The sequence below is a fragment of the Rhinolophus hipposideros genome (genome assembly GCF_964194185.1).
Source record: "Rhinolophus hipposideros genome assembly, chromosome: 26".
Taxonomy (NCBI): Eukaryota; Metazoa; Chordata; class Mammalia; order Chiroptera; family Rhinolophidae; genus Rhinolophus; species Rhinolophus hipposideros.
In genome coordinates, this window is record NC_138072.1 from 25,998,683 (window position 1) to 26,069,373 (window position 70,691).

Here is a 70,691-nt window from a genome sequence, read left to right on the forward strand (position 1 = left end):
TGGTGTTCAGGCTCCAGCCAGCGTCTTTCCTTCCACATCACTCACTCAACACCCGAGGTCCGAGTGGCAGTCAGGTTTCATTTTGCACGTCAACTCTGATTCATGCAGTTTGGCCAAAGCTCTGTCCAGGGGACCCGGTGGGAAAGGCCGAGTTCCCTCATTATCCATGGGGCCAGGCCCAGGGAGCAGTGGCAATCTGGCCGCTCTCACTGCCCACCCTTCCAGCACCAGGGCTTGCTGGGGACCCCAAACCAGCCCCACGCTTTCCCACCTCTTTGTTCCTCTCACATAAGCCTCTACCTCTAAAAGCCTTTCTTCAGCTTCTAAGTCCAACTTAGTTTTCCTTCAAGGTTTGACTGAAAGGACATTTCTACCCGAAACCTTCCCCAGCTTTAATGGAGTGTGGCTTCCCACAGCCTGAAAGCGTTTTGTTGGCACTTTTCCGTCTGGCTATACTAATGGAACCGTCAGAATGGGGCAGAATGTCATCTAACCGTCAACCAGCTAAATCACAAGCTCTAGAAGGTGCTTTTGCTGGGTTGTGTGTTTCTCCCTGCGGCTCTCCGGGGCCTCACATGGCTGTTTGGACAACTGCTAAGCCTCTCCAGGCCATAGGGTCACAGGTATCCCAGGCCACCTGGTATGCACATTCTCGGGGTCTCTCTGACAGACACCCCAAGGGGACTCGGTCAGAGGCTGGGTGGCTGGCCTCCGCCATCACACATCTGGACAGAGACACATCGCACTCCCACGTGGGACCCTCCTACGTCCTGCAAACACAGGCCCATCTCGGGTGGACTCAGTAAATGTGTAACTCAGCCATGTACCAGCTCGTTCTGTTCAGCAGCAAGTGTGCATTGATTATCCTGACCTCCTGGCAGTAGTCGCAGCATGACAGTCCCTCTGGCGTCCGTCCCCCAGTCAGCCCTGGCCGCCTGAGGCCCCACCCCCATTGGTGATATAACCCCCTCTCCAGCTTGGGCACAGGACAGTCTGGGAACGGCTCCATCCCCACCCCTCAGATATAAATAGGGCCTCAGTGGCTCAGCCAGAGGAAGAGGCCACCCTTCTCGTGGGGACTGAAGCAGAAGGTAAGCCGGGAGCCCCTCTCCACACCACCTTCCTGGCCCCTGCCCCCTCCTGTCTCTCTCTAGGCAGCTGAGTTGTCTGCTGGGCTTAGAAGGCCAGGGGTGCTCTGTGGGAAAGGGGGGAAGGGCTGCTGGAAGGCGGTGGCTAAAGGGCACCCAGGAGCCAGAAGTCAGGGGACAGTGCCGCAGGGGACCTTACTACTGAAGCCTCAGAAGATGCCGCTCGCCTCCCATCGGGCCAGACGTCCAGCCCTGGGCTGTTTTCCCTTTGGACCTCCGGGTCCTTCCAGGGGACCTGCTTGTCCTCAGCAGTAGGCAAGGTGGCTGGGTCCTCCCGCTCCTTCTGAGCAGGGCTGGGTCCTCCGGGAAGCAGAGTCATGGTGGCCAAGAGCCCACCAAGTCCTTCAGTCAGAAGGGGTCGCGAGGCTGGCTGTGCAGACAGTGGAGCTGGGAGGAGGGGCAGGCTCTGGGTCCTGGGACGCAGGTGAGGGGTGGCCCACATTTCCGTGGAGCAGTGTGTCTCTGGTCCTGGGCGCAAGGCCTGGGTCTGCGCAGTCAAGGTCATCACTGTCTCCCTGAGCCTCAGTGTGCTCATCTATAAGATGGGACAAATAACCATGCCTGGCCTCCCTTGCTCATGGACTGTGGTGTAAATTAAGGGAGCTAATAAAACGTGAAAATGCTTTCTGAAATTTCAGATAAACGAAAAACGCACATTCTTATTATTTTGTTCAAGAGGTAATATAAATCGGTGCTTAAGTTGGGCAGGCAGCAGCTTCGGGGATCTGGGTTTAAATCCTAGCTCTGTCTCTTACTAGCTGTGTGACCTTGAGCAAGTCACTGAACCTCTCTGTTCCTCTGTACAACAGCACTGACAAATTCATTTAACAACTACTTATCAAGTAGCTAGTAGGTCCCAGGCATTTTTTGGAGAACAAAACAGAGCTAAAAGCCTGCTTTCATAAGGTTTGCATTCACATGGGAAGAGGTAGGCAATGAACACTAACTATAATAAACAGACAGACAAACAAAATGAATACACGATCCAGAGTGTTCCAAGGTGATCCAGGGCTATGGGAAAAGCAGCGTAGGGCAGGATAAATGGGCTCAGAGTGCCGGGCGTTGGGGGACAGTTGCAGTGCGGAATATGGTGTCAGAGGTGCCTCAGCAGGAAGGGTTGTTGTGAAGATTAGGTGAGCTGATATGTGACAGTCTGGAATCGTGCCTGGCAATAAGTATCCTGTGTTAGCCGCCACGCTCATCATTTTCTTTACGCCACCCAGCCATGAGGAGGAGGGACCCCGAGCATGAGGGGCTGGTGAGAGGGAGCCCAAGGAGGGCTGAGGCAGGCGCGGGCAGCAAACCCACCCTTCTGGGAGTGCTCACAGCCCTGCACTGCTAGCTTATTCTCAGGCCCCGCTGTGTGCTGACAGAGAACCAGCCGGGCGGCAGCTGACCACAACTGAGAGCAAACAGCAGCCCTGCCTTGAAAATGATCCACGACATTGCTTCACCTGACTGCCTGTGCCCTGCGGTGGGGCTTGTTTACCTGCACGGCCCACACCTGGGCGCCTGGCCGGTGGGCGCCTGTTCCTGCAGGCTCCCCAGCTCTCAGTCCCACGGCTTTCCCGATGACTCTGCCCTGACTGGACCTTTTACATGAGGCCTGTGTAGACAGAAAGGCACATTCCCACTATTATAAAAGTTATACAAAACAAAAAATCAAAACCCAGCCCAAAATACAACCTTACAAAAGCACGCCTCAGCCCGTAACCGTGTGCTTTGCTCATGGATTACATAAACGTGTTCTGTGGAGTGTGAGTCCAGTTTTTTTCACTGAAATGTGTAGACATGGATGGATTTCTCCTGGGCTAGATGGTTGCAGGGAGTCGTAGAACCACGGAAACTGGTGAGAGAGCACTTAATCACCTTTCACCCTTCATAAAACATTTTAGGTACGAGGAAGCAAGCTCCCCCTTCGGAGATGACTCTTGCCAGCATGAGCCTGAGGGCCGCCATCCTTTGTCTCCTGGCCTGCGCTGGCCTGGCTGCTGGAGACCGGGTGTACATACACCCCTTCCACCTCCTCGTCTACAGCAAGAGCAGCTGTGACCAGCTGGAGAAGCCCACGGCAGAGACGCCCAAGGACCCGACCTTCACACCTGCCCCGATTCAGGCCAAGACGCCCCCAGTGGACGAGGAGGCCCTGTGGAGACAGCTGGTGCTGGCCGCCCAGAAGCTCGATGGCGAAGACAAGACGAGGGCTGCCGTGCTGGGCATGCTGGTCAACTTCATGGGTTTCCGCATGTACAAGACGCTAAGCGAGACGTGGAGCGCAGCCACAGGCACCGTGCTCTCCCCACCGGCTCTCTTTGGCACCCTGGCCTCCTTCTACCTAGGAGCCTTGGACCCCACGGCCCACGGCCTGCAGGCGTTCCTGGGCGTGCCCGGGGAGGATCAGAGCTGCACCTCCCGGCTGGACGGTCACAAGGTCCTCTCTACCCTGCAGACCATGCAGGGCCTGCTGGTGGCCCAGGGCGGAGCGAGCGGCCAGCCCAAACTGCTCCTGTCCACGGTGGTGGGTCTGTTCACGGCCCCTGGCCTGCACCTGAAGCAGCCGTTTGTGCAGGGCCTGGCTCCCTTCGCCCCCGTCACCCTCCCGCGCTCTCTAGACTTGTCCACGGACCCAGATCTTGCTGTGGAGAAGGTCACTGGGTTCATGCAGGCTGTGACTGGGTGGAAAATGGACAGCCCCCCGATGGGGGTCAGCCCAGACAGCACCCTGCTCTTCCACACCTACGTCCACTTCCAAGGTAAGGCCAGCCCTCCAGATGGGCTCTGCCCCCAGGTCAGTGTCAAAGGGCAGCAGTTCTCTGTGTCCAGGAATTTAGTGCCCACCTCAGCTGGGCAGAACCAGGCCTTGGGGGTGGGCATGGTGGCAGACGTGAGGGAGTACCTGGAGACCACCCTCCAGGAGGACAGGAGCCGCTGCCCCAGGCTCCTTGGCTGGGCTTTGCCTCCCCACCTGCTGCCCACTGTGTGCAGCCACCCTGCTGCATGTTTGCAGGCTCATCCTATAATCCCACGATGCAGTGAAGACGTTTTACTGTCTTTATTACCTGTGAAGAAATACAGATTCAGAAAAACAACGTGACTTGCTCAGGATGGCCCAGCCCCCAGTGGGGGGCCTGGGATCCAATCCTGCATCTCTTGGCTCCACAGCCCAGCTCCACGCTCAGATGCGCTGGGTTACTATGTCTTGAGAAGGTCACTGTCCCCTGTAAAAATAGCCAATTTGTTTGCTTAAATCATTTTCATGTTGGGAGGGTTGTTACCCAGAAGTCCCTACTACACAGGTTGTTCATTCATTCAACAAACAATCATTGAGGATTGACTATAGGCAGGACTCTGAATTGGGCGTCTCAGAGGGGTCAAGGAGGAAGACGGCACAGGCCGCCCACAGGTTGTCAAAGTTCAACAGCAGACAGCCTGAGGGCAGGTGCCTGGGCCACAGTGCTGCAGGCAAACGTGATCCAAGGCCAGGAGGCTCAGGACGCTGGAAAGAGGGGCTCCCTGGGGAGTGGACGGAAGACCGGGGGACAGCGAGGGGAGCAGGGCTGCAGTGAAGAGAAGCGAGTGAGCCAAGGTTGCCACGTCTAGAACAGGGGCAGCTTTGCTTGGCTAGAGTGAAGGATGAGAGAAGGGGAGCCGTGGGGGGCAGAGCTGCAAAGGTGGGACTTTGAATGCGTGCTTCTGGGAAGGTTGGAACTCTGTGGTGTCCGGTGTCCGAGTGCAGGTTGTCCTGGTGGCCTGTGCCGTGTGCATCGGAGGCGGGAGGGCCCTTGGAAAGTTTTGCAACAGTCCAGGCAACTCTCCAGGGAGCACACACTGAGGTGGTGGCCCTGAGACTGATGAGTGGGCTGGGGACGTTGATGAGGTTCCATCAAGATGTGCAGCCTCCTGGGGAACAGAAAGCTAGTGGTCGAAAGGTAGTGCCGTGGAGAGAGAGGTTACAGTGCGTAGTCATGTTTTCACTCTGAGAAAATGCTGGAAGTCTGTAAACCGCACAGGGAGAGGACCAGGGTTGCTCAGTTCCCAGCACTGCAGCACATGGACCAGAGAGCAGCACAGGCCATCCTGCCGTCCCTAAGAGGGGCCCGGGAGGAGAGCTCTCTGAGGAGGCCGTGGCCCCAGCAGCCAAGCCAGAGAGCCGCTGATGTCAGTAAAGGGGCCTCACTTCAGGAAAGTGCCTGTCCCCGTGATCCCATGTGGCAGAGCTGGACAGGCAGAGGGGGCGACGTGGAGAAAGGCAAACCCCACTTAGGACTGGACGGACGTCCCAGTGCACCCCCGGCCCACCATGGCCCAGCCTCTGACCTCGCTCCCTAACCAGCCCTGCCTCAGTTTCCATCCGGTGGACATGCACACCCTTTCTGGGCACCTCGGCATGTCCATCTATGAAATGAGCAGCTGTGTCATGAGCTCTAAGTCCCTTTCAGTATTAATGTCCGGTTACAACGGCCTCAGCACACAGCTGGGACTTGGGAGCCCCTGAGCTCCGGGTGCCCTTTGCCCAGTGGTGCAGTCACCCTGAGGCCGGGCGCTGGCCCTGGCAGGTTCCGCCACATCCGTTGACTTAACCTTGAGAGATTTACTTAACCTCCGCATGCGGACCATGCTTTTCAGATGAGCAGGGGGAGAGGGCAGCCCCTCGGTTCACATTCCAGCATCTGTTTGTCTTAGTTTGCTAGTAGAAAGAATTTAGTCTTTTTTACCCTCTAAACTGAAAAGCCTCCAGCCAGCGCCCAGGGCCCACAGCTTCTTGGCCGCACCCCTTGCTCTAGCTGCTCTTGTCAACCAACAACGCCTCTGGGGATAAATGGCAAGGAGACGCTGGTCTGCTCCCCCTTCAGGACCCTGAGAAGGCTGAGCCAGCCCAGTCTTCTCGCCAGGAGGCCTGCCCTTCCAGCTCCCCGCCCCCTTCCCTCTGGAGACTTCTGACTCAGGACTAAGGGATCCCCAAGACTTTTTAAGCCACCTCTACTCAGACTCCCAGTGCCAGGTGCCCAGGGAGCTGCTCTGTGACAGACTCAACCTCAACTTCAGCTTGTATCCCAGAAACAGTTACAAAGGGGTCCTTTCAAGGCAAGTGGAAGGGCTGCAGAGCAGCCATCAGGGCAGAGGTTTGGCGGCCGCTGGGAGAGGCAGCAAGTGACAGTGTGGTCAACAAGAGTTTGCTTACCTCCAGGACAGCCAAGGCACTGTGACCACCCTCCAGGACAGCCAAGCTCAGCTCTGTGACCACCCGCCCCAGCCAGCGGCTGGCAGGGACAGAGAGGGCTTGCAGCACAGAGGGTACCCAGACCCCCCAGCTCGAGTCCACTGGTCACAGCAAGGTGATATGTCTGTCCCTAGCAGCAAGGGGTCCTGAGAAGTGTGGCCTTCATTCCTGGAGGCGCATGCCCAGCTCTGGTTCTGACTGAGAGGGGAATGGACGCTGGACCACAGTCTGTCACATCTGGGGCTGCGCAGGTTAAAAGTGAGCCAGCACTGACAATGTTTAGGGCCGTGAAACGACCCCATGGACGTGTCGTCGCACGTGCACCCAGAGAATGTACCCCCCCGAGTGGACGCTGGGCAGCCGTGTGTCCAAGTCAGCTCACCAGTTAACAGACCCCACTCGCTCCGGGGGAGGGGGTGTTCACAGCGAGGGGAGTTGGGAGTGGGTGTTTGGGGATCTCTGGACTTTCCTCTTAATTTTGCTGTGAACCTAAAACTGCTCTAAAAAGTAAACTTTATTTGTAAAAGAGTAAGATGTGGGACCACAGGGTCTGCCCATACAGTGACTGTCCCCTTGTGTCTCTGTCTGGGTCTCCAGGGCAAATGAAGGGCTTCTCCCTGCTGGCGGGGCTCCAGGAATTCTGGGTGGACAACACCACATCTGTGTCCGTCCCCATGCTCTCGGGCACGGGCACCTTCCAGCACTGGAGCGACCCCCAGAACAACCTGTCCATGACCCGGGTGGACCTCAGCGAGAACGCCTGCCTGCTGCTGATCCAGCCCCATAGCCCCTCAGGCCTGCGGGAGGTCGAAGCCCTAACCTTCCAGCACGACTTCCTGACGTGGACAAAGAAGCTGTCTCCCCAGTAGGGCTCCCGGGAGCTGCCCCTGGAGGGTGGGGAGCCGCCCCTGGAGAGTGGGGAGCTGCCCCTAGAGGGTGGGGAGCCGCCCCTGGAGGGTGGGGAGCCGCCCTGGAGAGTGGGGAGCTGCCCCTAGAGGGTGGGGAGCTGCCCCTAGAGGGTGGGGAGCCGCCCCTGGAGGGTGGGGAGCCGCCCCTGGAGAGTGGGGAGCCGCCCCTGGAGAGTGGGGAGCCGCCCCTGGAGGGTGGGGAGCCGCCCTGGAGAGTGGGGAGCCGCCCCTGGAGAGTGGGGAGCCGGCCCTGGAGAGTGGGGAGCCGCCCCTGGAGAGTGGGGAGCTGCCCCTGGAGGGTGGGGAGCCGCCCCTGGAGGGTGGGGAGCTGCCCCTAGAGGGTGGGGAGCCGCCCCTGGAGGGTGGGGAGCCGCCCCTGGAGAGTGGGGAGCCGCCCTGGAGAGTGGGGAGCTGCCCCTAGAGGGTGGGGAGCTGCCCCTAGAGGGTGGGGAGCCGCCCCTAGAGGGTGGGGAGCCGCCCCTGGAGGGTGGGGAGCCGCCCTGGAGGGTGGGGAGCCGCCCCTAGAGGGTGGGGAGCCGCCCCTGGAGGGTGGGGAGCCGCCCCTGGAGAGTGGGGAGCCGCCCCTGGAGAGTGGGGAGCCGCCCCTGGAGGGTGGGGAGCCGCCCTGGAGAGTGGGGAGCCGCCCCTGGAGAGTGGGGAGCCGGCCCTGGAGAGTGGGGAGCCGCCCCTGGAGAGTGGGGAGCCGCCCCTGGAGGGTGGGGAGCCGCCCCTGGAGAGTGGGGAGCCGCCCCTGGAGAGTGGGGAGCCGGCCCTGGAGAGTGGGGAGCCGCCCCTGGAGGGTGGGGAGCCGCCCCTGGAGGGTGGGGAGCCGCCCCTGGAGGGTGGGGAGCCGCCCCTGGAGGGTGGGGAGCCGCCCTGGAGAGTGGGGAGCCGCCCCTGGAGGGTGGGGAGCCGCCCCTGGAGAGTGGGGAGCCGCCCCTGGAGAGTGGGGAGCCGCCCCTGGAGGGTGGGGAGCCGCCCCTGGAGAGTGGGGAGCCGCCCCTGGAGAGTGGGGAGCCGGCCCTGGAGAGTGGGGAGCCGCCCCTGGAGGGTGGGGAGCCGCCCCTGGAGGGTGGGGAGCCGCCCCTGGAGGGTGGGGAGCCGCCCCTGGAGGGTGGGGAGCCGCCCCTGGAGAGTGGGGAGCCGCCCCTAGAGGGTGGGGAGCCGCCCCTGGAGAGTGGGGAGCTGCCCCTGGAGGGTGGGGAGCCGCCCGCCCCTGGAGGGTGGGGAGCCGCCCTGGAGGGTGGGGAGCCGCCCCTGGAGGGTGGGGAGCCGCCCTGGAGAGTGGGGAGCTGCCCCTGGAGGGTGGGGAGCCGGCCCTGAAGGGTGGGGAGCCGCCCCTGGAGGGTGGGGAGCCGCCCCTGGAGGGTGGGGAGCCGCCCCTGGAGGGTGGGGAGCTGCCCCTAGAGGGTGGGGAGCCGCCCCTGGAGAGTGGGGTGGGGGCACAGGCGCTGGTGTGGAAGCCCTGTCAAGGGTGGGGCTGAGGAGCAGAAGGCTTGTGTCCATCTGTCTATCAACCCAGTGCTCGGTTTGTCGGCTCTTTCTGGGTGAGGGTGAGCTGCTTCTCCCTGGACTTATCTTTACTCCCGGTTTGGAGTGTGGGGACCCAGATATGCACACAACCTGCTGCATTCCAAGATGTCCCCCAAGGGTTGGATACCTCTGAGATACCTGGGAGGGCTTTCTCGGGGAACTGCCCTTGACTCCAGAACCCCTTGGTTTGCTGCCCGTTTGCTCCTCTTCCCGACTGTGATGGGAATAAAGCAGTTTCCTCCCTGGGCACGAGATGTGACTCCATGTCAGGCCCAGGGAAGGGCGCCCAGAAATCTGCACTAAGGGGCACAGATGGCTTCCTTAGCTCAGCTCTTTTTTAAACTTTTTTTTATTGTGGTAAGTGACTGTTTTTAAGAGTGCACAGCTCTATGGCATTAAGCACATCCTCACTGCTGAGCGGCTGTCATCACTTTCTTCTCCAGAACCTTCTCATCTTCCCAAACCGACACTCTGTCCCCATTAAACAACTCCCCAACACCTCCCCCCGCCCGTGGCTCCCACCCTTCTGCTTTCTTTCTCTCTGAGTGGTCCCACTTTGGGGGCCTCATACGAGTGGAGTCACACAGCGTTTGCCCTTGTGTCACTGGCTCACTTCACTCAGCATCGGGTCGTCCAGGTTCACCCATGTGGTCGCCGGTGTCAGAGTGTCCTTCCTTTTTAAGCCTAATATAGCAGTGTGTGGATGGAATGCATTTTGCTTGTCCATTCATCTACCAGTGGGCACTTGGGTCACCTCCACATTTTGGCTACTGTGAGTAGTATGGCTGTGGGCACGGTGTGCTGTCAGCTCTTGTAAGGGTTTGGAGTGCCCCCGGGGACACGTGTGGGTTCTCGGGACCCTGAAAGGAGCAGTGTTTCCAGTGACGTGCGTGGCACAGACGCTAACACTGGGCTGTCCTCCCATCCCTCTCCCTCCCTGGGTTTCTGTGTCAGGAACTGATGGTGGCCAGTTCGTCCCGATGCATTGTTTTAGCGAGCAGCATTTTAAATAATCCAAGTCACACACCTCCAACACAGCCCACCCAGCTATACCAGCCTGGAGAGCTGATGTCCCAGGTGGTCGCCCAGAGAGCGTGCTGCTAACTGTTGTGCGTCCTCCTCACAGGGCGTGAAATGTGCTGCTGACGCTTTCCCAAGACAACCTAGCTGGGTGAGGGTCAAGGTCCCCGCTCGCATGACACGTCCATCGGGCTCCCCAGGTCTTCGGCCAACGCTCTCTGTGTGGCTCAGTCCTTGCGGTGGGAGCGAGCTGAGACTTCCTAACTGTGGCTCATGTCCCCAGGGCCATCCGCCTGACCATGCCCCAGCTGGTGCTGCGAGGATCCTACGACCTTCAGGACCTGCTGGCCCAGGCCAAGCTGCCCACCCTGCTGGGTGCCGAGGCGAACCTGGGCAAAATCAGTGATGCCAACGTCAGCGTCGGACAGGTACCGTGTGGCCTGTGCCATTGGGTCTGTGTTTGTGGGTAAGGGGCATAGATGGGAGAGACACAGAGGAAGCTTCCGGCACGTGGGGAAAGGCAGGAAGGGAGGGAGGGCATGGCCTGGTGAGTGTGCAGCCAGAGTAGGAGGAAAAGGTCGGGAACTCAGGCTTTCCAGAGACAGTGGAGAGCAGCAAACCCCTCCCCGCCCCGTCCTCTGGCTCTGCCCAGCCTGGCCCAGCCTGGGGCACTCCGCAGGTGCTACAGCAGGGTAAGGACTCGGGCAGGAGAGGAAGTGCCCCCACCCTGGGGTCGGCCCTACCACACAGCTACTGGCTTCAGAGAAATGCCCCCAGTGGACAGACTGTCTGCTGTCACAGGACAACGCACCTCAGCAATGAGAAGGGGCCTGGGTGCTATGGGCACTGTGCTCTGCGCTGGGGAGGAATGGGGTCACTCCCAACCCTGGCCTCAGACACCACGGGGTGGGGGGAAGAGGGCACTTGCTAAGTGAGGCCCCTCAGAGGCCACTGCCGGGGGCAGCCAGTGCATGGTGGAGCCCGCGGGTCTGAGGGACTGTGAGTGAGGGCTGTGGAGGGCCAGCCACGCCCCATCCCCACCTCACCTTCACAGGTGCTCAACAGCGTCCTATTTGAACTCAAAGCCGACGAAGGGCAGCAGCCCAGAGAGGCCACCGAGCAGCCGGCTGGACCCGAGGCCTTGGCAGTGACCCTCAACAGCCCGTTCCTGTTTGCCATCTGTGAGCGAGACTCCAGTGCCCTCCACTTCCTGGGCCGTGTGGACAGCCCACTGAGCGTGGTGTAAAGGCCGGCCACCACGGGCGCGGCCGCAGCACACGGCATCACCCATTTGTCACCACCGTCTCCCACTTGTTCTTCCGACGAGGAGCGGGAAAGCAGCCGGTTCTCCTGGGTCAGCGGGGCTGTGGATACTGAGAGGCAGAAGCCGGCCTCGGGGGGGCCGTAGGGGCGCTAAGGACCAGCCGGTAGCACAGGACGACTGTTCTGGAAGGAGTTTGGACGGCGTGTCTATGAAACCAAAACTTGTTTCCTTTTTAATTGAGAGCAGACATTGGGTTTTAAATTAAAATACACACTTTTCATTGCCCTGGGTTTATATTTAGCTTATTGAATGTGAACCTGTCACCTGCATGCAGTCTCCACCACCTCGGAGTTTTTCCTGCTTTCTCCCTTTTTCTTTCCCATGATACTTGTGATTTTTGAAAAACACTAGAATCTGAATGTACGTTAGGATGTAATAAATATCATGTCCGATTATCCTGTGTTATTAATAAATGTCTTGCAACAAAAATCAGAAAAGAAAAATCCTTTCACTTAGCAGCAAAACAGGGACCACCACCGAGCCGCAGACGGTGCACACAGAGTGCTTTCCAGGTCTTAGAGCCAAATGTGGGCAGTGCCCCGTGGAAGGCGCAGGCCATCACTCAGCCAGCATTCGGAGAAGCTGGAGGTGATGTGTTTCTCTGGACACTTCCACTCCGAAGCAGCAGTGACTTTGTCGGATGGGTGGGCGTGGGGGAGGCCCGGTGTCCCCCTGCAGCTGGCAAGGAGTGGGCAGATGGGCACTTACTCGGGGACACAGGGTGACGCTGCCACTCACACGCTCAGGAGCGGGAGGTAGAGAAAGAAATCCTCACACTTGCACACTTCTTCCTACAGGTTGAGTGTCCCTGCCTGTCCCCCTCTGGGGCCCTAGCAGGCCTAGGCTGCTGAGGTGCAGACGTTACTTTCTCCTTCCCTCCCTCCCTCCCATAAGTAGGGGACAACAGGGAGGGGCTGGGAGGCAGCATGGGAGTGGGGATGGGCGCTGCAGAGCTGGGAGTGCTTTCCCTTCATGGTTTCATGGGCTTGCAGGCCACAGTGTCCTGCTGTCACGGTGCCCAGGCCGCGCCCACCCCCCTGCTGGGCCATCACAACCACACTCCCAGGGGCTCACAGAACATCAACAACATCCTCCATACCTCAACTTGGCCCCTCTAGCCTGGAAACACCTCCCTGGCTTTGGGGTCAAAGGGCACATCTGGTCTTTCCCCCCTCTGGGGTGTGACTGGGTCTGACCCCGCTGTGCCAGGCACATGAGGGGGCAGCATGGTGGTTCCAGAGATGGACAGGATGGCAGGAAGCCCAGCTCCAACACTTGCTGCTGCATTACCTGGAGCAAGTCACTTCACCTCTCTGGGGTACCCACCCTTATTTATAAAATGGGAGATGCTTGAATGACTAAGTGAATAGTAGCCACCATTATGTCACTGGCACCCAGCCCATGACAGGAGCATGACCTCCACCCTGTCTAGAAGTCCTGTTCCAAAAGGTACAGCAGGAATGGAGTATTTACCTGTGGGCCACAGAGGGAGGCTGAATAACGGCCCTGAAGATACCCAGGCCCTAATCCCTGGGATCTGTGACTGTGACCTTGTACAGCACAAGTTCACATGGGGCTTTGCAGGTGGGATTCAATGAAAGACCTTGGGGTGAGGAAATGGTCCTGGGTTATCTGGTGCAATCACGAATTCCTTATAAGAGGAAGGCAGAGGGGAATGGAAGCCCCAAGAAGAGAAAGGTGACGTGATGTTGAAAACGGGGAGAAAAGGTGATGTGACGTGGGGCTGCTGGCCAAGAAATGAGGACCACCCAGGAGGCTGGGAAAGGAAGGAAAAGCCCGCCACGCCCTCTGGCACCGTGGGTTCACACTCTCAGGTGGATGAGGCTTCTGCAGTCAGAACCACACCTTGGGGCAGCTGCCTTCCTGATTCCTAAAGCGAGTGTCCACGAAATCGTATTGGCTGTGAGACTTGGAGCTGCTCTCCCACCCCAGCACATACCTTCCTTCATTTGACAAATATTCGGGAGGTGCCAGCTGAGTGCTGGCTTGTGCGTGGGAACACAGCAGGGAGCCCAGTCACTGCCTGCGATGTCATCCTGAGGTCGCCCTTAATGACACAATCCAGCACTGCCACAATGCAGCTACAGGAAGAAAATATTTGTATTTTTAACTTCATTTTAAAAGCAACTAACAGTAGATTAACGGGTTTTCCAACTCAGCAGGCTGCCTGGGCTCCAGCCGTTGCTAGGAGTGAAACGTCGCCCATTGACAATTGCTGTTCTGTTCCGGAGCCTTTATAAATGGGGATTTGGGTCAGGATGTTACAAGAATACAAAATACCAACACTTCATAGGTTACTTAACACAAAAATATTAATTCTAGGGGTTTGTTTATCTTAAGCATTCTTCATTGTATTCTAAGTCTTCCTGGGTTGCCGAGGGCTCATCCAGCAGACAAGGCAATTCACCAGCAACTAAACAAACCATCAGCTCCAGGTTCTGGGGGGGACAGGCGGCTCAAGACCTGGAGCAGTGACAGCCCAGTGAGCAGTCACTGGACCTCAAATCCTTCACTGACTTTAGAAAAGTGAAGGATCTTTGTTACTTGTTTGGCAGCAAAACCCAGTCTGAACATACATCAGGCTCTTTGAACTCTTCTCATTATAGACGTTCTCATGGGGACAGTTTAAATGTGTTGCCCCCAGCTGTGTGTGCGATGACCAGGTGCCATTCCAGAGTCCCTGGGGTGTCACATGATACACAGGCTGGAAACCACGTCACCTTCCTAAACTCTGAAAACTTCTGATCGTGAAACAAGGACTGAAGCTTTGGGACAGTAGACTGGATTTGCACATCACCTCACGTGACTTCTTTTCTAACAGACTTCATTTTCTAAAGCAGTTTTAGGCTCAGCGGAACTGAGCAGGAAGTACAGGGAGATCCCGTGTCCCCCCCCCCCCCCCCCCCCCGGGCACAGTCACCCCATTGTCAGCACCCCCATCAGGTAGGACATTTGTTACAGTGAACCTACACAGACACGTCATTGTCACCCAGAGCCCATCGTTTACATTAGGGTTCTTGCTTGGTGGTGGAGGACATTCAGTGGGCAAATGTCGAATGACATGTACCCCCCATTACAGTGTGATACAGAGTATTTCCCTAAAAGTCCCCTGTGATCCACCTGTTTGTTTCCCTTCTCCCTCTGATTCTTTTACCATCTCCATGGTTTTGCTTTTTCCAGAATGTCTAGAGTTGGAATCACACAGTGCGTGGCCTTTTCAGATTGGCGTCTTTCACTTAGTAACATGCATTTAAGTTTCTGCCATCTCTTTTTGTGACTCAATAGCTCATTTCTTTTTAGTGCTCAGTAATATTTCACTGTCTGGATGGACCACGGTTATTTATCCATCACCTACTGGAGGGCATCTTGATTGCTTCCATTTTTTTTTTTTTGTAATTCAAGTTCTCCGTGTAATTTTTATAGTTACAGAATGAGCAGACGCTCACAAAACCAAGTGTGTTGAGCGTCAGTGAGTCCATCACTTCCGGGGCAGGGGTCTCATGGCCCACGTCCCTGGATTCAGGTTGCCCCATTCTGCCCTTGAGTTACCTGGAAGGAGATGCATTGTCTAAGGCTTGCTTTTACGTTTTGTTAAGTGGGCCCAGACCAGCTGATTGGGGCAAATTTGGCTCCACTACTGAGGTGTGTCCTTCCGAGGACTTTACTTGTGGCCCCTGTCAGAGCCCGTCTGTCCTGGCTGGTGGGAACACATGCTGTTTCTGGGCCCATGCAGCTCTGAGATCGTCCTGCCTGCTCCTTGCTGGGGTCCCGTGCTGGCCCTGAGAGCCTCCTCGCCCAGGCACTGATCAGCTACAGAAACCGAGCTGCCGTCTGCAGGCCCCTCAGCTCCGTTCCTCTGCCCCCACGTCCTAGCGTCCTCGGCCTCCCCAGCTCCAAAGTATCACATGTCCGGGCATTAGCCAGGCTCTGCGTCCGCCAGGACACTGGGCTGTCACAGGACTTGCCTGGCCTGTGTCCCTTCTCCCTGGGACCCAGGCTGTGTCATCCAAAGTGTGAACAGTGCAGTTTCGTACATTTGTCTTGTTTTCTACCTGTTTAAGGTGGGAGCATAAATAGGTCCTCATGACTCCATCAAGCCGGGTCACACAAGAAACTTCAACAATCAAATGCCATCTGAAAGGTTAACAATGCATTTTAACTCAACATTAAGGAGACCCAAGAAAAGATAAGACTCCTGACCGACCTGAAATTTAGTCTGAAAGTGAAAACTACTAATTGAGAATAGGTGGACCGGAAGGTACTTCTGAAGTCAAATGAAGGCAGGGTTTCACAGATTTTGCCGCCATCCAACATGACGCTCAGCGGCCAATCAGGACAGGGCCCTTTCAGGGTAACTGAGGCTGGGCAGTGCCAGGGAGATTTGCACACCTCAAGTGACAGTGTTTCCTTTAGAGCTGCTGAAACTGAGGTGTGCCGGGGACAGGGGACCACCAACTGAGGCAGGCCTGCTCTTCACGTGGTGAAACCTTCGTCTGCAATGCTAGGTTCCTGATCAGGAGAACGCTCAGATGCATTACGGTGCCACCAACAGTGAAAATACACAGTGCCTTCAAATAAGAGCCTCGACGGGTCTTGCCGAGGAATTAAATTTGTTCAGTGTCTGAAGTTTGCCAGCATTCTCGAGTTTTGAAGCCTGAACACGGCCACACGGCCGGCAGGGCTTTGCAGTTTCAAAGGCGATCATGTCAGTGCCGATTCTGCACCAACAAGGGGCCTCTGTCCTTGCCGCAGAGAACCTCCCTAGGACCTGCTCCCTGAAAACAAAGGGCCTTTTGAAGCGAGTGGCAGCAAGTGTTTACTGAGATCAGTGGGAACAGCCACTCGGGAATCATTAATCCAGGCAGAAGCCCAAATAGTGTTCCGAACAGGAGACCACAGCAAGGGGTGTTTACGAAAGGGGATGGGACAATGACATCCACAGAAGGAAGGCAAGGGGACAGTGACATCCACAGAAGGAAGGTGTCACTACCACCCCAGGGTCACGGCCAGCCCCCTACCCCACCCCAGGGGCATGGCCAGCCCTCCACCCCCGGGGCACAGCAGCCCCACTCGGGGTGACTACCCTCTTTTCCTCTTCTGGTTGGCTGTAGCCAAGGGGGAGTGGACTGAATGGTGGCCCCCAAAGGATTTGTTTACATCCTAACACGGGAACCTGTGCATGAGACCTTATTTAGAAAAGACGAGACCAGGCTGGACGAGCCATGAGTCCTATAGGACACAGACAAGGAGACACAGAAGAGGAGGCCGTGTGAAGATGAAGGAAGAGGCCCGAGGTGTGCTGTCATAAGCCAAGAGCCGCCTGCAGCCCTGAGAAGCGGGAGGCAGCAGGTCTGCTCACTCCCTGACCTTGCACCTCAGCCTTCGGAACCATGAGAGGAAAAACGTCTATTGTTTTAAGCCACCACATTTGTGGTGACAGCCCTAGGAAACTAACAGAGGGAGTCACCCTCAGGGGTGAACATGGGAGCCTCAGAATGGCGTGGACCTGTGTCAGCCTGGGTCCCCAAAAGTTGCACAGCGCCCCCCGCCCTGGCGCTGGCACCCTGGAGCCAGTGCACTGCACTGGCAAGAAATCAACTCGTGACTGTGACCTCTTTTTGATTCTAATAAAATTTTTTTAAACTAGTTTTGCAGTAAAAAAAAGTACCACTTCATCTTTAAATTATTCAGTTAAGATTCTCCAAAGCAAAGTAATTACACATTAAATGAAAGAGGCATTCTGGGAAAGCCAGGGACAAGCCTTCTGTAAGTTATTTCTTCAGCCTAGAAACAGACATTGTGACATCGAGGACATTCCTGTTGTGAAACAAGCTTTGGACCACGTGTCACTGAATCCAGGATGAGCCAGGGACTTGACGGGACACAAAGAAACCAACAAGTGGGGTTCCATCCTGCGGGACCAGCCCCTCCATTCTGACGCTCGTGCTGGAAGGACTACCTGGCAGTAGATAACGGCTCCGGCACCGCCCTGCCTGGTTTCGATTCCACTCGTTAGTTATCACACCTTCATTCTGTCTCACGCTCCTCATCTGCAAAATGGAAGTAAGACTGCTGGAGTTGGAGAGGGCTAATGGCTTACATCCTTCTCCCTGTGTTTTGAAACGAATGAGAAAGGCAAGGCAGCCGGGGAGGTGGGGAGAGTCTGCCATCGACAGAGGCTGGGCTGCAGGGCCCAGCTCAGCCCTGTGGCTGCAGGACAGAGCTGTGCTAGGTCGCTGGTGGGGCGGGGACGCCCCCCAGGCAGGTTCACGCTGGCCAGAGCACCTGTGGGACTTGGAGGGCGGAGCAGGCTGGTGTGGCCTGGGGCGTCCCGGTAGGTCCTGCGTCCTCCTTCAACTTCCTCCAGTCCGGGCCAGGCGTGTGCGTTTCATGAAGGCACAACCTCTGCAGGTCACCCGTCACCGAGCCTGGGAGACCTGGACGCAGCAGGACACCAATGCAGGCTCCATCCTGCCCCTGCCAGTGTCAGGTCACCCCCGGGGGTACCGGCTGGCCTTGCTCTCCCACTTCTCATCCGCCCTTCCCTCCCCATTGCCCTCCCGTGTCCCTGCCCACAGCTGCACCAGAGAAGCCAGCTCCCCCAGCCAAGGGAGGCCAAACCCCTATAATAAACCCCTCCTGCCATCCCCTCCCACGGTTCTGGTTCTGACCCAAGTTCCCAGTACTAACAGCCATCAGACACCTATCTGTCCAGGGGCGGGTCCTCCACAGCTAAGAGCAGAGCATGTGCTCTTATGTCCACAGGGAGCAGGAGAGGCCCCGAGTGCGTGGAGAGTGGGCGCTGCTCCAGCTGTGAGCCCAGCACCCCACGTTGCTGCTCCCAGTGCTGTTACTGGGGCGGCTCTCATGCTTCTTCATTCCTCGGGCTCTGCCTCATCCCCACCCCCAAAACATTACTGGGAACTCCCATGTCTGCTTCAATTCCATCACTGTTCCTTTCTCTCCCCAGAGCTAACCTTGGAACCAAGAGGAGGCCAAGATGCAAGGAAACGCAGAGCGAGAGGATAGCACACCTGCTGTCCTGTCACGGTGGAGCTGAGGGCAGGCTTCACACAAGCACGGGGGCTCGCAGGCCTGTGCTGGCTGCGTTACCGAGCCCAGTGCGTGCCCCGTACTCCTCTCCCTTCCCAGCTCTTCCACCTCCCCTACACCCAGGGCATGCTGCCGGGAAGGACGGGGGCTGCTGGCTTCCACGACTCCACAGTCTAAAAGGAACTTCAAGGATGGACAGAACCCTCCCAAGGGGCGTGAGAGGGGCCTGCGTGGCCCGAAAAGAAACGTGTCATCCCAGGGCACGAGTGAGGAAGGGTATTCAACGTGTGCTGAATTCACAAAGGAAAGCACACAACTTGGCGGACACTCCTTTTATTTAGAAAATAAATCCTCCAGAGCGGTCCCAGCTCCTGATGGAGATCCAGGTGATGAGCACGACCTGTTCTTAAATCCCGTGGGAGAAGGGAGGGCTGCCGTTTCACAGCCGCTTTTCAAGGTTGCTCAATGTGCGGGCATTCGTCTGGAGAAGCGTGCTGCACACACGGGTCCCCCACTGCAGTCAGCGGCTCCTAGCTGCAGGGTCAAAGGGCACTTCATATGCGTACACAGTTACTTCAATATTTTAGAAATCACCTCTTCCTCACTAAGATTTAGGATAAAAATAAAATAATTTGCTCTGTAAACTATAGTAGAAAGTTTCACATGTCTTAAAAACGATCTTCCATACAACGGAAAAGGCCTTTGTGTTTCTGGGTGAGGAGCCCCAGGCGCGCTGGGCAGGCCGCACTGCGTGTTACTGAGATTTGGTGCAAGCTCTCTTCTGCAGAGGCTGAGGCTGGTGACAGGAGAGCCATCTTCTCCCGCAGAGATGCCTATGGCTGCTCTGCTGTTGCCTGGTCCCTGGCGCCAGCAACAAGCGCGGTGAGAGCCGGGAAGCTCTTTATGTTCTTGCTTTGCAGGCCCAGCTTCTGTATCTGCAACGGCCAAGCGGACAATTCAGTTATTGCAATTGAAACTGACTATGAAAAAAGACCTTTATAAAAAATACAACAAAATATCCAACCCCACCCTCTACTAAATAAGATAAAAACAGTTCCTTCAAGACTGGCAGAATATTTTTTCCTTTTAGAACAAAGGATTTACTTATTCTACTTTACTTTTTGGGTCAAACACTTGGCATTCTAGAAGCAATTATGTTAATTTATGTCGGTCCATCAAATGAGAATCTAACACAGCAAGAGCCTCCTTTGTGGACTGGAAAAGAAAATTCACACTAAATCTGATTAATGGGAAACACTTTGGCATAGCAACTGCTGCGGGTTACTGGGTTACTGAGATTCAGCACTCCGTGTTCTATTTCAGTGTGACAACATCAAAACACCCACACACAGGCACGCACGTACACGCACGTGTGCATGCACGCGCACACACACACACAGGAAGTACTGGAAAATCTGCATCAAGTATTCAGTATTTGTGTGTTGTGCTTTGTTCTGGGGCCTGGGATGAGGACCCCCCATCATCCTCCGTCTTTCCTGCCATCCGCCCTTTGTTTCTTGTGCTTATTTGTTCTTGTTTTTGTACAAACTTTCTTACTTATAAAAATACTTTAAGTTTCTCTTGTGAAATAAACATGACAATGGACTTTTGCCAGGCAGTATGTCTAAATTCACCTCAAAGCAGAAAAATTTAGATTTTCAGTGATGACCCTGATGAGTAAAAGCAGATTATCAGTGAGCTAGAAAACCAAGCATCTTCTGATGGAAATGTTACAGTTTTATTTCTCTTTCTCTAGCAAAAAGGCATTCCCTGAGGAACTGCCATGATAAAGAAAACCTGCACAGTGTATAGCCACTTTCTGAGCGTCTGAAAGTCTTACGATACTCACGGAAGTCACCTCAGTGACAGAATGAAAGGCCCTCTATGTAATGCGTATCTGCCTCCTCAGTGACAATACCCACCTTAGCATGCATTCACACGCCGACTACAAAACGTGTTTCCCAGAAAAACTACGAGCCCAGGCAGGAGACAAGGCTGAGCTCAGAGGGTTTTTCCCGTGGCCTACTGCGGACTCCATGGACTAAAGCTTTCCTACTTTCAGCCAACTAACAAATAGTTCAGGAGATCCCGATGTGGCACCGAGATGGCACCGTCACTCTCCCGGCAGTGGCCAGAAGGACACCAACTCTGAGCACCCACTCTATGGGCTTCGCAAACATGAACGCCGGTGACCAAGCAGATGTCACTGCACCAAAGATCAATCCACTGGACTTCAAAAGTCCATGTTCAGTGTTCTTCTCTCTTTTCTCCTAATTCCCAGGTGTGAAGCCTTTACCTTCAAGTATTGTGGGGCCCAGATCTTTTTCCTAGCACAGGGAACAGGCCCTCAGCCACATCTCTGGGTGCACAGGAACCACCAGGGACCCACAGAATGCAGTTTCAGAGTCCCTGAAATTGATGATGGCTCCCGGTTACCTGGTCTCCTAAGTACTCAACATCCAAGGCCAGCTGCAGCCTGATTTTGTCATCATCACTCATGCCGCCGCCGGACCCGCCGGGGTTGGAGGAGGTGGTTTTCCGGGCTTGTTTGAGCCTTTTCAGGCTCTCCTCCATCTTCCTCACGGAGTGCAGGATGTCAGACACAGTCTCACAGTACCTGGTGCACAAAATACAGCAGGGCATGTACAACACACAGCACACTAACCGGCTTTGTGGACCAAGAAAAGAGATTTTTAAAGATAAAAATTCACTTCCAATAAAAAAATCAGCCATGGTAAATAGTTAATGTTTCTTAAGATTGAAAGAAAAACAGGATCTTGACTCTTTATAGTACTTCAGAAATATGTACCTGGACGTTGTTTAAAATTATAGTCCTGGACACTAAGAGCAAACCTCGGGCAAAGTGTCTTCTTACATTGCGGATGGACATCTGCACCTCTTCCCCAAATGCAAGTTAACAAGTTCATTTACAATCAGTTCTAGGCACAGTTCATCTTTTAAAGAGTAAAAACATTTCAAAATTTTAAATAAAACTCATTGTCTTCAAAACATTCTCAATATGCTGTCTAAATCATAAATGAGTTACATTTAAAAACTTTGTTTACAAACTGATTACTTGGCATTTGAAATACATATGCCCACAGAAACAATATTATAATTCATTTTTATGTTCTAAACCCATAAATGCCGCCTAACTCCTAATTGAAATAAAACACTGTTGCAAAATTAATAATTAAACAAAACTCAACAATAAAACTGAATAATAAATTTACTCTGACATAACCCAATGCTGGCATTTGGGGAAAAGTACATTGAATAAGAAATGAGACATTCAACCACAGTGATTCTGAAGACTTTCAAGTATTTTCAAGGGTTGGAGGATTTTAGATACCGATCCTTTACCAGATGTAATTACATTGTTTCTTCCTTGATTACGATGGTCTCCCCACTGTAAGTCCTTTGATTACCTAACATGATTAGAGACATTTTGGCCTGAGAGAGCCAGGAGCAAAAAAATCTTAAAACAAAAACTGTGACATGACTCGTAGACCGATGCCTGTATGAGATGGCATCAGGGACAGCAAAGGCAGGTGTGCCCAGGGGAGTGGAACATGCCCGGCCCCCTGACAGGTGCGTGAGCGGGGAGATGCCAGGCCCAGTGTGAACCTGCCAGGTTGGCTGCAGCCCAGGTGCAGCCTTGGGTGGGGCCAGGGGAGCGGGCACAGATCAACTGTTCACAGAGGGGAAGGGACTGCGTGCCTCCCCGACTTGTCCAGTGACGAAGCGATTTGATGTTCTGATCGTCTTATCAGGCCACCCTCTGCCAGTCCAGGACAGTCTGCTTTCAGGGTACTTACTTCTGAGTACTCTCAGAGAGCGCATCTTCTAACCACTGCTGAATTAGTGCGTGTTTGAGCTTATCCTTGTACCCACTCTGAAGCTGGTGAAACGGCTTCAGGGCACTGTCCACATACGAGGAAGCCGTCGCTGGCACCTCCTGGAGTAATGTTGGGGGGGGTGAAGGATGCACAGGAAAAAGGAGAGACAGTGATTTGAACCTCAAGTTCAAAAGGACACCAGTATTGTTCCAGTTTTGAGACCTGTACGATCTCCCTTCCTTGAAAAAATAACACTAGTGTTGTCTACAAAAGATGCCTGGAGAACAGGGGCGGGTCTGGAAGAGGACAGAGCGGAAGACGCGTTTGGAGCCCGACTGGATTCAGGTGCTGGGCCAGCCACTGACCGCTCCATACCCTGGGGGCTGCTCCCATCTTTTCAATGTGCACACAGGTCACGGGCAATCTCATTAAATTCCAGGTCTGACTCAGTGTGTGATATGGGCGGTGTGAGCCTGGGATACTGTCTGACCTACAGTGCAAGCACTTGGTAAATATAACATCCTATCGAACAGAAGGGAAAGTTGGTAGATTAAAGAAAAATGCATTCGGCAACATGAAATAGGTCTGTCTGTCCCACTTGTCTGTGGGTGCTTTGAGTCATACCAGAAAGAGAAAAATCAGATGACAAGGTACTCTTGCTAGAAGTCCTTGCTAGAAGTAATTCTACCGCGTGTCCAGATTTTAAAAGGAAGAGAACAGCACAGAGATTAGTTCAATCCCAGCCAACAGTGAAGAGCACTCATCTGGAGCCCTGAGGCGGGTGGCAGTGACACACACAGCAGACGAGGGCCCAGCACAGGCTGGTCCTACACGGGGCATGTCTGTAAGAGCTCCAGGGAAATTCCAAAACAGCACTGTGTCTTGGAGACCTATACAGTTCGCGAGAATCATTTTAGTCGTAAACTACCTAAAATCCAAATCCACACTTGGGAAAGAAGAAAACCTGAGGGAAAATTAAGTGAGATCTAGCAAGAATGAAGTAAGTGTAAATTAGTGAAAATGAGAGTTCAATAGGTAAACTAAAACACTGCTAAGACTGAATTCCCAAATCACCAGTCTGTAAAATGAGGAAACACCAGTGTGTGTGGAACTTTTCACGCTACAAATGTCTGACGTAGCTGCTCCACATGCATCCAGTAAAGGGACAGGAGAAAGGCAGGTACTTGCACTGACAACAGAAAGGAACAGGGCAGTTCTAGTTTCTTCAAATACAACATATGAAGACAAAAAAATAGGACTCAAAATAATTTATTAAAATGCTCTCTTTTGAAAACACAATCTTTCTTATGGCCAAAAGAATCCAGAAACAGTTCAGACTGCCCAGGTCCAACTACCAAAGCACCCGAACACCCAGTGTGGATGCCACCTCTCACACTGGTTTCTCTGATGAGACAGATTCCGTCTGTCTTGGGCAGGGGTACACCCTGAGCCGACCTGACCTGCGTCTGTCGCCCAGCTACCCCCAGCCAGCGGCATCCTGGCTTACCCTGCCCCCCCAATTCCTTTCAATGGCCACCGGCACTGACCTTATTGGTTCTTCGGTAGAGCCGGGGAACCTCCAGGGCACTTTTCAAGCAACTGAAGCAAGACTCACTCAAGTCTCGGACGATCCTGTTACTCAAGGGCGGTACGCAGGCCGCCAGGGACAGCTGGGAGTCCGCCAGGGCTGCTGCGGACACACACGTATTGTGCTTAGCCTGTATTCGGGTCCAGGCACGCATTTTAGTGTCAATGCTGTCAGAGTATCTAGAGCGTGTACTACAATACACCAAATCAATTAGAATTAAACACAGTTTCTCATTTAGGAAAGTTATAATTATAGAACAGAACACAGAAACCACCAAGGATTTACAACTATTGAAGAGAATGGCACCTTAAATATATCCAACAGTCTCTAAAATTTTATTCTTTTTTTTTTTCTTATTCAAACATTTGCTAAGTCTAAGGATTTGTTTTTACCTGAGACAGAAGAAAAATTCTTAAAGCCAATCATTTCAAGTTTTGGCTTGATTGTTTCCAAGAGTTCTGGAAGCTGAAAAATATGCACGTTATATATTGTTACTTTTTATACATCAAAGGAAGAGGCAATTTGCATCTACAAACTCTAGAACACTGTTAACGAATGATGAAACTAAACGCAGGACTTGCAGTGACTTGCATCAGAAAAAGCAAAATTCTCAATGAATGCCTCCCCGAGAGACTCGGACATTGCAGGCCAAAGAATAAGCAACATCTTTTCTATTCTGGGGCTCTCCCAGTACCAGAAAAGCTCCAATAAAGACCATGTTTTTGCGCAAAACATAATGTATTTGTTTAAGAACCACAAAATATTTAAACTTGAGGAAAGCACAATTGTGCCAGCAGAGCACTTAAACAGAAATTTATCCTACAAAGTTCTCTTAATGGTAAAAGCAAAAACATGGGACTCATATGCAGAAAACAGGAAGAAACTTTAATAGCTCAGTACTTTCAAAGTATAGCTGCAGAGTGAATGCTACCAGGAAATACTTGGTAAGTGAATGAGAAATAATTAAAATCCAGTCCGCTAATGAGCATGCCTGCACAGTGCACTGAGCTAATGGAAAAAGCAAATGGCCCACAGCTTGAGCTGAGCCTGGAACGTCACCACCGGAAAAGTGGCAGAAGCTCCAGGCTGACACAATACCAGACCTGCAGGGAAAGTGGGAGAAGCACCATGAAAGGGAGATGGACGAGATGTTCTCTGGAGGAAACCTGGGCCACAAATATAAGCCCCACGGGGCGATGGCGTCATCTCTGCACAAATTCCTTTTGGAGAAGACACTGAAGCAAGCACTCGGCATGCTTCTGGGACACACTTACCTGCTCCTGGAGCCTGTCCAGGTCTGAGACCACATACACGAGCTGAGTGCTGGAAATGGAGGCCACTGGCTTGCTTTCAGAGGGGCCACTGCCCTGGTCTTCACTATTTCCTTGGGTAACTGAAGGGTCTTTGCTACCAGTTACCACAGGGTTTTTAACATCCTTGGCACTTTCATTAGAGATGGGCCTGAGTAAAAGCTGAAAAAGGGTTTCAGTGATTAAATACTTTCCACGAGCAAGATTCACAAGCATTTATATGTGGGTCAACAAGTCAGCTAGATGCTTGTAATGAAAGAACACCACACGTCTCTCCAGGCGGCGTGAAGCCCTGAGAGACAAGCACAAGCCACAACCCCACCACGTTTCCCTCCCTGAACTCGTGGCTGATTCCTTGTGAGAAAAGCTCATAGGAGGCCAAGTAAAATAACAGGTCACTAAACCAAAGGCAAATTAATATCTGGAACATCACAGGTTTTTAAAGATTAACTATATTAGGTAAATAATTTACTGCATTTACCTAAATTAATCATAACATATAATTAACTATATTAGGTAATTTACTGAGTTTACTTAATAAATTTATCATTATAACATAATAAGGGTGGAAAAATTAAAATTCCAACCTCACTATGCTTCAAATGACACAAACAAAAGTGTTCTTTGCACGATGGATTGTTACAAGGGGATAACCAAAGAGAAGTACACTGGTACCAAGAGAAGAATGGGGGCGGCCGGATGGCTCAGTTGGTTAGAGCACAAGCTCTCAACAAGGTTGCCAGTTCAATTCCCGCAGGGGATGGTGGGCTGCGCCCCTGCAACTAAAGATTGAAAACAGCACCTGGACTTGGAGCTGAGCTGTGCCCTCCACAGCTAGACTGAAGGACAATGACTTGGAGCTGATGGGCCCTGGAGAAACACACTGTTCCCCAATATTCCCCAATAAAATTTATGTAAAAAAAAAAGAGAAGAATGAAATACTGAATGTTCAAGGTAAAGTAATTTATTAGAGCTGTAAGAGGTACTACTGGCTGGCAAGAACGCATGGCGTAGCAGGCCCAGGCCTGGCGGAAGAACGTCCAACCCCGCCTAGTCTTCAGACACAGCTGATGGACCAGGCTGGTCTGCTAGGACCCCTCTGAGCAGAGAGAAGCTAAAAGGAAGGGAGGGAACTAGCTTCCTCTGAGCTCCCATTATCTGCCAGGTACTTTACGTCAACTGTTTGTCAGTCAACAAGCATCTCGACTCCCCAGGACAAACGTGTAGAAGCTGTTTCCCTATATCACAGATGAAGAATATGAGACTCGTGGAGCTAATTTTCCCAAGGCCACAAATTAAAAGGTGGCAGAGGCAGGTCTGATTTTTGTCTGACTCGGGAGCATGTGCAAGAAGACCGGGTCCCTTGTGGTCCGGTTAACAAGGACGGTCTTCCTTTCAGTGGATGCCGTCTTCACGGTGCCTTTCCTTAAAACACACACACACATCTCTACTTTCTCACTCATCACATTGCAACGGCCAGGGTACATGTCTATCCCTTGAACCGTCCATGGAGACAGGGCATCTGTGAGGCCGAAAGGCTGGTGCAGGCCCTGGCAGAGGCTTGTGCTCGGCAGTGACGTGTGGGAGAGTCTCATGGCTTTAGCGTAGTATCTAATAAATCAGCACAGGCATGTGGACATTTAATAAAGTCAACCACGTGAAGAGGGGGAAAGCAGGATATAGTGAAATGAAGGAAAGGTTCGTTTTACTACCTTGTAATCTCAATGATCACATGACTTTTAAATTTCCAAACATTAACTATTAATATGTGTATATTTTTACTTCTAATCATTTTCATTCAAACGAGCATCTTTAACTTGGAAGCACCTCAAAGATTGTGGTTTTGAGCAGGGACAAGGAGCCTGTCGGTGTGGTGCTTTCCCCGAATCTGAGGCGGTAAACAGGCCCGAGGGCAACTTGCAGAGGGAAGAGGAAGGCCCGGGCAGGAAAGCCCGAGACCCGCGCCCGCCGCCGTCCTCCTCCAGCCCAACCTCCCAGGACCACGTGGCCCCCGACGCGGCGCCGCTACCCGCAAGCGCTGATGCGCCGGCCCTCACCTGGTTGACGAACACGGAGAACCGCGCCAGAATCTGCAGCGTGAGTCTCCAGAGACGATGCGCGAGGGACGGCAGGAACATGGCGTCGGCCCAGCACCTCTGCAGGCCGCTCCACGTTCTGTGAGAAGCCAAGAGGCAAAACGCACTTCCGGCTAGAGAAAACACACACACTGAAGGCATCTCGGTGACTTCAGGCCACACCCTAACGTCTGCAGGGGACGTGCGGAGTGAAGCCAGTGGCATTCCGGCCAGCAGAGCTGAGTGGGCGCAGCAGGACCGGGTGGCCGTATCCCGTCACTGCAGCACCTCTCACGGCCATGCATTTTCTGACTTCACATGATTCCAGTAGTTTCTTAATAAGTATTTTACACCAAACCAACAAACGTGAGTCAGAGGGGCAGTCACTTGCAGGGGTTTGAACTTTGGGTTTGAACTTGTCCTCTTTCATGAGTTTACTCCTCCCCGACCTGAATATACTATTTGTAAGTACGATTGACATCTGTCAATCACATATGACCATTTTGGGCAAAGACCAGATGAAAACTTTCAGGCTAAAAGAGGCAGCTCAGACTGACATAGCTGCAGGAAAGGGGGCACGTATGTAAGTGCGGCAGCCTAGAGACCTACGTGGCTATAGAAACAGCCACAAATTACGTGACTGGCCACTAGAAATGAGTATGGCATGACACGAGACTGACCAGGCTGTAAACAATGAAAACATGTTCAGAAAGTCTGCACACTGACCACTGTCACCTGCCTGCCCTGCGTTCCAGGACTGGTGCCCAATGTCCTGGAGGCCCAAGCCCCAGCTGAGCCGTCGGCAGGTACAAAGGGCCGTGTGGGGAAAGGCAGCGCGTGGCCACTCTGCTATAAAAAGGCAGATCCCTTAAGCACACCAGGGGCTGTGTTCCCTTGATATTTGATACTCAGGAGTGAAAATGAACTCTGCGTCCTATATTCTTAAAGCATCTTCTATCACCTCTATAAAACAAGAAACTACACAGCAACAAGTTGGATTTCTTTTTGCCTCTTAAAAAAAAGAAGTTGAACTAAATCTTGACGGTCTAGCTTACCACATGGCAGGAAAGGGCGAAAGCACTTCGGGCATTAGGTCTACATGACTAATGTCGTGGAGTTGGAGGTGAGCTTAATTACATTCAGTGATAGCCTGTCATTTACCACTTTGGGGAAGTTACCTGGAGCGTCTTCCAGTACATCTGTAAGCGCTGCTTCTAAGGACCCCGCTATTTCTCTGAATCTGAGACAACAAGAGTGCCAGTTAGTGTTGACGCTGCCACTAGACGCCTTTCTCACCTGCTCTCCTCCCTCGCTAAGTACCAGGAACTTCCGGCGCTGGCTTGTCGATAAAGCCAACGCTCAGAGGTGCCCAGCCAGCCCTGGAATGCCTGTTCTCCCAGTCTTCTTTTTACCGAGCAAGAAATAAACTTATCTTGATTTAAGCTGCTGTCATATATGGTCTGTCGGTTGTTTGTAGCCGATCTGAATCACAACAAACCCAATATTTTTCATACAAAACAAACTGCCCAGTTGTCTCCACCAAGAAGTCATTTCTGGCAAGTCCCCTGTGACCATAATAACGTGATCACCTCGAGGCCGTGAGACTGTGGTGTCTCCAATCCATCCGTATCAGCAGGAAAGGAAATGGCCTCAACTAAGAAATGGGAAAGCTGTATTCTACATCTTTGTTTGCAGCTTGAGAAGAAGACTGCAGTAGCCAGTTAAAGCCAGAACGGCTCGGTGCCTGGTGCTTGACTTTCTGCTGCTCTGTTGTAGGCCGCTGCTCAGTGTTTGCACCACTGCTCCTAAGTGAGCTTCTGCCTTTCCTGTTGACAGCTGGCCCACCGGGCATCTGAGATCACCTTGTACATACTCCTGTTTTAATAACTGAGGTGGACACGTTTATGACTTTGTGAAATGAAACTTTACAAATATATACAGTCATGTTCTGCTTAACGAGGGCACACATTGAGACATGCGTCATTAAGGGCCTCGTGGCTGCGCAAGCATCACAGAGGCACACAGGCACACACCTGGGCTACGGCCCACTGGACACCTCAGCTGTGGTACAGCCCATTGCTCCCGGGCTACAAACCTGTACGGACGGCACGTGCCTATACTGGGTACTGTAGCCAACTGTAAGTATTTGTATATCTAAACTTACAAAAGGCACAGCAAAAATACAGTATAAAAGACACCGAATGGTCCACCTGCATAGGGCACTCAGCCTGGAAGCAGCCTGCAGGACCGGAAGCTGCTCTGGGTGAGTCGGAGAGTGAGCGTGAGTGGCCTGCGGCCTAGGACAAAACCGCCCACTCCTGGAGACTTTGAAACATTGTCTCACAAGCCCTCCCCCTGCTTCTGTCTGAAAGGTTAGAAACAGGATGTGGAAGCTGTCCATGCTGCTCCATGAACAGAGATGTGGGCTGGACTCATGGGATACATTGAGGAGAAACTGGCTGAGGTCCAGTAGGAATCACACATCAAGATGGAGAGATAAAGACACACAGGGAACTCTCATGGCAATGTGCTTTGGCTACTGCATGTTGGAGCAGTGGTGAGATTAAGAAACTTTGTGGTATTCAAGAAGAAGAAGAAGAAGAGGAAGAGGAGGAGGAGGAGGAGGAGGAGGAGGAGGAGGAAGAGGAGGAGGAAGAGGAGGAGGAAGAGGAGGAGGAAGAGGAGGAGGAAGAGGAGGAGGAAGAGGAGGAGGAAGAGGAGGAGGAAGAGGAGGAGGAAGAGGAGGAGGAAGAGGAGGAGAAAGAAGAGGAGGAAGAAGAGGAGGAAGAAGAGGAGGAAGAAGAGGAGGAAGAAGAGGAGGAAGAAGAGGAGGAAGAAGAGGAGGAAGAAGAGGAGGAAGAAGAGGAGGAGGAAGAGGAAGAGGAAGAGGAAGAGGAAGAGGAAGAGGAAGAGGAAGAAATGTTGAACATGGAGAGAGTGTAGATCCGAGAACTCAACATTTTGATTTTGGAAATTTTTCAATTCCATTGACCAAATCTGGCACAAGGGCTCTTTTTAGCATTGAATTGATGGAAGAAATAAAACTTACCAATGCTTTATATCACTGTGACCTGAAATTATTTCCCAAGCACAGGGACAAGCTGGCTCCACACCACCACAGGAAGCTTTCACTCAAGTGGCTGTGGCACTTACTACGTAAGGAGTCTCCTGGGGACCTGCGTCCTCATGCAGCATCTTGGGTCCTCAACAAAGAAGTTACAACAGTGTCCTGAAGACCATCGAGCTGGACCTGGGAGGGCTGTGGCGCCCTCTGAATATGTAGCACTCGGGGGTGGGGGTGGGGCTCCTCTATGCTGAGACAGGTCAGTGGCTGGCTGATTGCGATGTCATCCGTGCACCCAACATGGAGGTGCTATGAGAGGGAATCTACTGCCAAGCGCACAGATATTGCTCCCTCAGAGGAAAAAACAATCCCCCCGAACCACATACCCTTCCATCTTTTACAGGAAATTCAGCTCCTTTATAATCTTATGGGACCACCGTCATATACGTGATTTGTCAATGGCTGAAATATTGCTATGCAGCACACGACTGCACATTTTTTATTTAAGTGCTTATGTGGCATTCTGTTTCCCAACTATACAACTCTTCCGTCTTCAAACCTCTGTACCAGCACATTCTTTTCTCACCTGCTAGTCCCTTGCTAGCAATAAGTTCTGATACATGCTTAAGATCCATTTACCTAATTGATAATTTTGGTTTTTTGATAGTACATAGACACTTTTAAAAAGCAGTTCAGACTGAGTTTAAGGAAATTGTCTGAAGAGTAAAAGAAACAGCACTTCAGACAAAAAGCAGCAGCTCTGCCCTCAATGAGGATGCAATGCAGCTGAGAGCAGGAGCCTCTAAGAGCACCTGGGACCACTGGAGCTGGCTGGTTTCCCGCAGCTTCCTATATGCTCCATGGAAAGAAAGGAATTCTATGACTGCCTAATGAAGCTCATGTAATGCTAGTCACTCCATGTGGCAATGAGGCACAGAAGGAACAAGTGACAGATAGAGAAGTGGGACAAGAGACGAGAGCACTGCACAATAGCCCCAGAATGGCAGCAAAAGGAAGCAGTGACTGTAAGCACAATGAAAAGATGGGACAAGGGACAGCTCTGCAGCTGGGAGAGCAAACCAGCACCAAGCTCTCAACCCAGGCCCCTAACTCCACCTTTTTTCAAAATCTCTGCAAAGTATAGGAAGTAACCTCCAACGAAGAACAGGCCTGACAGCTAACACAGCATTGCTTATACGTGGGAAAAAGTAGAAGCCACCTAAATGGTCCCAAGCAAGGAAATGGTTACATAACATATGGCACTGTCACACTGGAATGCAGTATGACAAGCAGTCAGCTTGAAGCTATACGATGATAAGGAGGAGTAGGTGAGATTTAGTAGTAAGTAAAGACATGGGAGACGAAATTTTATGTATTTATGATAATTCCTTAAAAACACAGAAAACAGATGCAGCAGGCCCTGGGCACTGGGGCAGTTCACAGACGTCCTGACTCTGACCAAGCAGAAAGACCCATGAAAGGTGAATTGCCTCCTTCACTTGGCAGCTGTGCCTCCCAGCCAGGAGCCCAGCACAGCCTTGTGGAACTTTGCTGGGCAGTCACTTCCAGAAATGCAGGTTACATTAGGTCATGTTCCTTTTTGGAAAATGGCAAAACATGAGAGAGGATAGATGCTTTGGTGGAACTTGAAAAGTTGTGCTGTAGTTTTCACATGTATATGGAATGTCATTCTACTCTTGATAGGTATTTGTAAGAACGCCAACTCCAAACACAAACATTTCTGAATTCTTAAATTTGGGTTTGGGCAAGGTGTTTAGACATATTACTCCATGCATGCCACAGGCCTACAATAATATAAAAGTACTTATCAAAAAATGGAAAGGGTAATAATAGTTGTGGCTGTGGCTAGAGAGCAAGGAACTGCCCTGCAGTTTTGGAAACCCCGTGGAGTGCAAGCCCACTCTGCGCATGCGCATCTCCACTGCATGTGAATAATTAATTAAGGAGGGCAGAGAGAAAGGGAAGCGTGTTAACACTATGAATTCTACATCACAAAGGAGGTATGTTCAGCATGTACTGAAGAAAACATATACAGAATACACATACAAATGTTCTGGAAATACATAAATTCTAGAAAGATGTCAATTAAAAAAGACCTAAAATGTAGACTTTGGCATTTAAGGAGTTAATACCAGTTTCCAGGTAGCCATTGACTCACTACAATTTGAGGCTGCTTTTTTTTTTTTTTATCACATTTGCATTTATTTTGTTCCTCTGAGAATCGGAGTCCTAAACCTACTTCCAATACTCCTGTAAGAACAAAAGAAATGCGGACACAATAGGGTATTAGGGGCAGTGAGGGGACCAATGTGTTCACAGAGTTGGGGGGGGGCAGCTGCCCTCTATCTTGCAGATGCCTGGGATGTAGGCATAGTCAGCTCCAGGCGCAGACATGTTACTAAGAGTGCAATGTTAAAATTTCTCCTTAGAAACATGTCAAACATTCCCACCCCACCAGTTTTAGGCTTACTTTAAATGACCTGAAGTGACAGGTAACAGTGTAACCCTGACTCAGCCGTGTGTGCAGAACTTTTTGTCATGGCTCAAGGTAAACAATCCAACGCCTGACAAAAATCAATAGGCGAGTCCTACAAAGTATTACTTGAGTTTATTTTTTAAATGGAAAAACAAACGTATTGAGAAACGTATTCTATCACCATAATGATGGAAATTAATGAAATTTTTAAAAATTATGTTTGAGTTATAAAGTATGGGACTTGTTCTCAACACGTTTATTTGTCACCCCAATAAATTTAATAAAAAAAAAATTCATTAATTTGAAATAAAACAGTTTATAAAGAAAAGTTAACCAACACCTTGAATGCTTAAGTCTAAAATCTGGGGGAGAAAAGTCAGGAAACTGGCCGAGTTTCCACACATTAAGGCACAAGTACTAGCTTTGGGAGAGCCTGGAATGAGGGGCAAGGGCCGGGGCGAGGCTGGGCTACCACTGTGGGGCCCAGTCCGGCAGAGGAATTTGGAGGCAGGAGGCAGGAGGATGTGCTGGGATGGCATCAGATATCTAAGGTAATCTCATTCCCAGTTTGGACTACAAAAGAAATGGTTAAATGTAAACCTTATTTCTCTACTGCAGTCTGTCACTATTTTAAATTCTGATCATGAATCAAAAGGGCTTGTTGCCCTGGTTGGATCTTGATCGTGTCCCCAGTGTAGTCCATGAATTTGTTAGATGAACAAGTCCTTAATTTCCTACTGAAGGACAATATACATAATGATGTAACCCCGGGAAATTAAGCATAAACCACAGCACTGTACGTGTGAAAGGGCGCCTTACTAATCTTTGGAAAACTGTGATTTCATTACCAAAGGTGACTACATACATTCTCAATCACGCATGCTATCATAATCACAGTACCTGATTCTTACTGTATTCCCCTCAGAACTCTAGGGAAAAGGACTGCATCACAATCAACGAAAGCACCCAGAAATTTAAACAAAAACCCTGATTCTTTACAGAGCATTTCAATTAAAACGCTCTCATTAATGCTACTCTACAGAGGAACCTACCATGTCCTCATTCATGAGAATCCGCAAAAATGGCAATCATCACCTACTTTTCTAATGAAACATATATATTGTAATGGATTTATCATAAAATTCCTCAAGTAGTTAATAAAATCACCTACTGACACAGGTGATAGCATCATAATATCTAGAAGTGGTACCATTTTCCAGAATAGAAAGCAAAAGTCACAAAGATTATAAATGAAGCAAAAATAGTAACTAGAATTCTGATAAAACTGGTAGATTGAATCAGGTGCAAAGAATACTTACAGTGATGCTCTCCCCTCTCCCTGAGGGAAACAATGTTACAGATGAGCAAAGACAATAGATGTGGACAGGTCCACTATTTGAGGCAGGTGATGAGACAGGGAAAAGGGCAAGAAAGAGCTACTTCGTAAATCCTACTTTCCTCTGTCTCTTCCCCAATGAATGACAGAACATGAGCGTGGAAATGAAGCTAGGCTTGGAGTCCTGCTCATTCCAGTGTTCTCAGCTCTCTAATTATCAAAATATAAATCTTATCCCTTTGTCATGCAAGCCACAACTTTGGCAATCATATTTCTTGTACATTTCCACTTTAAATTTTGTTTCCCAAAGAACAGTATGGTGATCACAAAGGAGGAGCTGTTAACTGGGGACAACATCATTATCCCCATTTCAAATTCTATTTTAGAAAGGTGGAGTAGGGAGGTGAATAAATTACTGACCTTATTTGAAAATAAACAGGCAAGTTCCACTTATTATTGAAGCTGTGATAGGCAGGATGTGCTCTTAATCTTTTTACACTGGCCTGTGATCCACATTGCCGTTCAAATGTTCTTAAAAAGTTCATACTTATGGTATATTTCTAAAATAAGAACAAACAGATGGCATTTTCATTGTAAGCAAACTAACCGGAATTGGGAGCATATACTGGAAACTGTAATCAAGATAAAAAAGGTCAACACACAGAATCATAGTTTCTAGAGCGGATAGGGACCTTAAGGGAGCTTCCTTCCAAGGTCCCCACTTCAACATCTGGTAATGTACCAAGTATTTCTGTGACATGCTCAAGGTCTTACATGGTGAGTCCATTCGGAAACCCAGGGACTCTAAATCGAGTGCTCTTGAAGGGACAGCTCTCATATTCTAGGGCACTCCTAACCCAGTCCACTAGAATTGGATGTGATGGTAGTTTAAGTGCTATAATTTTCATTGCCTCTCCAGAAGGAGAACATGTTTAAGAAGGAAAGAAAGACTCAAACCACGTGAGTTATTACATCATTTTTATAGATGAGGCAGCACAAAAACTGAGGGGAATCTAACAGCACCATTAAGAGCAGCAGTTAACACTTACTTAACACGTATCACCTACAGATTGTGCTTAAAATTGTACTATTTAATTAAACCCACAAAACTACCCTATAAGGTAACTACAATTATTATCATCCCCCATTTTACAGATGATGTTTCCTCTTCTGTTTAGGCTCAGAGAGAATGTACCTGAAGACAAAGCTAGGAAATAGACGAAACAGAACCCTGGTCAGTCAGTAGAGCAAAACTGCAGCTGTTGTGAAGGGCACTCTATTCCCCAGGCCCTCAGGCTCTCGGGAAAATACTGCTGGACTTTCCATATACTTCGCAATGCAGAGGGGCTCAATTCCGGATAACGAAACCATTCACCTAAATATACTGATGTCTGTGCTTCAACAGGAATTTTAGTGCAATAAACATTACAGGTTTTAAATTTCTTTCAACTGGTTTTGAGCAACAATTATGGAATCATCTGAGTATGGTCAGGTGTGTGGAGTTGAGACAAAGAAAGATATTATTTATTCCTTTTGAGATAAAACTATATCTCTGCATATAATGGATGCTAACGGAATACAAGAATATTTCCCTCTTCACAAGAAGCATGTTACATTAAAGCTGAAAGCGGAAAGCATTTCTTGAAAGAAATAGATGCTTGCTGGAAACTGTACCCACCAACATTAAGTATTGGTTTGGAATTCTAAAGTCAAAGTTCTGTCAGAAAGCTTCATTTCTGAGCTGAAACATCTCCTAGCCTAACACAATCAATATGATTCTCTAAGGAGTACAGCAAAATGTAAAGAGTCTTAAATTGTAAATGCTAAAGACTATTGTTCTGCTTATGACATCTATTTTTAAAAATTAATTTTTAAAAATCACAAAAGTCACTGTCAACATACTGTAACATGGGACAATTAGCCCAGATAAATGATATTTCTGGGACAATAAGCTACAAATTTGTTGCCTTATCTATTTTGAAGTCTGACAGGCCCCAGGCTCACACCGCACTTACCTTGTGTCTCTCTATACTTTAAAAATTAACCATCAAATTCACCAGGCAGATTAGAAAAAGAAGCAAATAGAACTTCTAAAAATGAAAATTAGAATAACTAAAATTGGAAACAATATACAGGTAAAAAAACAGTTTAGACACAACTGAAGAAGGAATTAGTAAACTAGAAGACAGGTCCTCAGAAATTACCCAGAATGCAGCACAGAAGCAAAGACATGAAAAATATAAAAGTACATTTAAGAAACATAAAAGATAAAATAAGGCGGTCTAACCAAGAGTTCTAGAAGGAAATAACAGAAGAATGAGAGAATAGCACAATTGATGAGATAATAGATTAAAATGTTCCACAACCGATAAAAGACACCAATCCTCACATTCAGGAAACCTATTAAATCCAAAATACAATAAATAAAAATAAGCTCATACTAAATATATTATAAAACAGAACACGAAAGTCACAGAGGTTTTAAAAGTAGCCAGAGGAAAAAAGGCATTAACTACAAAGAAACAAAAATTAAGTTAACAGTTAATTTCATAACAGAAGTCAAAAAACAACTTTCCAAATGTAGAAAATTCTATTTCCAGAAAAACTACCTTTAAAACATGAAAGCAATAGTAATTTTCAGACAAACACCAACTCAGGGTTTATTATAAAAAATGAAGTTTATACTAAAAAATATTCTAACAGATGAATTTCAGGAAGAAGGAAATGATCCAAGAAGGTAATGCAAAGGAAATGATAAACTTGGGGAATAATTCTGAAAGGATAATGACCATATAAAACAACAACAAAATAATGCCCATTTGGGGAGATTAAAAAAGTCAAAATAGAAATAAGACCCTGCCCTGGAAAAGTAATATATACTATGGAGTGGGGTGATTAGCCTTAAAGTACTCTAAGTTTCCTTACTGTTCTAGAGGCTGAAGAACACCAGAGAACTTCAGATTCTGTTAAGTAACTACTAAGGTTCATTAATATACACAGACATAAGGGCAGAACTTCTAAAATAATGGAGAAGAAAACACAGATTACAGGAGGAAACCAGATTCCCAAAAGTCCAAAATACAAAGAAGGTGGTAAGGAAGGAAGGAAAGAAGGGAGGAAGAAAAGTGGGACAAAGAGGAACTACAAAGTAAGACCCAAAGTATCAGTGATTACAGTCATTATAAACTTACTAAATTAGCTATTAAAAGACAAAGACTGTCATATTGAATAAAAAAAACCCAAAATCCAGGGAAGAAGGAAGACAGGCACAAGAGGCTCAGCTACATGAGTGGTGAGCGGGGGCTAGAACTCAGGTCATTGGCTTTATTCTCCACTGAGATTTCATTCTTCACTGAGACACTATGTATCGCCTTTAAAACATGATACAACAAAAAAGACTTTATTCTTCACTGAGACACTATGTATCGCCTTTAAAACATGATACAACAAAAAATAAACAAGTTGAATTTACTTTTGAAATAACCATGAAATCTTTTAAATGATAACATGATTTAAAAAACAAATTGGGCCTCCTAATCTTTAAATTATACAGGACGTTTATAGACTACATTTTAAAATCCAACCAATACTTTTTTGTTTTCCTTCAAAATTATACAGCAGAAATAGCACAAACTTGATGTGTCATGAAAAACACCTGTAATGAGACGGGCTTCTAATGGTCCCAGGATCTTTTTTAAAAAGTTAGAAAACAATGTACGTATCTAGTCACAACTGTGTCTACACTAACTTTTACTTTACATTCTAAAATTAAAATATTCTTATTCCCAAAGGTATCGGGAACTGTTACTAGGATAAAGCAACCTGTGTATTGTAAGGTAAATGCTCACTCGGCAGCTCAAATTTTATTTTTAATAAACCACAGAACCAAGACCGTGCAGAGAACATGATTGTTCTAAAACCTCAGGTTAACATCTTCAAGAATCCAAACAAAGGAGTGAAAGGTACCTTGTGAAATGCATCTGGGTCCCCAGGGTTGAAAAGTGAGGGCAAGTTCTCTTCTAATCCTCGTACTATTTCTGGCCAGACAGAATTCACCAAAAAATCATATCCAGGAACAGTATTACCTTTTTCACTGTAAGATAAGAGCAAAATTGCAGTCAAATACACATAATCTACTACTCACAAAGACCAAAATTCCACTGTGGTGTTTTTACTGAGAGGTCCTCAGCCTAAAACTTATTACAACTTAAAAAAAACACACACAACTATTTGTCAATTAGCTTGTTTCTAAACCTAAACTTCTGCTTCACTCCTTGACGTCAGCCTCACCTTGAACCTGACACATCCCCTGTATCCACTCCCATAACAAGCTGGTGGTGAGGACAGGCAAAATTACTACTTCAAATTGCCTGACACCATTTTCTCCCCTAAAATGGGGTAACACATTTACACTGTCCTAGAGAAGCAGCGGTCTAATAACAAGAACAGCAATCTTTGCATTTAACCTGAACACCTCTAAACCCTAAAGCATTGTAAATTATGCTAATTTACCAATTACCAATAGCTTTGTGATTAAGCTACCTCTAAGATTACCTTCAGTTCACGTAAAATCTTGACACAAAAAACTGATCACATTAATGTTTTGTGTGTATGCAGCTTTATTTTGCATCTTTTACCAAAAGGCTGGACTTCGGATTTCTAATTCACAAACTCAGAGCAACACTGAGATAAAAGCATGCACCCTGAGTTCAGACCTTGGGTCATTTAATTTGTTTTGGTTTCTGCATCTTTAAAATGGAGATGCCAATAACATCTACCTCATAGGATCACTATGTGCAGTAATATTTGTAAAGCATTTAGCATGGCGCCTAGCATATAGTAAGTGCTGTGTGAGTAATGGCTAACTACGGAATAAGGCAGATTCCGTAAATGTCTCTTGAACTTAAAGACATGTAAATTACACTGATTTACCTACCCACTTTGATTGTATATAAAATAATATGCTCTATTTTAAGATAAATTTCTTTAAAAATAGTGACCCATTCAATATATAGTCTTATTTTACTAAAACTGAGAGTTTTAAGTTGTCAAATCATCAATATCAAATGGGACTTAACATCGTGGTAAGTATTAAAAACAAACAAAAAAATGTACATCATTTTCCTGCTTAGCGAAAATTACCCAGAAATATAGGTTATCAAGGAAGCTACGCTTTACTGTCCAGAAAGAGCGATCAAATAATCTTATCATCATTAAATACTGATAAGAGATTAGTGGTGGGGCTGGAGGAGGGCGGAGGAGGGCGGAGGAGGGCTGGAGGAGGGCGCAGGAGGGCTGGAGGAGGGCGGAGGAGGGCGGAGGAGGGCGGAGGAGGGCGCAGGAGGGCGCAGGAGGGCGGAGGAGGGCGGAGGCGACGCCCCTCTGGCATATAGCCTATGACAGACTTCACCATGGAAGAGCTAGATCTGCGAAGGTATCTGGAGAAAGAAAGGACAAAAGTATGGATTTTAAAACCGTAAGTGCCCATAGCATAAGCAATATTAAATGATAAGACCTCCTCATCCCCAAAGTACCTAATGAAACCCCAAAGAGAAAACATGAATCTGCAAGATTAACATTAGCAGATGCTAATTAGAAGAGCCAATCGTATTCTTTGGAAGGTAAATCCTGAATGCCGCTGGCACTGCCAGTTATAAGGGGCACCGAGGGTGATGGACAGGGAGGCCCTGAGGCTCTGGAAACGGAAAAGCAGAACCTGACCCCGGGAGGGGCAGGGGCAGCTCAGTGGCGGGGCATGGAGCAAATAACGATGCCCTACCAAGGGACAATGTGATTCCCGCTCCTGAGGCTGCCACGTGAATCCTGCCACGCTGACAACTGTGGACAGGAACTTGTGGAGCTCTGAAACTTGACATTTCAGGATGAAGACTAGCCCCGTCAAATCTAATGACTGGTTGTTTCCTAACTGTAGCTTTTTAAATTTTACATTCTAACTTCTACTAAATTCTTACCCCAATCCAAAAGATTACTAAACAAAAGTGGCAAAGTCAGGCTTCATCTGAACTCGTGTACTGAAAACAGAGAGGGTACTTCAAAGGTTAAGCAGTGTTTTATTATCCCAGGTATTTTTCTTTTCAAAGAACAAAAATTCAAGACCAAATATATTGCTCATATGAAGACAGGGACCTTATTTGCCTTTCTAATGCTGCATATAAATTCATTCTTTAATTCTGCAAACACTGGGCAGTTGCTTCCTTCAGGACACTGTAGGACGGGGAGGTGTGGGACATGGCACCGGAGGTGAACACACTATTGAGATGGAAATCAGTGCTCAGTGGAAGTGAAAGCAACATGTGGTGGAATCCAGAGGACACGGTTAATACCGTAGGTCAAGATAAAAGATGGTCTCTTGAAGGAAGTGGTATTGGAGGTGGAGCTTCCTATGGAGTGACAGCAAACAGAAAGACAAAGGGAACTGGAAGGGCAGGGGAGAGGGAGGCAAAACACAGACACACACCACATAGGGTGTGTTAGGAAAGAGCAAGAGGTACCGTGTGGCCGGAGACCAAGTGGTACAGGGCAAGTCCCACGGCGGAGAGCTCCGGAGTGGAGAGGCACCAGCAGGGCACAAGGGGCCGGACGTCCACGCTGCATCACGACGCCTGGACTTTCCTCATGAAGCCACGAGAAGCCACAAAGACTCAGGAAGAAGGCAGAGTGTCTGAAACTCAGCCTTATAGATAAAGTGATGCTGAACGCTGGACTGAGAGCAAGAGGGAGGAGGCAGGGAGAGCATGTGGGGAGAGCCCGTTACCCTGGAGCGAAGAGGACAAAGGCCTGGGCTGGGACAATGGCAATGGTCAAAGGTAATGGGATGTTTATGAACAGAACTGGAAAGCCATGGAAATTAAAGGAGGGAAAACTGAAGATGATTTCAATCATAATTAGTATAAAGCTTGGTGAATGTAACTGAATTGGTATTATGACGCCTGAAAAACGGAAGGAAACCAATTTTGATTTCAAACTGATTCAGGTAAGAGTGTAGAGGGAAGAAGCATGTGCTTAGGTAGGATTCAGAGAGGTTGTCAGCTTAGCTCCACCTTCTCCACGCGACCTACTCGTTTCTTCGCTGTAAACCGAGGCTGATGACACGCCCCGCAGCATGTGGTAAGTGCTAAGTAGGAGGGAACACCTCGTGTTACTGCACTTCACCTCACTGTGCTTAGCGTTTTTTACAAATTGAAGGTGAGACCCTCTACCAGCAAAAAGACTAAGACTCATTGAACGCTCAGATGATGGTCAGCGTTATTAGCAAAAAGCAATTTTTAACTAAGCATGTTGTAATTTTAGACACAAGGCTACTGCACACTACAGCATAGTATAAATATAACTTATGTGCACTGGGAAACCAAAACATTCGTGTGGCTCACTTTACTGTGATACCGGCTTCCCTGCGGCGGCCTGGAACTGAACCCGCAGTGTCTCCGAGGTGTGCGTGTACCCAGCTGACACAGGCAGCTTGCAGCAGCGGGCACTCCATGCGACAGGTGCCACCATTAAGCCAACGTACCTGGAGATGGCTCCACCTGTGACTTCTCGAAGAAGGCGGCAATGGTGAGGGACAAACTCCAGGAGCTTCTTATACATGGTCTGAAGGCCGTCTGGACGAGACTCAACAATCTGCTCTATAATCACCTGGTAAAAGGAATATCATTTTTTTAAAAAGCACCTAAAAGTATGAACAATATACTACAGAGAAAAATAAAGAAAACCTTAAAAAAATACTTCCTCGTACCCACCGTCCTCCACAACTGACATGTTTTCTACACAGAAGGTAAATAATAGTCTCACTTAAAACTATGTTAGTTCCTAGGACAAGACAGTTCTGACCCCGTGGGGACACAGGGTGGCGACGGAGACTGGCCTGAAGTTGAAAAACCCAGGCCCATCCATGTGCATCCCTCTGAGTTTGAAAAAGAATGGGCCCGCATGACAATAGCTTCTTACTGCCTTGGCCATCTCTTCTGCCGTCATTCAGATTAGGGGAAGGTTTGAGACAGAGAAAGATGAAAGAAAATACATTTTCTTCATTATTTATTTTTGTGGTAAGGTTGAGAGTCAAGGGGTGAATAACAAGATGACAAGCAAAATAAAATAAAAATGTGGCCATGGTTTACTTACTATGCCACTGAAACTTAATTAGATCCAATTCAATGAAAAACAAAGGCAAAAATTAGTAACAAATATTTTCACTTCATAAGAAACAATATAGATAATTTGTCTTTTTCAGCCCAATCAAGACAGCTATGAAATACAACATGACACAAAGAGGGAATGGATATATCATCATTTTTAGTGACCCTAAAAGAGCTCACAGGATTAGTGAACTTAATCCTTAAATTTCATTATCAATGGGATTCAATTTTCCCCTTTTAAAAGCAGGAGACTTTCACCCTGAAGTCACAAGAGCAGACGCTTTGCGCTTACTGACAGAGGGGACTTCCACCCTGACTGGTGCCTGGAAGGAGGTCTGCAGCTGCTGAGGATGGGCTCTGTGACTTCTACCAGTTTGAACCAGATGAAACTGCCATCTTTGTTTGTCAGAAACAGTTGAGTACTGGCAACTTCATGTGGTACAATCTACATCCTGGCTACTCAAGGCGGAATATACTTATGTCAGGTATTTTCACTGTATCGGAACAGGAGAGGAACACTGCACAGCCAAGTTCCAGGTTGATGCTGTTACTCTGCAGTTTGCCCACACAAGTCCCCGGGCTTTGAATGCTCTCCCCCTGACCTTCCTAGCTGGGCCAACTCCTCCACATTTCTGATAACTCAGGCCCAATCTGTTCTGTGAAGACCTTGCTCCTCACGCCTTCACATGCTCAGAGTTTTCAGCACACTCCTGTGCCATGCACGCTACTGCGCCACACACGCTTCTGTGCCACGCACACGCCCTGCACCACACACCCTCCTGCGCCACGCACATGCACCGCATCACGCACACACACCGCACCACACACACGCACCGCGCACACGCACTGCACTACACACCCTCCTGTGCCATGCACACGCACTGCAGTGTCGTTATCTGCTTAACTGTTCCTTTCCACCCACTAGACCAGTAGTTAAAAAACACAACTTCACTGACATGTAATTTACATACCATAAAACTGACCTAAAAATGTTTTGATACATACCTTCTTCCTAGGTGAGACCCTCACCCCACTAAATTATGATGATCCCAGGGCTGCAGCATCATTAGAAAAGAATAGCGAGCAAGCCCGGTTCCCAGCACACTGATTTTAACCAACACTTTCTTCCAACTGACACTGTAGTGACTATGAGAATCTTTCCAGAACCACCTCTGATCTGCCCCTCACAGCCAGTGGAGTATGGAAGACAGAGCAGACGCTCTATGAATGGCTGCTGAATAAATCCTGGAGTGCACACACCTGATCCATGTAGGGTTTCACGAGCACTTGACCCACTAATGCCTCTGCGTCCCGAGTCTTGTCTATTGTGGCATAAGTCCGGAGGCAATGCCGTATTATGTCGATATCAGAAGTCTGAAGCCCTTCTAACAGGAGGCCTTCCAGCGACCGCTGTAACATGGCCGTAATGCCTGCTATGCGCTGCAAGGGAAAACAGCAAGTAAACAAAGCTCCAGGTGGAATGACTGCTAAAGATACAAACAGGTAAGAACAAAGCTTTCGTTCTAATAGGAGATAATATATGTAAAATCAAAATATTAACATTTCCTGGAGAGTAACAATGAACCTCCTCCTCCCTACAATCTCTTTAGAAGTAAACCTTTGCTTCATCAAAGGAGAGTGTAGACAGAATTATAGAATAAGAAAAAAAGTTATTTTCCTCTTAAGCTACAGAGTAAATCTGACAAACGTGAATTTAAAGCCCAGTCAAGGGCTATGGATAAATTAACTCTGACTACATCATATCATGTGTCAAGTTACATGAAATTCCCAAATTAATTTTACTGTTATAATTCAGAGACTAGGCCTGTGTCTTTATATAAAATCTACAATGTGTGACCCTTAGGAAGCAGGGGTCCAAAAAACAAAAACTGAAAGATGGAAGTCAAAGCTAGCTTCAAAATCCTGTAGATCAATTACCAGAGGCTTGACTAGGTTAAACCAAAATAACTTAGCAGATCCCTAAATACCAAAGTGAAAATGAAACAACACTCACTGGTCTCACTTTGTCGAGAAGAGGCAGGCCTTTGCTCTGAACAGCATGGAACTGTAACTGGTTAAATTCGGTGGCAATTCTCTCCAAAATCTGTCCAGTCAGAAGTGGGCTACTAGACACAATGACAGAAATTTCATTCCTAAAGTTATTTCAATTTCCAAGAGAAAGCATCATGTGATGAGCTCTGTTGTCACTTTCTCCAAGAGTGTTTTTCCATGCCCTCCTTGTTACAAGGTGAAAGCAAAAGCGTCCTTCATGCCATCAATTTTCACGCCAGTCATATGTACAGCCTGTTCTAGGCACAGTGGGGACCTTACATAAGCCACTGGTGCAGCCTGGCCTTGGGCCACAGGCCCAGACAGGGGGCAGGAGCTGGGCCAGGTCAGTCCTCATTCTGCAGTTCCCCATTTCCACCATCTTCTCCAGGCTCTTCCATTCACAATCTCCTTCACCTCTAACCTCCCTTCTCTCTCTCACCCTATCCTATTATTCACACCCTTTCTAAAATACCTCTAAGATTTCTCAAATACCAAATAGTATTGTCTCCTCAAGAAAATGAAACTGGACCTCTAACAGCAATAAAGGAAATAGCTCAACACAGCTTCCTTTAAATTTATGTTTATCAGATAGCCAAAACAGCAGCCGGCTTATGTGCTCTGGGTCCTAGTGAAAGGACATTCACTGTGCATCTTCCAGTCTAATAAATGCCCTTCTTTTTTCTAATACACATTATAAAGCATCACTACTATTCAGAAGGAAGTTAAATAGCCAAAGGAAAAACCCAGAATTCACTGAAGCACTGGCTGGGCTTATCTGGGGCAGCCTACCTCTGATAACGACCAGTCCGTCAGTGGGGGAAAGAAGCACACCATAAGGAAACAGGAAACGCATGCTGAGACCAGCAGTGGGCTACCCAGTCCTGAATACGTAGCTTCCAAACTAGTTTAGAGTGAAAGTGATGGCCTAGCATGACCAACCCAAAAGGTCAGTCCCTCACTCCTTCCTGAACAACCTAATGTGGACTTATTAGTTATACATTATCCAAACATTTCTTGGCCTAACAAGTATGACACGTTTACTACTCACTCACATTGCCGGGTTTTCCCTTCTCTACAGCTCAACGTTGTGGACCTGAATGAGAGAAAAGGTCCTTACGAGGTGATTCTGAGCGGGAATGAGCACAGTGCCTATTACATTAAAGACGGAACACTGTGAAGAACTAGTGCCACCGAGAAATGGAGGTCACCGAGGTATTTCTACCAAAGGAATGGGTTGGAGCAGGCAGACGGGCAGAAAATGGGGAGGCAGACATCATGGCCGCTGAGTGAGGACGCAGCTCGAAGGGGCTGCAGGGCAGTGCAACCCAGTGGACTGTGCCGTGCTGGTCAGGCTGGTCGTGAATGGTGATGACGAGCTCGGATGGGGGCAGGGGTACACGGTGCAGCAGAGTGCGGTGGGCTGAAGAACCAACACAGCGGGGACGGACGCTCTGCTTGTACGTCTGGGTTATGAAAGGAAGTGGAGGCGCAGCACATGAGAGTCCCCTCCTTTCTGGATGCCTCATTTCTTAATCTACACAGGAGAGACATGGAGCATACTGTCTCTGAGGCCCCTTCCAAATCTCAAATTTTGGGCAGAAATCCAACATGCCTTTATAGTATGACCAAGACTTTGAACTACAGGCATATTCAACTCAGCTTCAGTTGGTTTTGCAGACTATCCAGTATCATTCATGGAAAATGTCAGGGCTAGCAATGTGACTTTAAGAAAAGCGGGGGTCAGACCCAAATCACGCACGTCTGAGGGCCGGCTATGTGCCAGGCGCTGGCTGCCAGCATCTGTGGCTGTCAGGCGACCTGCCCTTGTAGGGTCACGATTAGCCTTATGCTCTGGATACCACGGAGCTGCCACAGCCTGCCCCGCGGGACACGCAGCACAAACCTCTGCTCCCGCCACGGTCCCAGGGCGCATCCACTGCTGTCGCGACAGTCTACTCAACTCCCTTTCTGAGTCACTCATCACCTGGTGATGACAACGCAGGCTAGTCACAGCCGTACGGCTGAGGAAATGGTCCTCTTGTCTTATTTCCCAGCCTTTTCTTTCCTGTTTATCAACTGTAACTCAAATGTGCCTACACTGTTTCCTACTGACGTTATGCTGCTGCAAGGTCCAGCAATGGGAAGGCTCCCGGCATGCCCAAGACGCCTAAGAAAGGTGACCTACGCCACGCAGCACCGTGAAGGGCCGCAAGGTCTTGCTGGTCCACAGGAAAGGCACTTCCGCTGCCCGCACACTCCTTCTGCTTCCAGGGAAGGTGACTATTAACTGAGGCTCTGACCACAACGGTTTGTGACGGCACAGCACACACGCTGGCGCTCCACGCACTCCCCTTTCCTGAGCTACATTCACAAACACTACGCCACATACTGGGATTTTCTTCTTTTGCAGACATGAGTTCTAACTAAAAAAGTGTTGTTAGCCTAGGTGTGAATTGATGTACTATTCAGTAAAAAACACTTACCTGCGTACTTCTAGTGCATGTGTTTCTTTAGAACTTTGAGAATTTAAGATCTTTTCAATTTTCTCAACTGATCGAATAACTTGGATAAGCCTCAACACACACATCTATAAAAAACAAGCAAAAAAAGTTATCATGATGTTTAATCTTAATGATCTTATTTACCTGTGCCTAATGCAGGAAAATACAAAGCCAAAGTCAACTCAGAATATTTGGAGCACCCTACATTTTGAATATCTACATTAACACTGAATTCCCTAGAATGCAAACCTTAATTTTGGCTTTCTAGTACAAGCATATTTCAATATTTTACTGCAAGTTTATAGTTAAAACAAAACTGGGCTTTTTTGCTTTCTCATATTCTGTACTCTCATTCCTTCCTTCTTTTCCCCATCTTCAGTGAACCTCTGTATTGATACCACATTTATTTTCTTACAACCCTTCTTTTCATGTTTTAATGTGTCAATTCATTAAAGACCCTGTGACTAACATTAGCAAAGAGGTTGAGGAATATTATAAAAACTCTCATACTGAAAAGAACAAGAAGATATAAGGTCATTCACCAAACAAATAATTACTGAGCACCTCTCATGAGCATTATGACATTATGACATTCTTCTAGACAGTGGGACATGGGTGAATAAAATAAGGAAAGTTTCCTGCACTCCAGTCTCGAAATCTTTAGACAACAGCTGAGGGGAGATCTAAAGAATTAAACAAGGTTTCTAAAATAATCTTCTCTCCCTTGACATTTAAAGATGTATGTTAATAAATAAATTTAGAAATTACTGGATGGAGCACCAGACTAGAGTCAGAAGTCTTTTTTGATCCTAATTCCAACTCTGCCGTTATATCATTACGATTATAAATAAAATTAAAACACAGAAGTACTAAAGAGTAAAGGCAGTGCATGATAGGTATATTTAAAGGGAAAACAAAGGAAGAAATAAATGTGGCAGAATGACAGCAACACACTCCTCTTCCTAAAGTAATAAACCTACACTAGAATATGGAAAGAGTTTGCTTTAGAAAGCCCGGTTACTCCCTAATCTCTAGAGTGTGAACACCTTTATAGGTGTGCTACACATTTACATGCCTATGAAACTGTAAAGTGCTTCACTGAGGTCAGTTATTACTATTTCTTGTTCTGGAGAAAATGAGGAATTTTAATTGTGTCCACGCAGGTGCCTCTAAAATTCTGTCTTATCATTTCAAACAGATAACATGACATTATAATACATACATACATACATGCAAATGACCTTTGGAAAAGTCAGTTTCATAGGACTCAAAGTATGAGAAGACATGGGAGAGGGCTGTTAGCTGGCATACAGCAAAAGAAATCCAGTTTTCTTTGAAAATATTAATGGTACCATGAATAAATTAAGGCACAAGGAGAATATACAACTTTCTTTGTCTTTTTTTTTAAAAAACACTATTTACTTTACCCCACCAGTCTTATTAATAAGACTTTAATCAGACCAGGAGTGAGAAGACCTGAGCCCCCGCCGCTCTGTCCTCACCAGTCCTGCTTGGACACCGGTCTCTAAAGGTAAGAGGCCTCACATTTCTCTCCGCTAAGGTGCCCAGAGGGACCCAGACCACACGTACAAAAGCACCCTAACTAACTCCAAGGTGCTAGCACGATCCATGTTTTAATAGGATGACACTTTACCTTTTTTTCCCTAATGTCCTCTTGTTTAGACATTCGTTCATCTACTGCCCGGATTCCTTCACTCACAGATGACCTAAGACTCTTTAAAAGAATAAAGAACATGTATTGCAAAAGTTGTTTGGTAACATTATGAAATTTACACATTTAATTCAATTCCACAGAACTGAATTAAATTCATATATTTAATTCAATTCCAGTACTACAGGCCAGTATTTTGCAGGTATTGACAAAAAATACAAAGTATCAGACACAACTGCTGTTGATTTGAGGGCAAAATGACACAGAAAGCCAAGGTCACACAGGATTAATGGCCAAAGGAATGCTAATACATATGAATATGCAATGACTGTCACAGGTGGTCAGGGTAGAGAAAGGAGAATCTGGCTGACCGGATGGGACTCGAGTTCAACTCTGACATTGGTGCAGGCTGACAGAGCAGAGGGGAGACTGAGAAAACGAAAGCTAGGAAGCTGTGACTGAGTACGACACACTCAGGGTGGAAAGGCATACCTGGTGCACTGCAGGGTTTGTTTCGGAGAGAAGTAGGAAAAAAGGGAGCGCTTGATTCAGGTCTTCAGACTAGATCCTACCTATTTTGGAAATCTAGAGATTTTTCAGTGCTGATATCTCATGATGTGATGTTGTTTGGGAATACTAGGAACCAAGAAACGAGGAACAGAATGGCCGGGAAAAGGGAGAGACTGTTGGTGAAGGAGCGCGTCCGGGAGCTCATGCACTGAGCCCAGCACGAGACTGTTAGGAATGGGGGCCAAATGAAGGGAAGGAAGAACTACAACAAACTGGACAAATCACAAACACTACAGGAAAGTGAATTCATTCATCCAGTAAACAGTACAAAACCCCTATTAAATGTCAGCTGTGGAGGCAGCCAGTGAGGACACAACAATGAGCAAGACAGAAACACTTATCCCCCAGTAACCCTGGAATTCACAGTAGCCTCATGACTTGAGCTCAAAAAGGGAGGTAAGGTCTGGGCTGATGGGGAAAGAGGTGGCTGCAGACAGCTGCCAGAGGAGGGCGGGCGCGTGGCAGGACGGGACTAGAGCCTGCGTGTGACAGCAGTCCTCCAGGTCCGGGGTGAATGTACCTCCACAGGCAGAGTTCAGAGGACGCAGTGGAAGGGTAACAAAGGCGGAGGCCCAGGAAACACCAGAGCTGCGGATGGGGAGGGAGAGCGGGCGGGCAGGACAGCCTCGCAGGGGCGGATGTGGGATCAGGAGCGGACCACAAACACTTCTCCCCGATCCGGAGCTTTTGTAACATCCAAACGAGATAGAAAGAAACAGCCAGAAATGTCTGCCAGCTCAAGACACAGCTCAAAATGTCTCCTTTATGAGTTCTTTCTTGCCTGCCCCTCCTGTTGACTTCTCAGCACTGCCAGTCTGTTAGTCTGTACTTTGTCAGCTCTTTCTATGCATTTTGTCTTAACTTAGTTATGTACTGAGAGCCTCAAAGGTGCCAGGTACCATCTGAGCGGCTAGGTGCTTGGGGTCACTCAAGGGGCATGGTCTAGTGGTGACACACACTGGAAATGTAGTGCGCCAGGTTTAGGGGAGTCTGGAAGTCAGGGCGCCACGCACAGGCTGGGGTCTGGGGAAGACTGAGCGGCACAGTTTTCTGTTGGAAGCGAAGCCAAAGCTCTCTCCGCTGCTGATCCAGGTGGAGACCCTGAGCCCAGTGGCTTAAGGGGGGGGAGTCCTATTCCCACAGCAGAGATTTTCTCTGAGAAACATTAAAATGTAGCGTTCCTTAGGTAGTACATTACGTTTATATTATCCTATTTATCCCCTAACATGGACTGCTCCAGGAACCTACCGACGTGTAAAATACTATCTGGGAAATTACTTGTAACATTTCTACATATTTTAAAAATATAAGCTATCCCTAAGTTGGAGACCACTTACATAGGAGTGAGGTGGCATTAACAAGTTAAGTTTTGAAATAGCCTCCTTCCCTTCCTCTGACATTTTAAAGCTGTATACTGAGAATCTGTCACCTTCAAATCAAACATGTTTTTTAGGTTGTAATATGACATGCAAAAAAAAAGAAACTCATTTATGACTTTTCTGAAGGTGAGTGCTGTAATTATGGACCACTGAACAACAACCAACCAACCAACCAGATAACAGGGATTGCAGGAGAAGGCAAACAAACATAACATGGCTTATGGCAGATTGTTTAATTCGATTTAGGGACTTACCAGAACCTCTTCTCGTAGTTGTCCCAAAGGCACGGAAAGCTGGTTGAGGGCTTTGTCCATGCCAACCTAAAGGCACAATCATGTGGCACAAACATCACGACCGGGAAGAACAGTGAAGTATCGGTTTAATGATCAAAGCAGCACCAGGGGCTGTTCTTTCTGCACAGCCACGTAGTGCTACATAACTAAATAGCAGAAACGGTGTTTTGCCATAAATACTGCTCATAGAACCAAAAAAATCTGTTGCTACACATGAAACAATAAAAATCAGGGAAGTCATATTAAATAAAAGCTTTCTTATGTACAATTTACCCTTGGATGAAACTTTATATGAATTTGAAAAATTTTTAATGGGAGGTGAATATTGCTAGCCAGATGGATGGGTTCTATTTGCCCTAAACATATTTATAACACTTGAGAAAAATACAAATTAAATAGAGAGGAAATAAAATTCGGGGGTCGGGGGGTTATAATCCTACCGAAACATTCTTAGTGGTGTATTCCCCCAAAGCAAGTATGGCTCATGAACTGTCATGTCTTTTGAAATTCCCACAGTGATAACTACTTTCTGTACTGCTTTGGACAAATAGATTTAAAAACAAAATAAAATATGAACAAAACAACATTTTTGCAAGTATTAAACCTCAGGCACTTTTAAATGACTTTCACAAAAAACCTGGTATGCTTGTTACAAACCAGTCTCACATTCTTACAAAGCCAGCCGCCTACCTACAGAGCAATAGGGGCCAAGGGTCCTTCACCCTAAAGCTGCCCCAAAGTAAATGAAGCATTTCCTTAAGAATAGTTGATGTTTGCTCTTGCAAATTAGTCTAAACCAGGGAGATTTCAGGGAAGTCACTTAGCACTAGCAAAAACAACCACTCTGATAGTATTATCCTTTACTTTTCACTATTTCTTAATAACTAATTAAAAAATAATCAAGCTAGAACAGTCTTAAATGAGTAAAAACTAAAAACAAAAAACGTACACCAGGAAAATTTAGTTCTTTTATTAATTAATGAGATTAAGTAATCTCTTCAGGTCTCCGAGGGGAAAATCAACTAATAGGTTTCTAAAAACACTCAGCACTTTTCCGAATAAATCTGAGTGAGAAGTGTGGGTATGGGTATAACTGCTGGATTAAAGTTTACCAAATTGGTTGACAGGTTGACGAAATCTGCATAATCCTTGTTGATGAGCTCCACCATGGCCGTTTTCAGAAGCTTATAGTAGAGCTCCAGGTCATCTCTCAGCTCCTCTAGCTGGACTCGCTTCCTGCAGTCAGACACGAAATGATCCACATCGAAATCTTCCTGAAAACAAAACAGACAGGCAAACGTTGTTGCAATGGCATCTCATTTTACACTTAAAATGCTAGGAAGCATGAGAAGGAAGCGCCACTCTGTTCATTTAATGGCTGTATCGCTGCAGGGAAAAGTACCTCTGGGAACACACTGACACAGTGACATGATGACACCAGGGGGCCTGCCACTCACTTCAAAAAGGTGCCTGAAGGGCACCCCTCCTCCCACCACCAAAAGCACCCTCTCCTGTTCCCTAAATTCTACAAGGGATTCTATTTTTTTATTACACATTTTAAATAGGCTCTTCTCAAAATAGAAATAGCTTTTCCCTTAATTTGAAAACAAATGTTCAAACTAAAACTTTTAACCAACAAAGAAGTACGCAATAGAGTAAAAACTCACCCACACTGTGACGTGCTACAGAAAAGCACTGTCAATGTTTTTTCACTGTTTAGCATTATGGTTCACATCCTTCCAGACTTTTTACTCTCTCCCTTTAAAATATAAATTACTTTTTAAAAAAATCGAGATGTAATTGACATACGCTATAACACTCTATTAGTTTCAGGTGTGCAACATGATTCACTATTTGTACAGATCGTGAAATGATCACCACAAGAAGTCTAGTTAACATCCATCACACAGTTACAAAGTTCTTTTCACCTGTGATGAGAACTTTTAAGATTGACTCTCAGCAACTTTCAAATATACAAGCCAGTATTGTTTACTCGGGTCACCGTGCTGAGTATTAGATCCCCTGGACTTCTTACCAACTGGAAGTTTGTACCACCTGACCCTGCACCCATTGCACCCGTCTCCCCACCTCCGACTCTGGCAAATTCCTCAGGCATCATCATTCTTTATTCATAATCATGGGATGTATATAATAAGAGGGGACGAGAAGTTCAAGATAAAACTCTGTCCTCAAAACATGCTCAATTTCACTGAGACAAAAACTAATACAAAACAGTAAGTGCTAAACTGTGCACTAAACAACTGGAAAATGTTAAGAGATTAGCATGAGCTCGCGTGTGTTTTGAACCATTCTTAAAGACCAGTGGACAGCAGAGACGAATAAATGTCCTTTATATTCAATAAATACACCGTAAATATCTATCATGTGACTCAGGCTCTGTTCTAAGTACTAGGGACACAGCCATAGCCATGAAAAGGAAGACAAAGTCTCTGCTCTCTCGGAGCATATGTTCTAACGGGAAAAGGAGCAAATAAACATGTAAACAAATAAGTGTGACATCAGTGAATAGTGATAAACGCTAAAAAGAAATTACAACGGGACTTGAAGAGGGGGCTGACGGAGGGGAGGGGCTTTACTCAGATGACAGGGAAGACCCTACAGAACCGCGACCACTGAGCTGACATCCGAATGACACAAGGCGCTCTCTGGTCATGGAAAGGGTGAGGGAAGAGGGTTTCCGCCCAAGGGGACGCCACGTTTGCAAGTATTTCCCTGGACCTCCCTGCAGCCCCCGCCCTCAAATCCAGTCCTGTCACTGAGGCAGGGGGACCCCATGGCACGTGCCACAGTCAGTCTGGAACTGAAGTCTCAAAGCTCATTCCAAATGTTTATGTGGTTAGCACATTATTCCAGCTTCAGGATCAACAATGTATCCAAAGTTCTGTGCACCACCAGGGACAGCAAGGCCGTAACACGTAAACTGTGAGGAGCTTATGTTCTAACGGAGTCACCGTTTTACACCCAACTCCTTTGTGAACTACCACACCTATGTCTTATGAAAAGGCAACGAAAACCTCTATTCTGCGTTTGCAGAATTCATCCAGCTAACAACTATGAGTACCTAAATATGCTGTTGCAGCGGCTGACTTCTCCTTTCTGAGTCCTTGCCCCTGTTTAACACCAACCATAACGTGTAATGACTGCCTAAGTCCACCACCTCGCTCTCGTCCTACTTCCTGTACTGAATCTACAGACCAGAGTCCAGCTCACTATGCGTAACTTGTTAGAATTTCTGCTAAAATCACAGGCGCCCTCAATCTCTTCCCCACTGGTAGGATGCTGGAGCTTTGGCGTACAGATTTGGTGCCATCTTTTGAGCTATTCTTGATATTCCAATCATCCTACTTCCCAAAGTTTCCAGCTGTGGCCTCTGGAAAGCAAAGTGTTACATTATTTTCCTAGGACTGAAGGCTGAGTCAGGAGAGAAGGGCCACGATTTTCCCCAATTAGTTGGGTGACTTTAGGGAAGTCATGACACCTCTGTCCTCAGTTTCCTTAACTGCAAACCAGAGAAACTGACCAGTGTGTTTTCTCAGAAACATAAAATGTCAAGAGCTGCAAAGTTATTCGGACAAGCACCACCCATTACACCGAGGAGGGACTGAAGCCCAGAGATCAGGGTTTGCCCCATGCGCATACTTGGGGGTAGCAGAACTGAAACAGGGACCCACATCTCCAGGCCACCGCCATCTCCAGCACGACCCAGATCTGAGCAGCTGGCCATTTCCCCTTCTCATCTCTCCGTCAGAATACACGCTCCTTGAGAACTGGGATGCTCTGGAACGCCCTTCCTGTTTCAACACTCATGATTCATCCAATGAGAACAGAAAGGGGCCTCCGTGACTTGTTTACCTTCTACTAGTTCTTTAACACACTGCCGACGCTCAGTCACCACAAGGAGGGGCTGATTTCTCTGAAGCAAGGTGCCGACCAGTTGCCGAACGAGCCACTAAGGCAGAGGTTCAGAAAGGAACTGATGAACAGAAGTTCAATGGAGGCAGGTCTGCCTCAGCACAGAAACAAACTGTCCACCAGTAAAAACTACCCAACAGTGGAATGCACCGCTTTGAAACACTTTCAAATGTTCTGGAAAGTGCTTCATGACCAGGCGGACAATCCGCCGCCTGTTTACTACGGCGATGTGCGTTCTGAGCACAGCCCGCTGCCTGCATGGGGAACACGGGCTGGACAAGGAAAGAAGGTGCAGGACACTGGGTGAGAAACGACCGTGGTCGATGGCGTGAGGATAGCCTGCAAGGCAGCAGGTGGAGATTGGCAGAGGGAGGCCAGACATATCAGGAAGCGAGATCCCTCGAACTTGGTCACAGAAGGCATTTTGGAAAGGTGACGGAGGGGACGTGGCCCCGGTGCTCTCACTCACAGCCAGGTGGACAGTGGGACACTGGCCGACACAGGTGACACAAGAGCTGGTTTGCAGAGGAGAAAGCTCTCACGAATTCAGCTGTGAACATGAGTGCCACGAAGATATCCAACAAGAGATGTCTAGGACAAGTTTGGTACACGGGAGTGGAGTTCAGGAGATTTTGGGGGCAGAGATCTGAATCTGTGTCACCTGCTTCCAGGTGGTCACTAGAGCTGCATGGGTTATCTAGGGAAAACAGAGGACATGTGACTGAGCCCATAACCAGCCATTTAATGGCTGCAAGGAGGGCAGTGATTGTGTACAAGACACAGAGAGACCAAAGAGGTAAGAAGGAAGCCAGAAAGCAGTGACGAGAGCATTTGGTCTGCTGAGGTCAAGTAAGGAGGCAGGAAAAGGTCCTCTCGATTAACTCTGCTGCCAACTCATTAGTGGCATGCTGGCACCAGAAGACAGAATGGAATGTGTTTCCTAGAGAAAGGTGAGAGCATCTGACTGGGCACTAACGAAAGGAGGGAGGAACAAGCAGAAGAGACTAAAAGAGGAGTGTGGGACAGCCGCGGGGAGAAGCACAGAGAAGGACGACAATAACAGCGTCCTGAGAAGACAGGGGCATGGGCTCCAAGCCCAGGGGGGAGAGTTCACCCGGGAGGAGGTAAGGCCCCCTACGCGGGGTGAGGAGGAGACAGAGAACGGGCTTGGAACCAGCAGGCGGACGGCGTTCCCCTTCGATGGCCTCTACTTTTCCTGTGAAGCAGGAGATGAAGTCACGCGCTGACACGGGAGGGCGGCTGTGACTCCACCAGCGCAGCAAGGCACCGGGTCTCACTGATCCTAGCGTGCCACTTTCTCCCTCCTGCTGTACTTGCCTTAGGTCCGATTTCATCTATTAGTTGGCTGTCAACCCTCTGAGGATTTCCGTACCTTTTAAAGCTGCCAGAGCTAGCAGTATGCTGCCACCACCTCTGCCCCAAATGATTATTCCTTCCGTCACTCCTGCCTTTTGATCACCCACATCTTTCACAAACCTGTCCCGCTCCACTCTGTTTCTCATTAGAGCTCCAAGGACCACTGAAAGAACATTCTGAGTAGCCTCTGAGGCCAGTCAGCTCCGATGCAACACCTATGACCGCGTAATTTCCTGCTTGGAACTTGACTGTAACTCCACAATGAATACCGGCATCAAGCACAACCCCTCACCACAGTAACAAGGCCAGGAACTGTGCAGCAGCCCCCACCTGCCTTTCCACCGTCCCAGTCTCGCTCCTGGCCATGCTGCCATGCTCCAAGCACGGCTCTAAGGGCCGTTTTTCAGCACGTATTCCTTCTATCCCCATGCTCAACAGCCAGCCCTTACCTTACCCAGCCGTGTACCTTCACGTTTAGAGTGCCGGCTGGCAGGTGACCAGTGAGAGCCTGTTAGTTACACGAGCAACTGTTACAACCGTCTTACCAGGTCCCATCATGCTCAGCAGACGTGTCCAATCAACTGACTGGATGTCAAGTAACATCAACTCCTAAGGCAAATCCGATATTCCCTGACTTTCCCACACACATAAAACCTATCCGATTACAAAATGTGTCGAATGCGACACAAATGGAGAACTACAACCCCGACGGCAAGCTCTCCAGCCATCCTGTGCCACAGAACGACCCCTTGTAAACTATCTCTTTAAAGGAAACACTAATTGCAATTAACCTTTATGTCCAGACCCCACCTAGAAAATCAATATTTTACACAGAACAGCTGTTCTCTGTATTTTTCTTCAACACATGAAGTGATGACACTTATTGGCACTCCAAATTGCACGGCACAGTCAGAGGTTTCAGCGCCATGCAATACGAATGGCTGCATTCCAGCCACTCCCCCTACTTCTTCCTGCCGTTCCAGGGCTCCTATTCTGAGGTTTCTACCTTCTGAATCTAGAAGGTACAGAATCTTTCCGCAGAAAGATGGTGGGGCTAGTGAGTCAGAGAGGGTACCGGCGCGGGGCTTGGCGAAAGCTGGTCAAAAGGTGGACAAGTTGAGTTTCCTGGGCTCCAGGATTGCCGAGTCAGAGCCCTGCTGTCGCCCGCGCCCTTCTTCCTCCAGGGCCCCCCGCCCCACCACGACCCTTAGTTCGTTCTTTCTCCCCTGGCACCGGTGTCGTGGAACAAAGCGTTTCTGGAACGGTGCCTTCACCCCGTCCTCTCTCGCGGACGTTCCCGTTCAAGTGACACGTTTTATGGGCGGTTGGGCAGGAAGCTCGCCGCGCAGCACTGCCGGGTCTGGGGAGCGCTCCCGTGGACCCTGACGCGGCCACCCCGGACAGGCTGCAGATGTAAGTGCTTTCTAAAAAGGGAGACCACCCCCAGTTTTGGAGATGTGAGCTGCACGGAAATACAGAAAGAAAAACAAGGCTAACTACCTTAGGGGAGAAAAAAACATTACGACTTGGAATCATCAAAAAGACAGATTTAAACGCACTCGCTCAAAACTGCAGCTCTTCGCTGGGCCGGCACTGTCAGCGTGCTGACACCGAAACCAGCCGCCAAGCTGAGCCAAGAAACCTCGGCCCTCGGAAAGCAAACGCAGTGCTCTCCGCCGGGGGCCGCGCGGGCCCGGGGCGACGCGCAGGCGGGCAAAGCCCTGCCGGCTCCGGTTCCAGCCCTGGCCGCGGCCGCGGCCGCACCCGAGCGGCCTGGTCACCGGCAGAGCCTTTCCGGCGCCCACGGCGGCTCGGTGCGCGCCCCGCACCTGCCTGCGCCCAGCTCCCGCTTCCCCGGTGACGCGCGGGGCGGCTCGGGAAGGGGACGCTGTCCGGCTGCACCGCGCCGTCTGCGCGTCTCGCTGCGGCGGCCTCAGGCGGGCGTCGGGGCAGCGCACTCAGCGGCCGGCCGGCCCCACGCCGCGGGGCCGAGGTGCGGGGGCGCGGGACGCGGGGCGCAGGACGCGGGGCGCCCGCCTGCACCGCGGGCGGCCTCTGCCCTCAGCTCAGCCGCTCGCCCGCAACTTGCAGGCCTGCTAACCCCACGCGCCCCGCTTCCCACGAGTGCTTTCTCGGGGCTGCCCCTGCCAGAGCTGAGGCCGAAGTGCGGCGAGGTCCCGCCGGGGGACGCGGGCAGAAGCCGAGGACGGGCCCCGGCGGGCAGGCCCCCAGGGGCGCGGAGCCCGGCGCGCACCTTCGTGAACTCGTCCTTGTCGAAGCACAGCGTGTCCGGCCCCTTGGGCAGGTTCATCCTACTTCTCTCCATCCCGTCGGCCGCTGCGTCTCAGCGCCGAGACACCAGCGAGGCAAAGAAGCAGGAGCCTGCGCCCACGGCCGCGGCGGCCGCAGCCAGCGCCAGTTTCCACCGCACGGGAGGCACCGCTTCCGCCAACATGGCAGCGCCCGCGCCGCGGCCAATGAGCGAGGGCGCCGCGGGCCGGCCTCCGCCTGCCGCCGCTAAGAGGGGCGCGGGCCGCTGTCTCCGCGCCGCGCCGGCAGGCGGTGCTGCCCCGTGCGGCGGAGGCTGGCACTGCATCCTCGCGCACGCCCCTGCGGGGCTGCGGGGAGATGAGGCTGAGCCCTGCGGGGGACGCCGCAGAGAGGCCAGCGGGGCTCCCTCCCCGTCCCGCGTTTCCATTGGGAAAAATCTACCGCAGCACTCTTCCACGGTCTTCTCCCTAGATTGCTCCCCGGAAAGAATAGCCGTGGCCGAATGGCAGCCCTTCGGTTCTCAGGCCCGTGTTCCAGGGTCGGGCACATCACCTTTCTCATTCCTCTCTTCCAGGTGCGCTGCCGCCGCTGCGGCCTCCTGGGCGCTGAGGCCTTTGTGTGAGGTCGGGCGTCCGCGCTTAGCCTTGGCAGCCGCAGGCGAGCGTAGCAGCTCCTCCCAGGGCCACAGGTCAGGGAGCTCCGGGAGCTGGAGGGAGAAGGTGCTCAGCTGGGCAGCTGCCTGCTCGCCTTCGGGCTCAGCTCCAGGGTGGGCAGCTTCGGGGCACGCTTTGGGTGTCCAGGTTCTTAAAGGAGTGCCTCACTACCTGCTTAGTCAAAACACAGCAGGCAAATAGATGTGCATGCATGCTTATTTTTAATTGAAACCAGGAATAGACAAGTTTCTGTATTTGTGGCCAGTATTCGTGCCCCCTCCCCAATTTCTCAGACTTTTTCCTCCCCCTCCCCCTACGCATCCCAATTTTATTCCCAGATTTTCTTTCTTTTTTCTTCCCCTGCTCTTTCTCCCATTGTTCCTTCCTCTAGCTGTGAATACCATGGTCAAATGATGATGATTCATTTCTCTGTTTTTCTCCTTGAGACTCTGAGAACTCACACTCCACGTTTTTTTCCCTGCAGACTCTAGACCAGTCGAGGCTGTTCCTCCCAACGCTGTTTTCCCCTTGGAAATAACATTAACCCCGAGTAGCCCCCCAAAATGAGTGGGGCAGAGGAAGGCAATACCTTAAAATGAGACTCCAGCATTCAGGTTACTCCAAAGAGGAAACTGGTCGCTTTAAAAGTGTGGGTATAGAATCAGAAATGATGTACTCCCAGCACTGGGCCTGGCAAGCCTTGTTGAAGAGAATGCACCTTGCCAGCGTCTAGTGAGGGTGGTGGGTAGGACGCGAGCTGGAATCCACCCGAGAATCACAATAAATTGCAGAGGAGCAGTCATGACGAGCGCATCCTAGTCCCCGGTATGCTTGTTTGGATACAGGGAATGAAGGCCTTGTTATTTGCTTTTTGTTTGTTTACTCTTATTATGAAAATTTTCAAGCATACATAAAAGTCTGCAGAGCACAAGGATTACCCCCCACTCATCACCCCATTTGAACACTAGTCATCCACATGTTGCTGTACCTGCTTCATCTGTCCTCTTCCTATCACCGCACCTCCACCCCTTTTCTTTCTGGAATGTATTTTAAAGCAAATCCCAAACATTGCAGCATCTCCTGCCCTCCAGATACCTCAGTTTGCACATCACAGAAGAAGAAAAAAAGACGTTTCCTTACACACCCGCAATACCATCATCACACCTAACAAAATCCAGTTCTAATAACCAATCCACATTGGCTCTGAGAGGCATGGCTTTTAGCACAAGGCCACACTGTTAACAAGTGCCAAGTGCAAAACCAGACTCTGAATGAAGGCATCAGGAGGTGGTGAGAATGTAGGGCATCCAAACAAAAGGACTGGGAAGCCCCGCCTTCTCTACAAGTTGAGATGAGCTAGAATTCGAACTCTTTCCTTCCTTTATTATAATTCCCTTCTGAAATTGTTTCCAGACCTTTTGTATAGAAAAACCTAAATTTGTACAGCCTGGTGTACTAATCAAGGGGTTAGGTGACAAAAGAGAAGGAGGGTCTCTGCTGCCTACTCTCCTCCCTAGAGTAAGCAGGCAGCAGCCAAGACCCCAGAGAGCAGGCTGCCTCTTGGAGCCTAGGCTGTGGCAGGGGTGTAGCCGCCAGGCCAGGAGCAGCAGGAAAGACCCCCAACACTACAGGAGCAGCCTGGAGAGGACAGAGGGAAGAGGGAGAGTAAGCCTAAGTCTCCCCAGGTGTCCACTCGGAGCTGATGCTCAGTTGGTCCACACCAGCAGCCGTGCGAAGGTTGGTGAGCAGCCTCTGCCCAGCACCTGCTGCCCGTCCCCCTCCCACAGTCCCCTCCGTGGCCTCAGCACCCAGCCATTAGAGGGTTAGTGCCTGGCTCAGCAGGGGTCCTCTGGCCGGCTTCCGGTTGGTTAGTTGTTTGTGCTGTTAAATATTTATCTACTGCTATATATTCAAATATCATCTTTGGTAACACCTATTTCCTAGGAACTAAGAGCTGGAAGCTTAAATTAAAAAGTAGCATGAAGTTCTTATGCACTGCAAGACAGTAAGTGGTCGCCCTGTCCTGATTGTCTTCCCGTGAGCTCTGATCGGTACATGTCTTACAAATGAGACTTTAAGCTGAAACATGTGTCTATCTTCAAGTCTCTCTTACACATATATTCCCTAATTTCACCCTTTCTTACCTTCATTTTGTTTTAAAGCATGCCTGCTGCTTCATTTCTAAGTAAATATTAATCGCTCTTTCATTTTGAATCTCTGGAAAATTCTTCGTTCCCTATTTTCAGTGGCATTATGACAGGTCCCCATTTTTGCTTCCCATTCTTCCCTGTTTATAGTTTTCACATTTTTGGCAAATTTCCTATAGAACGCTCAAAAATTGCAGAGACAATTATTGTGCTCAGGAACATTTTCTCCAGTTATCAATAGGTTCTTCGTTTGTCCCCCTTCTGAACGATTGTACTAAAACAGCCGAATCTCCCAACGGCAATCAGAGTTGTCCCCATTCACTACCATGGGACAGGAGGGTTTCCGTGTTTAAATGGATCATGTGCTTGAACTGAAGGCTGTGTATATAGGCTTCCAGTCCTTTATCCTGAGAAGAAGGCAGACATGGGGGGAGGGGAGGGCAAGCATCAGGGTCAAGGCCTCCATTCCAACTCACACTGAGCCAACAGGGCCTTCATGCAACTACAAAAGGGCCACTTCAACATCTTCAGTATTTTACTTATACCCTGCTTCATTCCAGAGTGGATTTGAGGTGGTTTGGTTTGATTCTTAAGTATTTCCCATTCTGCCTAGAAGGCAGATTAATCCTTAGGGTCCAAATTCTGCCTAATGTCCCTAATCAATTAGACCTTGAATTCGGTGTGGTAGTACAAGAATTATGTCCATATATATTTTCTAACAGACCCAATGAGTAGAAAAATTAGGGATAACTGGTTTTTGTTGTTGTTGTTGTTGTTTTTAGCCTTATAGGGAAAATTGGGAAAGACTTTGAAATGAGCCTAAAAGATCACAGAGTCTTCAAAAGTTGTCTTGCATCCGTCTGGGCTGATTCTGAGAAGCATTTTGTGCCTTTTTGTCTTTGAGCTATCTTACACTTCTGTAAATGGAAGAAACCAGTTGTACATCTGGTTTCTATTTGCATATCTATTTGCATATCTATTTTATTTGCATATCTATTTGCATCTATAAAACCAAATTCATTTGTGCATTACTGATCACATATGTGTCTATTCTTTGGATTCTCCCTTGAAGTGGTGATAACATCTTCCTGGTTCCCTTAGTAATTAATAAATTAAATAAAATCTGTTGTAGTTGCATGAAGTCATGATTTTACCATGTTTAAAAAATTACCTGCGGGGCGGCCAGATGGCTCAGTTAATTAGAGCTCAAGCTCTGAACAATAGGGTTGCCAGTTCGAGTCCCACATGTGCCAATGAACTGCACCCTCCACAACTAGATTGAAGACACCGAGCTACTGCTGAGCTTCTGCAGGGGCGGCAAGATAGCTCAGTTGGTTAGAGAGCGAGCTCTCCACAAGATTTTTCGGTTCAATTCCCTCCATGGGATGGTGGGTTGTGTCCCCTACAACTAAAGATTGAAAACAGAGACTGGACTGGGAGCTGGACTTGGAGTGGAGCTGCAACCTCTACAACTTTATTGAAGGGCAACTACTTGGAGCTGATGGGCCCTGGAGAAACACACTGTCCCCCAATATTCCCCAATAAAATTTATTTTTTAAATAAATTACCTGCCAGCGGTACTTCAAATAACAAATTACGGTAGGAGTCTAGTGAATGAAAGTGCAGCGACATCAAGTCAGAGCGAATTTTAGAATTACCTTCAGAGTGGCCAGTGCTACACCAGAGGCTGAGAAGGAATGGAGCTCCAGACCTGTCATCTGGCTCTGAGAAGCCGTAATCTGCTTAGACACTGTTACATATGACACACATGTGTGACTCTCATGCGTGTTCCTCAGGGTTCAGTTAGCCTTACTCTTCCATGCTACCCTGTCCTGTAGTGATCTCTACAATGCCCTTGGTTTCAGCTCCCACCCATGTGCTAACACCTCTCCCACTGCATCTCCACCATCCGCTTCTTTCCTCCCCACCATGTAAGCAACCACCTGGTCGTATTATTTCACTTCAGTGGCCTCCCAGTGCCCCAAACTCAGCATGTCCAAAATGATTCATCGTCTTTTTTGAAAGACCTGCTTATCCTCCTTCATCTTGTTTCTTGATAAATGGCTCCACCGAATTGCAGTTGCAACCCAGGAATCAATCACAACTGGGCCAATTTGTCACATTTTAAAACACTCTACTGCAAACCTCAAATGGATACTCAGCACTGACTGCAAACTCGCTTGTCTCTTCAATGGGTTGCCATCCTTCTGATGGAGATGAGCATTCCACACCTCCAAGACTTGTCTCAACACCCCACCTCTTCCCACCAACATCCCCTCACTCTCAGCTCATGCCCTAGTGTTACCCTTTGAGAAAATAAAAGAAAATTTATGCACAAATTCCCTTATCTTCCCACCATCAAATCAAATCTATAACTGCATCTATATTTATTTTTTAATTCATTCTTAAATTATTTATTCAACTATTATTTATCATAAATGGATGCTGGATTTTGTCAAATACTTTTTCTGCATCTATTGATATGACCATATAATTTATTTTTTTCACTTTAAGGTTTTTTTTTTCTTTTTTATTGGGGAATATTGGGGAACAGTGTGTTTCTCCAGGGCCCATCAGCTCCAAGTCATTGTCCTTCAATCTAGTTGTGGAGGACGCAGCTCAGCTCCAAGTCCAGTTGCCGTTTTAGCCCACCATCCCATGCGGGAATTGAACCTGCAACCTTGTTGAGAGCTCACGCTGGAGCCAACTAAGCCATCCAACCGCCCCTCTGGAAGCTCAGCGGCAGCTCATTGTCTTCAATCTAGTTGTGGAGGGTGCAGCTCACTGGCCCATGTGGGAACTGAACTGGCAACCCTGTTGTTCAGAGCTCGCGCTCCAACCAACTGAGCCACCCGGCCACCCCACGACCATATAATTTTTGATTTCGTTTATGTGATGCATCATGTTAATTGATTTGTGGATATTGAATCCACTTTGCGTCCCAGGAATAAATCCCTCTTGACCATGGTGTATGATCTTTTTAATGTATTGCTGAATTTGGTTTGCTAATATTTTGTTGAGGATTTTTGCATCTATGTTCATCAGGGATATTGGCCTATAATTTTCTCTTTTTTTTGAATTTTGTAATGTCTTTCTCTGGTTTAAGAATCAGAGTAATGGTGGTCATTTAAAATGAGTTTGTGAGCTTTCCCTCCACTTGAATTTTTTGGAATAGACAGTTTGAGAAAGACAGGTGTTAATTCTAGAATGTTTGGTAAAATTCACCTGTGAAGCCATCCTTTCCAGGGCTTTTGTTTGTTGAAAGTTTTATTATTCTTGTTACTATTGTTAGTATTATTATTGGTTCGGTTTCATTTGTAGTCATCAGTCTGTTCAGATTTTCTGTTTCTTCTTGATTTAGTCTTGAAAGATTGTATGTTTCTAGGAATTTATCTATTTCTTTAGATTGTCCAATTTCTTAGTGTATAATTGTTATAATTGTATGTAGTATTTTTTTAAATAAACCTTTGTATTTCTGTGGTGCCAGTTGTCATTTCTTTTCTTTCATTTCTGATTTTATTTATTTGGGTCCTTTCTCTTTTTTTCTTGATGAGTCTGGTTAAAGGTTTATCAGTTTTGTTTATTTTTTCAAAGAACCAGCCATTGGTTTCATTGATCTTTAGTATTGTTTTTGTTAAGACTTGACTCCATTTATTTCCACTCTGATCTTTATTATTTTCTTTTTTCTACTCACTTTGGGCTTTGTTTGCTGATTTTTGGTTTTTTGTTTGTTTGTTTGTTATTTAGTTCCTTTACGTGAAAGTTTAGATTGTTTATTTGAGATTTTTCTTGTTTCTTGAGGTAGGCCTGCATTACTATGAATTTCTCTCTTAGGACTGCTTTCATTGTGTCCCATAAATATGGGTCATTGTGTTTTCATTCTCATTTGTCTCAAGGTGTCTTTGATTTCTTCCTTAATCTCATTGTTGACACATTCATTATTTAGTGGCATGCTATTTATGCTTTAGGTGTTTGTGTGTTTTTTAGTTCTTTTCTTTTAATTGATTTCTAGTTTCATATCATGGTGATCAGAGAAGACACTTGATATCATTTGAATCTTCTTAAATTTATTGAGACTTGTTTTGTAGCCGAACATGTGGTCTCTCTTGGCAAATATTGCATGGGCAATTGCAAGGAATGTCTTTTCTCCTGCTTTGGGGTGAAATGCTCTATAAATATCTATTAAATCCATCTAGTCTAGTGTGTCATTTAAAGCCATTGTTTCCTTGTTTATTTTCTGTCTGGAACATCTATCCACTGATGCCAATGGAGTGTTAAAGTCCCCTGCTGTGACTGTATTACTGTTGAGTTCCTCCTTTATGTCAGTCAGTATTTGCTTTATATATTTAGGTGCTCCTATGTTGGGTACATAGATGTTTACTAGGGTTTATTCTCTTGGATTAATCCCTTTATCATTATGTAATGTCTTCTTTGTCTCTTATTATAGCCTGTTTTAAAGCCTATTTTGTCTGATGTAAGTATTGCTACCCCAGCTTTTTTTTGTTTGTTTGTTTCCATTTACATGAAATATCTTTTTCCATCCCTTTCCTTTCAGTCTGTGTGTGTCTTTCAATCTGAAGTGGGTCTCTTGTATGTATGGGTCTTATTTTCTTATTCATTCAGGTACCCTATGTCTTTTGATTGGACTGTTTTATCCATTTACATTTAAAGTGATTATTGATATATACATATTTATTTTTCCCCTTTCTTCTTCTTCTTAAAGATCTCTCTTTAACATTTCTTGTAATACTGGTTTTCTGGTAATGATCTCTTTTAGCTTTTTCTTGTCTGAGAAACTCTTTATCTCTCCTTCAATTTTAAATGATAGCCTTCCTTCATTTAGAGTAGTAGGTAGAGTAGTCTTGGTTGTAGGTCCTTGCTTTTCATTATTTTGAACGTTTCCTGCCAATCCTTTCTGCCCTGAGAAGTTTCTGTTGACAAATCAGCTGACAATCTTATGGGAGCTCCCTTGTAAGTACCTAGTTGCCTTTTTCTTGCTGTTTTTAGGATTCTCTCTTTGCCTTTCCCTTTTGGCATTTTAATTATAACATGTCTCGGGATGTGTCTTTTTGGATTCATCTTGTTTCAGACTCTCTGTGCTTTCTGGACTTGTATGTCTATTTCTTTCATCAGGTTAAGGAAGTTTATTGTCATTATTTCTTCAAATAAGTTCTCAATCCCTTGCTTTTTTCTCTTCTCCTTCTGATAACCCTATGATGCGAATGTTGTTAGGCTTGATGTTGTCCCATAGGTCTCTTAAACTATCCTCTATTTGTTTGTATTCTTTTGCTATTCTGATTGGGTGTTTTCTGCTACCTTGTCTTCCAAATCACTGATTCCATACTCTGCTTCATCTAGTCTGCTGGTGATTCCTTCTAGTGAATTCTTTATTTCAGTTATTATAATCTTCATTTCTAACTGATTCTTTTTATGGTATGTATGTCCTCTTTTATGCTTGCTATCTCTCTGTTGAAGTTCTCACTAAGTTCCTTGAACATCCTTATAACCATTGTTCTAAAATCTGTAACTGGTAGGTTACTTGCCTCCATTCCATTTAGTTTTTTCTGGAGTTTTCTCATGTTCTTTAATTTGGGACATATTTCTGTTTCCTCACTTTGTCTGTCTCCCTATGTTTGTTTCTATGTATTAGGTAGATCTGCTATGTCTCCCAGTCTTGCTGGGTGGGCTTATGTAGTTGGTGCCCTGTGAGGCTTAGTTGTACAGTCTCCCTGGTCACCTGCACTGGGTGCTCCAGAAGTGTCCTTTGTGTGGGTTGTGTGTGCCCTCTTGTTAGATTTGAGCCTTGATTTCTGTTGGCATATCAGTGGGTGGGATTGACTCTCAGGCTGACTGGCTGTGGGGTTTGGCCATGTTCACAGCTTATGGCTGTTGTGTGGAAGACTTACCTCACTGAGTGGGATCCACCCCAGTGGGCTCTGGTTTCTGTTGAGACTGCCCTTTGGGTGTGCTGATTATGGAGCTTATTGGGCAGTGCTGTGCTGTGGTCTGAAGCCAACCTCCAAGCGTTGGTTCTGGGGCCTCTTGGGAGGGCTCCGGTGCAGGCCCAGGTCACCCACTGCCTGTGACCGGTTGGGGACTATCTGGTAAGAGCTACAAAGCAATCCCCAGTTGTTTGCTGCCTGTGCTAACCCTGGAGGTGTGTGTGAGAGGCCATGCTGCAAACCAAGGATGTCTGCCACTAGTACTGGACCTGGGGTAGCTTTACAAAATGCCAGAACATCCCGAGGCCTGTTACCACCTGCCAACTCCCTAAGGTTCAGCCACTGATAAAACCTCATGGAAGTTGAGGTTGGAAGCATGGAAGTTGGGTGAAACAGCCACTCAGGGAGTCACTAGAGTGGGAAAAGTTGTGGTCACCAGGTTAATGTAAATGCAGTTTGGTGCCAGTGCTGAGCCTGAAGCTATTCAACAAAAGTCTCAGAACACACTGAGGCCAGTTGCCACCTGCTTGTTGTCTGTCTGACTTTGATAGTTTTCCAAGAAAGAGTGCAATGTGGGTGAGGCTGGCTGCTCTTGGAGAAAGTACCTCCCACACTGGGGGAAGTGGGTGAGCTGCAGAGCTCACCAGATTGATTAGATTCAGATTTGGCTATAAGCATAGGGAGAGGGCTTGGGGTTCAATACAGCAAAGATGGCTCCAGCCTGTCAGCTGCACAGGATCAGGAACCCACACAGGGAAAATGCTGACTTATCTGGAAGCCACACAACTCAGTCTGTCCCCTATATGTCTCTGACACCCCCAAGTTACTGTCTGTCCATTGGAGCCCAAGATGAGTGCTCGAGAGCAAGTGAGTCTGTGTGCAGTCCCTTTAAGAGGATGCCTGGGTTTCCCGCAGCCTTCCAGCCCACCTGAATGGCCAGAATCTCCTGTTTTTCACAGCCAGATGTTAGGGGGCTCCTCCACAACAGTACTCCGGGCTGGGGAGCCTGGTGTGGGGCTGAGGTCCCTCTCTCCTCGGGGGGAATCTCCATGTCTGAGATATCCCTCTTCCTCTCACCCGCCACACATGGGTGTGGGACCGGCCCATTTCACATCTCTGCCCCTTGTTGCTGTCTCCACATGGCTTCTTGTTGCATCCTGCACAACACAAGCCGTGGGAAGGCGAGGGAGGCGGCGAGGGTTAAACTATCATAAAGAGACAGAGACTCAAATATAGTTAAATCACAGAGGACCAAGGGACTCACAGCCTCAAGGGACTGGAGCCCCGAATCGGGTCACCGTGGGAATTTATTGATTTTTTACAATAGAGATCACATGATTAGGGGCAGGGTCTGCGAAACTCTTACACCACACAATAATCCTTCATTCCAAATCCCATAATCATCCCAAAGCAACCGATGCATACCATCCCCCAAATGACCAAGGTGTGGTGCATACAATCCCTGGGGGAATAAGTCTCACAAGATAATATTATCCCATGAGCCAAACAGGAGGGGCGAGATGCTATTGTTCTAATGGGTCCATTACACCTGAGGGTAAAGGACGACAGTTGAGGCTTGCATCAGCAGCTTCTCAGAAGGAGGGGCCCAGCTACCTCCTAACTTTACATTAGCTCATGGGGGTCCTAGGGGGGTCCCGTCTGGCTTAGGTTGTTTCTCCCGTGAGAAATCTTACCCATCTTTGACTGCAGACCCTGCTTACAAGGACCAAACATGGAGACTTAGAGTAGTATAAACTCAACCCCAATGAGAGACAATCCCGCAGGGTCACCTTTCCCTAAGAAAAGATTGGAGGGGACAGACTGCTAGGTTGCTGTGTGACTACAGCTTCTTCTTTATTTTCTTAGTAATAGGACTTCTGTTCAGCTAGACTTCACGTGATTCTCCAGGTTTACTGTTCTATAATTTAGTTGTTATTTTAATGTGGTCACGGGAGGAGGCAAGCATAGTGTTCATTTACTTTGCTAGCTTGGATCTACCTATATGTATATTTTCCACATTTTTTTAAAGGAAAGAAAAAAAAGAGGGTGGGTCTTATTAAGCACAGTGTTATCCCATGACAGGCCTGCAGGGCCTGCCTGAAGGTTTAAGGGGCCTGATTGAACCTCTTTCCAGCTCCAACTCCAACTATCTCTGAGAACAAGGAGGCCTGTGGTCAGCAGTTAAGAACTTGTCAAGACTAGCTGAAACCAGTTGAAACTAAGATGACTGTCTAAATGATCTCCAAAATATTTTAAAGAGCATTATAACATAACTAGCATGCCAAATAGCTCACCTACCAGGGCTCTGACATTTGACAATCACCATGACAATGGCTGGAAGAGACCATAAATGAATAAAACAAGGGTGGACCCTGATCTGGAGAAAGCTGGTACACCTTTTCTCAAAATAATCCATGAATATTCCTCCTATCTTTTTACCTAAACCTCCCCTTCACTTCTACTATCCTATTTCAGCCTTGTCTGGACTACTAAGGGACAAGACATGGATCTGAGAGCTGCACTTCCACTTCTCGATTCTCTGGCCAGAGAATAAAAGCTTGCACTGTTAATGTTCATCTTTGGTCTTGTAACTGGCTTTGCGGTACCAAATGGGAAAAGAACCCTGTTTGTGGTCCTCCAAAGGGGACTTTTGCAACTTGGTAACAACAGGACTTTGTTTTCCCAAGGAGGGAATGTGGGGAGTCTTTCCCAGCATGGCGCTTAGGCTGTTCTCCACATTGCCAACCATGCTGTAGCCAGTATGCTTACCTCAGGCTCCACAGGTCTTATTCCAACCCAGAGACACGGCTCCAGTGCTGACTGGGCCTCTCCTGGGACTGTGGCCAGGGACTCAGGACCTCTCTCGAGCTCTAAGCTGGAAGGCTGGCAACCCCACGGAAAGCTTTGTGATCACCAGCAGGAGTAGCAGGTGGAAGGTGACGAGAAGGACAGATTCCTGGAACCAGTGTAGGCACACTGGGGTCCTTGGGACTACCTAGACCAGAGAACAAAGCAAGAAAGACTAAATTTGCTGTGTCTGGGCAGGTGATATTCAGAGTCCTTTTGATTTGAGCGGTGATAGATTTATGACCTCGTTTTCACAAGTTGGAAGCCAGAGGGGCTGGTTTGCTATCAAAGATAAGAGCAGGCAGCAGGCAGACATTGGCTCAGAAGAATTTTTCTGAAAATTTTCTTGTTACAGGAAGTCGTTTTTTATTGGCTCAAGCACGTATGTGACAGTTCTTCTCTCAGGGTGACAGAAGGGTCCCGCTCAGCATCCTATAGAAGTTACATTATGCCATCACAGCATTTGATGAAATGGAGTCCAGAGCTCAGGTTCTCTGAATCCCACTTAATGAGGCTGGTTCTTCGTTCCTTCTAATTTAGTTTACCACCTGCGGTCTTCCTCAAAGCGGCTATGTCACTATTGGGAGGAAAGCTTTTGCTCTACCAATTTAGATCCAGGTGGTTGTGGGTGGGTGGAGGGGACTATGAATTCACTGAAAGATGAACAGGAGAAGAGATAAAGTTTCATCTTATGCACACAGGAGCACTCAGTAATGAGTGACTCACTGACCAGCCAGGTGTAAGGGTTTATGTGTCAGCCTAATAGGGGAGAGGGAGCAGGGAGACAGACCTCTGTGGGAACAAATGGGCTTCTAGGGGGACAGAGGGAAGGCATGACAGTTTCCATAAAGTTTGTTACACAGTTTCTCATCCCAGTGCTAACGGTCAGTCTCCTTGGCTGGAAGGGGCTGTGATGGCAGTTTCATTCTGGGGAGGCTCTGTCTTTAGTCAGACACAGGAA

The 70,691-nt window shown here is 48.2% G+C and overlaps 2 protein-coding genes across 9 annotated transcripts; one reads left to right on the plus strand and one right to left on the minus strand.

Annotated features, from left to right (window-relative positions):
* The first annotated feature begins 991 nt into the window (after positions 1-991).
* Positions 992-11,583, plus strand: AGT (angiotensinogen). The gene is made up of 5 exons (XM_081038936.1): positions 992-1,091; positions 3,044-3,901; positions 6,967-7,234; positions 10,114-10,258; positions 10,885-11,583. The coding sequence occupies exons 2-5, from the start codon at positions 3,073-3,075 to the stop codon at positions 11,074-11,076; spliced, it is 1,434 nt and encodes a 477-aa protein (XP_080895062.1). The 5' UTR covers positions 992-1,091; positions 3,044-3,072; the 3' UTR covers positions 11,077-11,583.
* A 6,962-nt stretch (positions 11,584-18,545) lies between these two features.
* COG2 (component of oligomeric golgi complex 2) lies at positions 18,546-59,419 on the minus strand. 8 transcript variants are annotated; one of them, XM_081039171.1, is made up of 18 exons: positions 59,384-59,419; positions 51,673-51,834; positions 50,522-50,587; positions 48,301-48,381; positions 46,629-46,732; positions 44,108-44,219; positions 43,354-43,533; positions 41,469-41,593; positions 37,904-38,030; positions 34,358-34,497; positions 28,219-28,280; positions 27,023-27,174; positions 24,930-25,127; positions 24,048-24,120; positions 23,615-23,757; positions 22,047-22,186; positions 20,665-20,845; positions 18,546-19,163 (listed from the first exon to the last, which is right to left on the minus strand). In XM_081039171.1, the coding sequence occupies exons 1-18, from the start codon at positions 59,402-59,404 to the stop codon at positions 19,062-19,064; spliced, it is 2,169 nt and encodes a 722-aa protein (XP_080895297.1). In that variant the 5' UTR covers positions 59,405-59,419; the 3' UTR covers positions 18,546-19,061. The 8 variants fall into 8 exon arrangements, with proteins under 8 accessions (XP_080895297.1, XP_080895291.1, XP_080895292.1 ...); XM_081039165.1 differs by lacking the exon at positions 59,384-59,419 and adding an exon at positions 58,583-58,716 and having other exon boundaries at positions 44,108-44,216; XM_081039166.1 differs by lacking the exon at positions 59,384-59,419 and adding an exon at positions 58,583-58,716 and having other exon boundaries at positions 23,615-23,754.
* Positions 59,420-70,691: the final 11,272 nt, after the last annotated feature.

Bases quoted from the DNA above. Each gene is read 5' to 3' on its own strand.
- AGT (XM_081038936.1), top strand. From the start codon at position 3,073: ATGACTCTTGCCAGCATGAGCCTGAGGGCCGCCATCCTTTGTCTCCTG. The intron at 3,902-6,966 runs GTAAGGCCAGCC...CTGGGTCTCCAG, and splicing joins CACCTACGTCCACTTCCAAG to GGCAAATGAAGGGCTTCTCC. The intron at 7,235-10,113 runs GTAGGGCTCCCG...TCATGTCCCCAG, and splicing joins ACAAAGAAGCTGTCTCCCCA to GGCCATCCGCCTGACCATGC.
- COG2 (XM_081039164.1), bottom strand. From the start codon at position 58,702: ATGAGAAAGGTGATGTGCCCGACCCTGGAACACGGGCCTGAGAACCGA. The intron at 51,835-58,582 runs GTAGATTTTTCC...TTTTGTTTTCAG, and splicing joins GACCGTGGAAGAGTGCTGCG to GAAGATTTCGATGTGGATCA. The intron at 34,498-37,903 runs GTACCTTTCACT...TTCTTATTTTAG, and splicing joins ACCCAGATGCATTTCACAAG to AAATATACCATAAGTATGAA.